Here is a 72,089-nt window from a genome sequence, read left to right as displayed (position 1 = left end):
AATTAAAAGTGGAATCCCATTCAAACATACATAAATAAAAGATGTCCCGTTTTCCATCTTATTGTCGATTAGCCATGCACCTAATTTGCAAAAGCAAGAGCACTATCATATTTAGTAACAAGATTATATTCTTTTCTATTTATAATATTAAATCTGAGAAAACAAAAATTAAGTAATAACTTGGTTGAGTGTTTTAAGCCAAAATATTAATCAAAATGATAATGATAAATCTAACACGATAATTGATAAATTCGCCACTTTTACGTATTTATGAGTTATTACAATACAACTCATCATTACTAAAAAGTGATGAGTCTATCAATTCTTGTGTTGAATTTTTTTTTTTGAACGGCAAGCTTGCATCAGCGTATCATTTATTTCAACGACACTCATCATTTGCACACACACACGCGTTCGGGAGCAATACATCTTGTGTTGAATTTATCACTACTCTTCATCGAAACAATACTTGACACATGTTTTAGATCATAACTATGTAGTCAAAATCCCAAATATATACCCAAAAATATATTTTCTCTCCTCTAAATATGAAATACAATAAAGCGGTATTTCATTAATGATTCTTTTTGTACACCACTAAAAATTAATCGTATACTATTGATCATGCATTATATAATATCGATTTTAATATATATATATATATATATATATATATATATATATATATATATATATATATATATATATATATATATATATATGCTCTTATATAAAAAAGAGATTTGTTTAGCTTACTTGTCAACAAAATCATTTTTAAGGGGTTAATAACAAGTGGAATTTACACTTGTCAAATTCTCAATAATTGTGAATAAAATCTATTAAATAAATGATTAATAACAATATTAGAGAATAAAGAAATTAATAAAAAATGAGAGCAATTAGTACGGGTAATTCTAAGAAATCGTTGTAACTAACCAATAATTAAAAATATGCTTAATTATAGTAGAACACATTTATACTTATAACAACTCACGAGTAAAATATAATTTGTTTAAGAAAATAAAGTAAACAACCATTTACTCTATAGCAAAACATATAGATTATTTACCACTTGTGAATTAGTAGACCACTTACGATACATATTTATTATTGCGGCGTTATTCATTTATATGTCATTATTGTGAACCAAGATCGATAGAGAAAAAAATAATGTTTGTATGTAACTAATCTTCAAACAGATTTTGAGTAGCCGTGCAACGCACGAGATATATATATATATACTTGATACATGTTTTAGATCCTAATTGTAGTCAAAATCTCAATTATATACCCGAAAAAACTAATATCTTTTTCTCATCATTTGCTCTAGTCTCTAGATATAAAATAGAATAAAGCAGTATTTCATTTGGAATTCCTTTGCTTGTGTACCACTAGAGTCATATATCATTAATCATGCATTTATATATTTTTAGCCGGAGGTCCTCGTAGAATTAATCTCTCAACCTTGAAATAGGGAGGAGATGACTTTCTCTTCTTGTGGGTGGAAAATTGTTTCTTGACTCGTGGTTAGAGAAACGATTTTTCTTCTATTTTAGGGTAGATGAAGGATTGTCTACATCTCACCTCCAACATACCTCGCATATGCGAGATTGAATATTATTGTTATTGTTGAAATTTTTTATAAGCTCTACTATTTTTATTGTTACCAACCAAAGCTTAAAAATCACAAGCTTTTAAAAACCAGAAGCTCTACTTTTTTTTTTAGTACAATAAACTTTTAAAAGGTCTTCCAAACACACCCTGGGTTAGAAACTCATATTCCTTATTATTATACTATTATAATAGTAGGCAAGATTATAGTAACGCATATAATTTTAAATAATTATTAATTCAAATCAAATCATCCTTTTAATAAACTCACTTTTGATGTGAAATCCACTACTATCATGAAATCCAATTCAGCTTCCATGAATTGGGGAGCTGTAGCATTCCTCCTCGACATCAATAAATTCCATTCAACCCCAAGAAAAGTATCCATCTTGTCTACTTACTTGAAAAAATGGGACTTACTTATTACATGGATACCATTTTAGTTCCATTAAGTTTCTTCATCACCTTCGGTTACCATGCTTATCTTTGGTACCATTTCAAGATCAAACCTTCTGCTACCACAATTGGCATTGAATCGATCAAGCGCAAACATTGGCTAAAAGACATGAGAAAGGTAAATAAACCTTCTATGCTTTGTGTTAATTAGTTATTTGCTAGTTATATTATAATTGAACAAAGATTACATGTATGTCTATACATATTAGATTACACAGGCTTAGCCCAACAATGGGCCAATATCAAGTTAATTAGGTACTTGGTTACTGAATAAAGATAGCATACATGTCTATATATATTAGAATTTAGAGGGCCCTATATTAGATTACATGAATTTAGCCCAACCTGGAGTTTTCACATAAGAAGGAAAGAAAAAGAATATGGACGAGGGCTTCTACAAGTCATAAGCTCATGTGTAGAACTCACTTCAAAAAACTATAATTCAAAGGTACGCCCTTACAAGTCATAAGTCTTAGTCTAAAACTCACTCTCAAAATTAAACTTGAAGGAGGACAGGACACTAAGACTGTATATAACCCGGCGTCAAATTTTTCCCATCATCCCACTTGGCAACAGCTTTGACGCCCTTTACGCCCCTAACGCGGCGTCAAAATTTGACGCCCGGAGCGTCAGTCGAGAATTTGACTGGTATGTCAAATGTGTGTCAGCCAATCAGATTTTTTCAAATATTTTTATATATTATTAATTAATATATTTTATACTTAACTACCAATAATATTTTACCACATCAACCATTCACAAATTTAACTCTCAAATTTGACATTCTCCTTTATTTAACTTCATCTTTTGACATTGTCACATCACCAAAAAGTACATCACTTGACTTTGATGTCACCGCCACGGTTGGAAATAGTCTAAAATTTATAGGGAAAAGTATATGAAAATGCATTGAACTTTCACCAAATTCCTATTGTATGCATTCAACTTTCAAATCTCTTATTGTATGCATTTAACTTTCTAAATTGTCCTATTGTATGTATTTAACATGCTATAATAGGTAACCTTCTGTTAGATATTTACATTATTAGTCCCTCATGTTTGTAAATCCTATTTCATTGGTCCCTTCATCATGTTTGTTAAATCTTCATCTTCTTTCCATTAGATATTTACAAAATGGTAACCCAAACAAACATCTTATACCCCAAATCAAAATTAAAACTGAATCAAATCAAAACCATTTTGTTATTAGATTCATAAACAAATAAACAATTAATTGATTCGTTGTCTCTCTTTTTTTCTCTTTTGTGTTTGTCGTGAGCCAACCAACCCAAGAATGGGTTTTACACTCTGTTTGGGAAAGGGTTAGGAAAACCCTCTACTCTACAAAGAGAGACACATCATCATTGGACTTCATGATCATTGACATACTTCAAAACCATCGCTGGAGTTAAACAGCCGGAGTAAAACAACAATCGCCGAAGTTCACAACATCATCGGAATTCGCTTATAACCTGCACCAAAAACAGAGAGCTTTCAGATCATATCGAAGAAATCAAAATCGTTTTTCAGAAAATGGAAGATTCACCAGATGTGGAGTTGTACTTCTTCAAATCGATTCCCAGATTTGGAGCTGTACGTCTTCAAATCGATTCTCAAATCAATTCTCGGATATGATTTTATTTCTTCTTCGCCATACTTCTTCAAATCAGGTTGTGGTTCAACATCGGAGATCAATTTGAAGGATGAATTTTTAGAGGACGATTTTGAAATCTTAGAAATCAATGGTTTCTGAAATTGAATGTGTTTTTATAACAAACGAATTTGTTATAGTGTGTGTGTCTGAAATTGAATGTGTTTTTATAGTGTGTGTGTGTGTGTGCTAGAAATTGATGGTTTCTGAAATTGAGTTGATGATAATAATATAATGAGACTGATGTGAAAAATTAGGGTTTGATTTTAGGGGATAAGGATTTGTAATGGAGATAAGTAACCGTCGTTATGTTGAGGGACCAACTACGTCAAAAAATTAACGTTAGTAACCTATTACTTGATGTATAAGTTATTACTTGCATACAATAATACATATTTAAAAGTTTAATGCATACAATAGGAGATCTGAAAGTTGGATGCATACAATAGAAATTTAGTGAAAGTTCAATGTATTTTCATATACTTTTCCCAAATTTATAATCAACGACTATACTTATATTTCACCGATGTGGATCATATAAATGCAATTAATATGAAGCATTACATATAAATTATATTACATGGACTTGGCCCAATGGGCCTATATAAAGATTATGATGTGGGAAATTGTTCAAAATACACTTTTTTTTAGGCTTCAAATAAAATACACTTTTTTTAAAAAAATTGTCTTTTTACACCATTCGGTAGACGGGATTCCGTCTACCACCTTTATCTGTCGTCTACTACCATTTTTACAAAGTAGTCGACGGTGAGATAAAGGTGGTAGACAGAATTCCCGTCTACTGGCAGGGTTAGTAGACAGCGAGAACAAAGCAGTAGACAGACATTTACAAAGTAGTCGACCGTCTACTGCCTTGTTATTGCTGTCTACTGCCTTGTTAGTGTCTACAAGGCAGTAGACAGCAACAACAAGGCAGTAGACGGTCGACTACTTTGTAAATTCTGTCTACCACCTTTATCTCACCGTCGACTACTTTGTAAAAATGGTAGTAGACGACAGATAAAGGTGGTACTGCCTTGTTGTTGCTGTCTACTGCCTTGTTGTTGCTGTCTACTGCCTTGTAGACAGTAACAAGGCAGTAGACAGCAACAACAAGGCAGTAGACAGCAACAACAAGGCAGTAGACTGTCGACTACTTTGTAAATGTCTGTCTACTGTTTTGTTCTCGCTGTCTACTAACCCTGCCAGTAGACGGGAATTCGTCTACCACCTTTATCTCACCGTCGACTACTTTGTAAAAATGATAGTAGACGACAGATAAAGGTGGTAGACGGAATCCCGTCTACCGAATGGTGTAAAAAGACAATTTTTTAAAAAAAAGTGTATTTTGTTTGAAGCCTTAAAAAAAAGTGTAATTTGATCAATTTCCCTTATGATGTTCATGTTAACAATTTTTAGACTTTTTTTTTTTTTCTTTTTTTTTTTTCTCTTTTGTAAGCAGGGAGATGATAAGCAAGGTACTTTAGCAGTGCAAAGTCTACGAAACACGTTGATGAGTTCTATACTCGTTGCTATGGTAACATCAATCTTGACACTCGCATTAGCCGCTTTAATAAATAACACATACAGCGTTAAAGATCTCTTTACTAGTTCGTTTTTTGGTCTCCACACGACTAAAATCCTTTTCCTAAAATACGGGTCTGCGTTCCTCTTTTTGTTAACTAGCTTTCTTTGTAGCTCTATGGCGGTTGCAACTTTGATCGATGCAAATTACTTGATTTACGCATTAGGGGCTGAACCTGAGGCTGAAGGGATTGCATCACCTTCACCTGCAACATCTCGTAAATACACTAGGGATATTTTAGAACGAGGGTTTATTTTAGCGATTTTTGGGAATCGAATGCTTTGTATCACGTTCCCGGTTTTGTTTTGGTTGTTTAGCCCGGTGGTTTTTGCGTTTGCTTCTGTGGTGTTAGTTTTGGGACTATATGTACTTGATTTTGTTAACGTTGCTACCATTTATTAAGAATCTTAAATATGGTAACTAGTGAATTTTGTATGAATCAGGACTTTGTTATCATTAGTTAATTTAGTTTGTATTGAAAATGTTTTGTGTCATAAATCAGTTAGTGTTATACTTGGGGTTGGTAACTATACATTCTAGGTCCTGTTTGATAAGAAGCAGTTAAATTGTTTTAGACTAGTGGCGCCTCATATAAAAACTAAAGTTGCATCTTTTAATTACTGAGCAAATTGCTATAGCTACTTCGAAAATAATGCATTTTGATCAATATCCGTGTTTTAATTTATCTTCTACGTGAAAAATACATACATAGAAGGATAAACTTTTCAATTCTTTTTAACATTAAAAACAGCGGCCCAGTCATGAATCTCTAACACCAGATACAAAATAAAATAATCCAAATTTTTTTACTTTTGAGCTGAGTGCAAAATAAAATGATTCGCATTTTTAAGCTTCAAATTTTCTCGTCTACTAGGAGCACCTGTCACCACCTATCTAAAGTTAGTTCCGTCCATAATTAAAAATATGCGTCAATTTTTATCAACTTATAATTATCAACTTCAACATCATGACTTATAGCACCTATTATCAACTAACTAATCCAAACACTCATTTGGGAAATATTGAATATTGATTGCACGTTCAAATCAATTTGATGCCCGAGACAATTGTAAGGTCCGTCTATAACCAAAGTCAGTCCAAATTTTGTTAAGCAAGAAATTCCCGATACGTATATAATTTTCTTATAACAGGATATTTATAGGGTACAAAAATCTAACCCTAATGTTTTTCTCCAAATTACGCTGTTGCTTCCCGTGATTTGCTCCAAATTGTGTGGATGCCCCTAAACTTTTATTAACGTAGTTGATTACCCCACTTTGCAAAAGTTACCCTGTTGGTCACAACGTACGTCAAAAATATCCGTTAGATATAATCTTGTGCCATCAATGTGAGGATATTTTCGTCTTATAACTCTCATTTCATCATTGAACACACTTTCCCATTCATCCATCTTCTTCATTCATCTTATCTTCCAAAAATACGTAAATCCAATCAAATCTTAACAAATTATTTCAATCGAATCCGAATCAAATCAATTTCAACTAATCAATTCAATTTAATTCAATTGAAAATACCCTCAATTTTTTTTTTTGGGCTAGAAAAGGATTACAATAAACAGGTTAGTTCATCAAAGATGAAGAAACCGAACACGAATACATCGAAGAAATGCAAGGGCTCGAAACTAGAAAATGCAACCTTGCCCGCAATCTATAACTGAGTCGAGCCAAGCTTTGAAACAAATAAAAACTACACAATCAAAAAAACCATAACTAAGCCTACGAAATATAATTGAGTAATAACAACTAAACCAAAAGAAAACTAAATCACACCACCTTAACGGGTAGACTTCTTCATCTTCCCGTCAATCGTCTCCCCGTCGATCCTCATTCTGTTACGATTAACGATTTTGTAGGATAAAACGTTGGTGGTCCCGTCACCAACCATAACCGCCGAAATAAAGGAATGTGCGTCTTCCCTAGCTTTCTTTTTGCCCGCCTATTTACCACCCTGTTTAGCCACATATTCTTTAAAACCTACATCCTTTAATTTCCCCCTATTAAATTCTATTCATTCCCGACAAAATCCTTTAAACATTGTGTTGTACAATCGCAAAACAATCTACCACCACGACCAAATTTTGACGAAAAAAACGAGACATTATTATCGTTGGATCGTTCAACATTATCATCATCAACATTACCAATGTCACCCGATTCCACCTCCAGATTAACAAAATTATGATCAATGTTTTTCTTAACCATGTTATTTCTAATTGCCTTAAAACCATCAATGTTCATTCTATAACTAGCAATAACAGTAGACTCAAGATCAACATTTTATGTAGCAATCTTAATATTAGAACAAGCAATAACAGTAGACGCAAGACCTACATTTTTAGCAGCAGAATGAACCGAAACTTTTTCACACAAAACAGTATCATCATTGGACTTAAACAAACACGGGAAGGTGGCACCGGACTCATAACATCAATCGAACCGGAGAGAAAAATAGGATCATTCACCGCAGCCTTATGAATGTTAGTCGAAATCAATTCATTTCCACTATTCGAACTACATCCTGCCTTGAAACCTTGCCCGTCCAAGCGATCCCTAACCGTATCATAAAGAATCGGGTAACTTGGAATGACGTGTTTTCCACACCTACAAGCCGATGTACGAAAGCAGTAGCATCCCCCTCACTATCGACACCCTTTCATCCACACCCGTACTGACACCCTTTTCATCTCTAAGCTCCACGCTGATGTCCAATCAAATAGCCTAATTATACTTTGTTAGCCATGTTGGTTGAATTTTGGCTAATGGACTAAACGACAAAGTTAAGTATGATGATTAACCAAATAATATGTTTTGATGATGACACATACATATGCATAAGTGATGACCTACATCTTAACATAAAACACGTAAGATCACTAATCCATACTTTATCTTACAAATGACCAAGTCAAACAAAACTTAAAGAATGGAAATAAAGTTCAGCAAAGTATACGGTCAAAGTACGGTCGACCGCATACCCAGTCGTAGAAGCCCAAACTGAAATGCAACGCAGTTTTGTGAAAACAAGTTGCACGATCGCCACCACAGTCAACCGCAGTGCGACCGCAGTTTTCTCTGTCACCATTTTTGACCAAATTTAGTTTGACTAGTTCCCGACATTTATAATTCATGAAACATTTCTCAACATGCTTACAATAGATACCCTCTCCATACTCAATTGAGTTTTGGTCATAAAAACACCAATCTCGGTTAATTACGCTTAATTACATCTTAATGACAAATTAACCAAGATTGGGCATAACGCATAAGTGTTAATCAACAACTTATGATCTTAAAACTTATCTAGATATCCTTAGTATGATCACCAAGTACCAACACACTTAAGCTAATGTCACTAGAACATTAATTACAATTAAAGATGACTTAGTAATTAATTAAGGCTAAATGAAGAACAATGCTTTCAAGTGTAACTAGTAAATACTTGTAATCCTATAATACACTTAGATACATTTAGGATGGTCACCAAGTCCCAACTAGAGATTGTTCTTCCCTTGTGCATGTGTTGGACATTAATGTGTGCTTACACATTAATCATGCAATATGTTATATTGCAAGTAAGCTTGCTAAAAGCTTAAACTATAAGTTGTATAAATATCTATATGATCAATTTTAGAATAACTATTTCTTGCTATGTGTGAGTATTACTTGCTACTTGCTAATATGATTAATACTCATCAATTTGCCAACTTGATTAATATGCTTGCTATGTGCTTACTAGTTAGAATACTAGGATTCAAGTAACTAGTCTACTCCAATGAATTAAGTGTAAAATGGTTCACAATGAAATAATGGTCAATAATCTATTTGGTCTTGTCTAAGTAACACATTGTGATTGCTTGTCAAAGTATGACTTAACATTGATGTCTTTACATACTTAATGTTTATTTTAGAAAGACATCATTCAATTAATCTCCACTAAACCTTAAAATGAATATGACTTATGATTAATTGATACTAGAAAGTTAATGACATGATGACTAGTCTTTAAGATTGAACCGAATGCATTAATGAGCCTAACTAACTCTTGACCAAAACTGAGATTATCCAAAATGTCAATCAAGACACTTCTTCAAGAATGTTGGGTTTACCACATTTGAAGTGAAATGTCATTTTCACTCAATAAGACCAAATCTCACACACTTAATGCATGTAGTACTTGTATAGGATATTGGGTTTCTTTTGCAGGTGCTAGATGGAGTAATGATTCCATAATGTGATGTTCAAATTTGAGTCAAACGGATATACAATGGATACACATTTTTGGACTGGAGCACGCATGGTCGAACCACGACCGACTGTGTCAGCAACCGTGTGATAACGGCTATTTTTTAAATCACACTATAAAAGGCACGCATTGAAGAGCATTTGAAGTTGACCCTCTTGCATATTTCAAAAGCTTGTTTCCAGATATCACAAGGGCTCTAATTACTACCCAAATGTGATCAAACAAGAGAAGATTCTATGATCTTATAGATATAGAATTTGGTTGTTGTAAACTTACTAATCAAAATCATTTATCTTGTGAGTTTATTTAATGTAATGTATGTCGTAGTATTGTCTTAGAACATCATTACAAATTGTATAAGTCTTGTAACTTCAATTAGTAGAAACATAGGCTAGCTTAGTGATCTCCTTCCTTAAAGGGACTTAGGAAGTTGATTAATCTTATTTGGAGATTAATACTTGTCCAAGGTGAAGACAAGTTGATCTAGGTTGGAGTTGATCTTTCAAAGGGATAGAAAGATTGAGTTTGTTATCTACCAAAGAAGTTGAAGACTTGTAAATCGAATCTCCACCGGGTTTGGAGAAAAGTGCTTAGTGAAGCAAGAAATCCCGATTAGTGTAATCGGGGAATGGATTAAGGTGGATTAGTTAACATCCACCCAAACCACTATAAATCCTTGTGTCTATGTTCTTTACATTACTTTATTCATCATTTTGAACATACACACCACACACATCAAGTTTGAGTTGAATTGGTTGATCATAATTAATCGGATTTTGTGATCAATCTAAAAAGTGTTAAAAACGTATTAAGTAACTATTCACCCCCCTCCCTCTAGTTACTTACAAGCCACTCAACCGAAAACCCGTTACAATGTAGTTTGTCAATACATGTCGGGTTGTTAACCTCATTTACCCAAACTTGGGCATTAACACTCCCGGTCAAATTTTCTAATACGATGTCAATATATTCATGAACGTGTTTTACATTCTTTGATTCAACAAAAGCAAATAAAGATCCCACATTACTCCTCCTATAATGTTTCATACGCCAAGGAACATCAAACGAATATGTGGAGGTTGATGCTCAGTGAGGATCAACAACGAACAATTGAGAGTTATAAACGACCAACATTGAAAATTTACAAAATTGTTTAGAAAACATCCTCATTCGATAAGACTACCGGAAGTGGTAACTGTTATGTTATAAGGTTTTGAATTTTTTTATTTTTTATGCTTTAATGATATGACTATGACGTCGTAAAATTGTATGATAAAAATAATGTAGTAGGGAAGGTTGTGGATGTAGGCCTCACCAATTTAATTAATTTAACTATTTATTACAATTCAAAATGTATTTTGTTTCAATTAATTAATTAAATTAAATACAATGATTATATAAATGCAACATGTAATTAATAAAATACAATACCTAAATTAAAAAATGCTACTACACAATAGTTAAAGAAAACTCTCAACTAAAAATTACAATGCCATACATAAAAAATTAGTTTAAAGTGCCAAATCGTAAAGAATAGTTCAGATGTACTCGAGCAGTCTAATCATCTAACATCTTTTCTTCTAGTTGTTATAATATATAAATATAAATATATATATATAAATGGATAGTCAATTATTGATACACAAAAGTAATATTATTGTATTACCTAAACTTGTGATATTTTTGCTATAAATAGCCATGAATGCAAGCATTAAACTTGCACCATTTCTCACACTTACAAAGTGTTTCTTTCTTTCTCTCCATTATCATCTTTGTTCTTACACTTCATTATTAGTATTCTTAATCAAGAATCAAATCACTAAAGGTAGTTATAAGCCTACTGAATTATAACATCAAGAATCAAACCACTAAAGGTAGTTATAAGCCTACTGAATTATAACACGTTATCAGCACGATAATCTTAATACTAATTATGGTTGGCTCTGCCACCTAAATGATATATGGTCGGTTATACCATCTGAATAATATATGGTCGACACTATCGTCTAATTATCATTTATGTTACTAACATTTATATTTCAATTATCTAACATTTATATGGCCGACACTGTCGCCTAATTATCATTTATGTTACTAACATTTATATTTCAATTATCTAACATTTATATGATCGACACTGTCGCCTAATTATCATTTATGTTACTAACATTTATATTTCTATTATCTAACATTTATATGGCCGACACTGTCGCCTAATTATCATTTATGTTACTAACATTTATATTTCTATTATCTAACATTTATATGGCTGACACTGTCGCCTAATTATCATTTATGTTTACTAATATTTATATTTATGTTATATAACATTTATTAATGATTGCTTACATATGGTCGACACTGTCACCTACTTATCATTTATGTTATATTAAATTTATGTTTAATGTTTATATACTTATGAATATAAAGTGACTATAATTTATCATGTTGTTTGTTTTAATAGAAAATGTCGAATCTGGAAAAGCTTAAATTTACTCCTTTAGAATCAACTGGAAACAACTACATGCCATGGGTTATAAAAGTAAAAATGCATCTTAAATCAATAGGCATTCTTGAAGCCATAAATGAAAACAACACTTGTTCTGAAAAAGAACAAGCAACGGCATGTTGCTTTATTCATCAACATATTGATGAATGCTTACAAAATAATTATGTGACTGTAGAAGATCCCTATGTTTTATGGGAAGGTCTCAAAAGCAGATTCAATAATCAAAGAGAAATTTTACTTCCAGCTGCTATGGAACAATGGAGAACATTAAGGTTCCAAGACTTTAAGAAAGTAAATGAATATAGCTCAGCTCTGTATAATACATGTTCACAACTTAAATTCTGTGGACATGAAATAAGTGATGCAGACATGATGGAGAAAACTTTCTCCACAATGAATGCTGCAAACATCACAGTGCAAAGAAATTTGAGAATGCTAAAGTTCAAAACATATCCTGAACTTAATTCATATCTCTTAGTTGCAGAGCAAAATGATGAGCTATTAATGAAAAATCAGCAATCCCGTCCTACTGGTACACTTGCAATCCCTGAAGCAAATACTGCAAATAATTATAAACAGGGACAAGGACGCGGGCAAGGTCGTGGTTATAATAACCATCACCATCATCATGCCAAAAGCCATAACTATGGTAGAAACCATCCTTATGGTAATGGTAATGGGCGAGGACGTGGTCGTGGCCGTGGTAGTCAAAGAAATAATAATCCACGAAAATATAAATATCAACCACAAAACAAGCCCACTAAACAAGATGTTGAAGAAAATTCTTCTAAAAATTCTGAAGAATCTTGCTACAGATGTGGTAGAATGGGTCACTGGGCTAATACTTGCCGAACATCTAAACATCTTGTTAAGATGTATCAAAATTCGCTGAAAGATAAAGAAAAGGAAGTAAACTTTGTGGATAACGTCGATCCAACAGTCACTGAGAAACCATCTGATTTATATGAAGATTTCTTGAATGTTTAAGTTGTGTGTCTTTCGAAAAATAAACGATTTAATATCGTCTGTCTTTGTCATTATGTTTGCTAAATGTTTCAGTACTATCTATTTGCGTGTAAAATATTGTGTAATATTAAATAATGTACTCACTATTTATTTCTTATATATGAAGTTCAATATGAATTTTGCTGGACAAGTGGTGGAGATCTCTGTATAGCAGACAGTGGAACTACACACACTATACTTAAATCCGAGAAATATTTTATTGATCTAAAACCAACGGAAGGAACTATACATACAATATCAGGACCTGCTAACTTGATAAAAGGGATAGGAAAGGCAAATTTCATACTACCAAATGGTACAAAATTTTTAATAAATGATGCCTTATTTTCTCCCAAGTCAAGCAGAAATTTATTGAGTTTCTCCGATATATACCTTAACGGGTATGATTATCAGTCAGTGACAACAGAAAATGAGAAATATTTAAGTATCACTGACAAGAGTCATGTGGTTGAAAAACTGCCAAGACTTAGTTCTGGATTACATTATACACATATAAATGTACCAGAAATACATATGGTAGTTAACGAAAAATATATTGATCCTGGTGTATTCAGTTTATGGCATAACAGATTAGGCCATCCAGGATCAACAATGATGAAAAGGATTATTGAATGTACTCATGGACATCCACTAAAGGATAGAAAAATCCATCATGATACAATGGTTCCATGTACATCTTGCTCTCTTGAAAAATTGATAACTAGACCCTCACCACTTAAGGTTGAGAAAGAATCACCAATGTTTCTTGAAAGAATTCAAGGTGATATATGTGGACCAATTCATCCACCATGTGGACCATTTAGATATTTCATAGTTCTAATAGACGCATCTAGCAGATGGTCTCATGTTTGTCTGTTATCAAGCCGTAATGTGGCATTTGCAAAATTTCTTGCCCAAATTATTAAATTGAGAGCTCATTTTCCTGATTACACCATTAAAAGGGTGAGACTTGATAATGCTGGTGAATTTACATCTCAAGCATTTAATGACTATTGCATGTCTATAGGAATTGTTGTTGAACAATCTGTTGCTCATGTGCATACACAAAATGGTTTAGCCGAGTCATTGATTAAACGTTTACAGTTAATCGCTAGACCATTGATAATGAGAACAAAACTCCCTGTATCTATATGGGGTCATGCAATTTTACATGCTGCTGCATTGATTCGCATCAGACCAAGTGCAAGTCATAAATATTCCCCCCTACAACTTGCTTTTGGTCAAGAGCCAAATATTTCCCATCTTAGAACATTTGGTTGTGCAGTGTATGTTCCAATTGCGACACCACAACGTACAAAAATGGGTCCTCAAAGGAGGTTGGGAATATATGTTGGATATGAAACATCTTCAATATTAAGGTATATTGAACCTATGACAGGTGACGTTTTTACAGCACGTTTTGCTGATTGTCATTTTAATGAAACATTGTTCCCTAGATTAGGGGAAGAAATGAAAAATAAAGAAAATGATGTTTCATGGTGTGAACCTCAATTAAAGTATCTTGATCCTCGCACAAAAGAATGCGAGACAGAAGTTCAAAAGATAATGCATATACAAGAACTTGCAAATCAATTGCCTGATGCATTTACAGATACAAAAACGGTGACAAAATCATATATACCAGCAGTAAATACTCCAGCTCGAATTGAAATTCCAAAAGCTGGCAATAACGTCACTCATGAATCTTTGCCACGTCAGAAACGTGGAAGACCAATTGGTTCAAAGGATAAAAATCCTCGAAAAAGAAAATCAGCTGATAATGAAGTAAAAGAAAGTGTTCAAGAAGAACCACAAATCAGTACTCCTACTGCAGAGGAGATTGATGCTGTCAATACAGAAATTGCAATCAATTATGCATATTCAAAAATATTATGGAACCGAAATGAAATGAAAAATCTTGATGAGAAATTTTCATTTAATGTTGCATATGACATCATGAATAATGATGATGATCCAACCAACATCTATGGTTGAATGTCAAAATAGACATGATTGGGCTCAATGGAAGAAGCAATACGAGCTGAATTAGAATCACTCAATAAAAGAAAAGTTTTCGGATCCATCATTCTCACTCCTAAAGATGTGAAACCTGTAGGATACAGATGGATTTTTGTCCGAAAAAGAAATGAGAAAAATGAAGTTACAAGGTATAAAGCTAGACTTGTAGCTCAAGGTTTTTCTCAAAGACCGGGAATTGATTATGAAGAAACTTATTCCCCTGTTATGGATGCAATTACTTTTAGGTACTTAATCAGCCTGGCAGTTTCTAAAATTTAGAAATGCATCTCATGGATGTTGTGACTGCTTACCTATATGGATCACTTGATAGTGATATATATATATATATATATATATATATATATATGAAGATACCTGAAGGATTTAAGGTACCAGAAGCATCAAATGCAAAACCCAAAGAAATGTATTCGATTATATTACAAAGATCTTTATATGGGTTAAAACAATCGGGACGTATGTGGTATAACCGATTAAGTGATTACTTGATAAGCAAAGGGTATACAAATAACCTTACTTGTCCTTGTGCTTTCATTAAGAAAACAACATCCGGATATGTGATCATAGCTGTTTATGTTGATGATCTTAACATTATAGGTACAAATAAAGAGATCTATGAAGCCATTCAACTTCTAAAGAAAGAATTTGAAATGAAAGATCTCGGAAAAACCAAGTATTGCCTTGGTTTACAAATTGAGCATATGCCTAATGGTTTACTTGTACATCAAACAACATATACTGAAAAGATTTTGAAACGTTTCAATATGGACAAGGCAAAACCATTAAGTACTCCTATGGTTGTTAGATCACTCAATGTTGAAACTGATCCATTTCGTCCATGTGAAGATCATGAAGATATTCTTGGACCAGAAGTACCATATCTTAGTGCAATTGGATCTCTTATGTATCTTACAAATTGTACAAGACCTAACATTTCTTTTGCAGTTAATTTGTTGGCAAGGTTCAGCTCTGCTCCTACCAAAAGACACTGGAATGGGATCAAACACATATTTCGATACCTTCGAGGAACTACTGATTTAGGATTATTTTATTCTAACGAATCAAAACAAGATTTGGTTGGTTATGCTGATGCAGATTATTTATCTGATCCACATAAAGCTAAATCTCAAACTGGATATGTATTCCTAAATGGAGGTACTGCAATATCATGGCGTTCTCAAAAACAAACACTTGTTGCTACATCATCAAATCATGCCGAAGTGATTGCATTACATGAAGCTACTCGGGAATGTTTTTGGTTGAGATCAATGACACAAATCATTACTGATTCTTGTGGACTAGAACGCGATAAAAGTCCAACAATTATCTATGAAGATAATGCAGCTTGCATAGCACAGATGAAAGAAGGGTATATCAAAAGTGACCGAACCAAACACATACCTCCTAGATTCTTCTCATACACTCAAAATCTCATTAAGGACAACGAGATTGAAATGAGATATGTTCAATCCAGCAAAAACTCTGCTGATCTTTTCACGAAAGCACTTCCAACTGCTATTTTCAGAACACACGTTCATAACATTGGCATGAGACATGTTCAAAAGATGTAACAACCGAAGCGATGTCTACTTGAGGGGGAGTCAACTCCATGCTGCACTCTTTTTCCCTTAGCTAAAGTTTTTCCCACTGGGTTTTCTTTAGCAAGGTTTTTAACGAGGCAGTAACTTACAGTTGATCTTCAACAAACAAAATTGATATCCAAGGGGGAGTGTTATAATATATAAATATAAATATATATATATAAATGGATAGTCAATTATTGATACACAAAAGTAATATTATTGTATTACCTAAACTTGTGATATTTTTGCTATAAATAGCCATGAATGCAAGCATTAAACTTGCACCATTTCTCACACTTACAAAGTGTTTCTTTCTTTCTCTCCATTATCATCTTTGTTCTTACACTTCATTATTAGTATTCTTAATCAAGAATCAAATCACTAAAGGTAGTTATAAGCCTACTGAATTATAACATCAAGAATCAAACCACTAAAGGTAGTTATAAGCCTACTGAATTATAACACTAGTGAAATTATTATGAAACTGCTATTTGTATAATGTAACCTTTCCTACCATCTTCGACGCTACAAATCATATATAGCTACGAGCATAATTCATAGGGCAAGTCATCAAAATCATTTCGAAGCATATCGTCAATCTCATAGCCATGGTTACTACAAGTAGACGAAAATACTCCCGAAGAGATCATGTCCTCAAGCTCTAGACAAGATGACATCGAAGGCATATGTGTACTCGGATACAATGGCGTATAATGATCAAACGAAGAAACATGTTGATGTTTCAAGCTTAAAGAAGGAGACCCCTCCTTAGGCGTATGTTCCATTGAACAAGGGTCTACTTGTTTGTTTTCCGTAATTTTGTTTGTTTCAAAGCTAAGAAGAATAGAATTATCTTTAGGGTTTAGTGAATCCAAATATATTTGAGAAGTTTTTTGTAAACTTTTACAAGTATGATGTCCATTGTATGTTATCTTATACTTTGGTGGTTCATCATTAGTTTTTTGAACTTGTTTTGTTGCGTGACATCCTTGCTCAATCTTGTGAGTGCACCTAAAATAGTTCCTGCATAAATAAAAAGTTACAAATTTGGTTCAATTTCATTGAATGTAAATATTCGTGGTTGTTATATGTTTGTTACATTGTAAGTTTCTCGTTTTAGACGTGTCAGCTATGTTATAAATCACAAGTAGGGATGACAATGGTCACCCGATTCAGCGGATATCCATCCGATCCATCCGATTCGTGATGGATATGGATAACCTAAATGGATGTGGATACGGATATATATGAACTTTAATGGATATGGATACGGATGAAAAATTTCATCCATGAATATATCCATTATCACCCGAAATACATATATAAATACATAAATATAGATAGATGCAAACACATTTAGTATTACAAATGCATTTATCATTGCACATACATTTTACTTACAACTATATAATGAATTAACTATGATATATTATAACAAAACACGTATATTCAATAAAATATACATACAAATTACACATTTAATTTATCGTAGTCTATGTTTAATAGTAAATTTAACAAATTATGTTATATCTTTAACAAAAAATAACACGTTGTTGAATATCTAATGGATATCCATTAACCCACTTAATCGATCGGATATGGATATGGATGGATGAACTGATATGGATATGGATATGGATATGGATATTGATGGAAAAAAAACTAAATGGATATGGATATGGATATGGCGCCACCCGATCCATATCCGATCCATATCCGATCCATTGGCATTCCTAATCACAAGTCGATTGGAACCCGATTTACTTAATTGGATAAGTTTAACCACTTATAGTAATTTAAATACTTAACGTTTATTTATCTTTAGTGGATTAGCTGCCCTGTTTAGCTTTCTCTTTTGCCTATGAGGTTTGATGACAGATCGTGGTAACTTCAGAAACAGAAGAGGAAGATTCAATTCAACATATACTAAGAAATCTAAGTTTCTGATCTATTTTAAGTTTTCACTGTTGACTTTTGAAAGTTTTTATTTATGAATTTCGACTTTAAATTCTTTGTTTGTGTTATATAGTATTTAATGAAAATTGTATTGATGAAAACACATTTAAGATGCATTTCATTTATATAACTTTCGTAAATACCTATATAATACAAATAATAATATATATGATGTATTATAATATATGAAGTTAAAGTTAAAATCGAAAGACTTTAAAAAGTAAATAATAGATAGTTATAGCTAGTGATATATGATTACATGTATTTCCATTGACATAAAAGTTTAATCACCTTTGATGTTTTGCCTTAAGAATAACTTTTTGTCCGTATTTCCTCCAAGCATATCCATCATCAATCAAAGTAGAAGTTACTTTTGTATATGTAGACGACTTTTTCCTGCACTTATTCAAATATCTGTATTAGATAATACGGAGTAGTTACTTTTACTTCAGTTAAAAAAACAATCTATCACATATATCATATCATATCGTATCATATTATAATATAGTAAAGTAACAATAATACAAAACATACCTTCGTTGGTAACACCCTCTTTTAGCTTTAACACTCTGACCTGCATCTTTTGACTTCGGATCATCCAAATTACTACTCGAAGGTTTAACATCATCTGTTCGAATACTAGGAATATGATCATCATTAATATTAAAACTAGTAGAACTCACGATTGAAAGCGTGCTATCAAACGTGTCCAAAATCTTTTCCACTACACCGTCAACTGAATCCATCTTTTCCGGCTTAACCAGCATTTCTCGAAGCTTATGGGTCAAGTGTTGACCTTGTGTAAGCTCTTGAATAGCTTTGATCCGGGTACTTGGTAAGTTTTCAGACCAAGATGAAGACTCCATAGAATATTTATTGTTGTAGATCTAAGCGCATATGACACTTATCTCAATAATATAGCATAATAAATAAATTGTAATTTCATTTTCATACTAAATAAAAACTTAGAAATTAAGATAAATAAATGCATGTGGTTGGTATAAATTGCAAAATATATGGAGATTGGTTTCCACGACCACTCGCTAAAATATTCCACTAACTTAAATCATGCTTGCACGTGCTTGCATGAGAGTGGTCATGATATTGATGATGTTATACTAAGCTTTTGATATGACGTATTTAAGTAACGATACATGACTAATAACGTGATGGTGTTGAGCTTACGACTTTTAATTTCAAGCCGTGTTTGAAGGTATACATACAGTATAATAATATACGGAGTAATTCAATGACAAATAACCTTTTAGTGGTGTTACAAATGAATAAATGATAGGTTGAGGGATAGAATTGTCCAATGAAAAGAACTTCGATTAAAAAATGCCCACCGGAGGAGATATTCAAGATGTGTTCGTGGGATTTGAAGGGATTTGCATTTCAAATCCCATGAAATCTCATATTTGGTTGGAAGATTTGTTTGGAATGATTTGCATTTCATATTCTATGAAATCCCATAGACGAAGGATTTGAAAAGGGAGTTGATTCGTACACCACCATTTTTAGCCATACACCAACAATTGTGTTGAGTTGTGTTGTACAGTACAAAACTTTAAAGCACAGTTGGTGGTGTATGGCTAAAAAGTGGTGGTGTACGAATCACCGCCCATTTAAAAATTCTTTGTATATATGAGGGATTTGAAATCCCATGTTCTAAGATTTTACGTTTACGATTTACGTTTCGCTTTCACGTTTCGGGTTCGCTTTCCGGGTTCACGTTTCGAGTTCGCCTTTCGGGTTCTCGTTTCGGGTTCGAGTTTCGGGTTGGTGTTTCGGGTTCGCGTTTCGGGTTCAAATTTTGGATACGCGATTCGGGTTCGCGTTTTGGGTTCGCGTTTTGGGTTCGAGTTTTGGGCTCGCGTTTCGGGTTCGCATTTCCGGTTCGCGTTTCGGGTTCGCGTTTCGGGTTCGCGTTTCGGGTTCGTGTTACGGGTTCGCGTTTCGTGTTCGCGTTTTGTGTTCCATTCGGGTTCGCATTTCGATTTCGGGTTCGCATTTCGGTTTCGAGATCGCAATCCCGTGTTGGATTCATGTTTCGATTTCGGGTTTGCATTTTGCGATAGCGTTTCCGTTTTAGGTTCGCATTACGAATTCTGAGATTTGATAACCTCGAACCAAACAGAAGATAGGATTTCATATCTCAGGATTTCAAATCCCGTGGGATTTCAAATCCTGTGGGATTTCAAATCCTGGAAATTGAAATCCTTGAACCAAACGCCCCCTTAGATTTACTCGTATATAGTTACCGGTATTTAATTTTTTTAGAAAAACATTATATTATAAATAGAAAAGTGACGCCATTCATGATGACTTCTTACTTCTGAGATACAAAGAAGGATTACAAACGGCTATGCAGGAACTAAACAAACTAACCAACAAACATGAACATCCTTGGCCGAAATACATAGCAAAGAGGGATTGAGAATCCATACAAAAAAATTGATGCCCATGACAAAGTTTAAAAGTAGATGCCCGTATAAGGAGACTTTGAGTTTAAGCTACAAACAATGCTTGACCAACATGAAGACTTTTCATTGAACTCGAAATCGTTCCAACTAACCAAATAGCTCAAACAATAGTCGTGCGTATCAAACTCCCAAACACTTGCCGTTAACGCTGTAACAATAAGTGTTCACTTTCACTTTACAAAGAAGAAACTTTGATGAGCAGTAGCGGAGATAGGGAGTGGACACAGGAGTGCTCAGCTGAAACGCCCCGTCCTAATCCATCTTGACGAAGTCTTCAACAGTTGGTCCCATTGCGAGGTTCTGACCTCTATATGCCATAAACGACTCCATGTAATATGAGCAAATGCACAGCGGAAGATTTCTTTCATACCTGAGAATAAACATGCTTTAAAGTGTCAACCAAAAGGTTGGTGAGTTCATAAGTTTATCATAAAACAATAAAATTCATCATTTTGATAGACCACAAAATTTAAATGTTGCATGGTACAAATGGGCCCGAATCCTATACCCACCTGTAATGTACATGCGATATCTTTTAAATACAGTACACCTTTCTCATGTACAAAACTATATTTCATAAAGCTTAGCAGAGTAGGTTCGTATCCTTTTCTCCCCCATAGGTTACCTCGCGATTTTTAAATAATCGTGCACATATCTCGTGCACAAAAACTAATACACATAACCTGTGTATAAAAATCATTCTCTCGATACATAATATTCACATCAATTGGTGGCAATTATCATATCCACATAATTCAATGGTGGCAATTATCATGTCCACATAATTCAACAATAATCCGCAGAACTTCTGTCTGCATAATAATTCATTCGAGGAATGTTTTGCTTGTGTCTATCTCGTCAAACATTTATAAAAGCATTTCATGTATTCGCAGTTCAAAATATATTTCAAAACCATTTAATAAAGCAGTTGTAAAAACAGCGCATGTATTCTCAGTCCCAAAAATATAAAGAGTAAAAGGGAGCAAATGAACTCATCATACTGTATTTTGTAGTAAAAATACATATGACGTCATTGAACAAATGTAGGGTTGGTCTCGGATTCACGAACCTATATTATATATATATATATATATATATATATATATATATATATATATATATACTTAGTTGATCAATATTACAATGTTTTAATATATATATATATATATATATATATATATATATATATATATATATATATATATATATATATTCATAATAGATACTACGTATATATAGATTAATATCCTTAATTTTAATTATATTAATCTTTATTATTTGTCATAATACTTATATGATATATATACTTTAATAAATGTGATATTAATGTAGATAATATTAGTTAATATATCAAAAATATGATATTAGTATACTTATGTTATATGTAACAAATATGTATTTTTATTTAGATATCCTTCGTTTGTAAAAGTAATAATACTAAAGTAATGATACTAATAATAATAATTAGATTTAAAAATAATAGTAATAGTAATAGTTATGATAATAATATTAATAATGATAAAACTAATAATAATAACAACAATATTAAAAATGATACTTTTAATGATAATTCTTAACTAATATGATAATTTTAATAATAAAAATGATACTTTTAATAGTAATGATAATAAAAATAATAATAATACTAATACTGCTTTATGATATTATTTAGAAATGACAAAAATGATAATAATAATAATAATCCTATAATAACAACAATTATTAATAACAATAACAATAACAATAACATTGAAAATAATGATAATAATAATAATAATAAATAAAATACTACCTTAATGGAAAGTGGCCTAAAAAGAAATAGCAGCCCATGCCCGGGCTCGAACCCATGACCTCTTGGTTACGCACAAACACACCCAAACCAGTTACTCTATTCTGCTTTTCTGAAATTATACGTAATCTAGCTAATGTTAACCCTTAACTTCGCCTGACTTCTTCCTCTTCTAATCTCCTTATCATCATTAAACATATACCATTACCATCATTGTGAATCATCACGATCATCATCATTTATCTATATCATTATCTATATTATCATCAATATTCACTTCCTCGTGATCATGATCATCATAATCATAATCATATTCTTAATCGGATTATCATCATAATCTCTACGATTACCTTTTTATCCCTTCATCATATATATCATAATATTATCGATTTATCATCATAACTACAATCAGATCATCATCATCGACTATCATTATCATGAAGTATCACTATCATACTCATCATCATGCACCATCACCTTCATCATAACTTATATCATCATCTAACCCCCACCATTATGATTTTAACAACATCATCGTCATCCTCCTGGTTTAATATCAACATCATGTATCATTACGGTCCAACAAGAATGCAGGTCCTCGGTTCAACAATCAATATATATATGACCCAATGAAATAAAATGGGTCACGGCCCAAATTAAAAATTGATTCTCAGCCAAAGAGATCCCACGTCCAATAACACACCTAGCATTCTCATGGCCCCATTTGTAAAGATTAAAAAAAAAAAAAACTCGGTGTACATTAGAAAACGTGGGGTTCCATCAATTCTTTTCTTGGTGGGTTCTTGTTATCAAATAATTATGAAGCATAAAGTAACAAATATGTCTTATTATTTGCTGTAACCTCATGGTCATCTTCCATTACCATAAACACCATCACTATCATTTCATAACTAATCCATTTATTTAAGAAAAAAATTCGGTTCCTTCTTTGACTCCACACGACACAAGGTAGCAAGGAAAGTGCCATTAGTGGTTGTAGTTTTTATTGGTTCCACCACTTGTATTATTGAAACGAAATTTGTAAAAGAAAAGGGCCCGGTTTTGGTGGAGGTTGGCATCTAACCAAAAAAATAATAATAAGAAGCTCATGATATAGTTTGTAGTTGGTTTACTTTCGGTGATAGTGGGGTTCGACTTTTGAAAGGAATGGCAGCATCAAACAATATTCATTCGGCACTTTATCAAAATCATAACATACCTTTAAGTCAAGTGGGGTGTTATTTATTTGATACAAGTCGAGCACTACCTCCTTAATTTGTTCCACATATTATTATTAGTCTTCCATATTAATCTCTTCTTTCAATACACAGAAACATTCGGTAAGTGTAGTGGTTGTGAAGGTGATTCCTTGCTCAAGAATAGAAGAGAGAAGGATGAGAGAGAGAGGTGATTTAGGTGATGGTTTGTGGCGGGTTTATGTTAATCAGGAGAAGAAACCGGGTTTAGTAGCTTGATAGGGTTATTGTGGTGATGGTGATTCACGTCAATCAGAGAAACAGAAAAATGTATAGTCGAGCAAAGATTTGTAATGGTGGTGATCGAGTAAAACTTCAAGAGGGTGGTAAGTTGTTTCTGTATCTTCTATTTCTCCGTTTAAATTTTGCAGTTGAAGTTTACATAGAATGTGAGTATACACTGGATGTAGAAACAAGAATTGATTGATTTGTTTGTATTGTAATTTGATTGGGAATTGGATTGCAGCGAGCCAGATATCGACGTATAACAATATTACGGACAAGAAGTACACAAGTATCAATCAGACGAAGAAAAGAGAGAGTACAGATGGATACGTGCAACAGATTTTTTTGGATGGTTGTTTTGATTAAGTCGTGATTGGTACTATCGTATTGTACATCAGGTACAAAAATAAAATAAAAAATTAAAGGAGAAAGCGATGGCAAACGGATTTTGGCTGTTATTGAGATCTTAATATCATGATTTGTACTAGCTTGAACAGAAACGAAATTATCACGAAATTATCTACAGGTTGATTGATAGGGATTTGAAACAGAATACGTTTGGTTTTGTGTGTAGTCTGTATTGATTTTATTTATATATGTATATTGAATATATAAGGAGAGCATGATAATATTAATTGTACATATCTTAGTTTTTAATATTATTAAGGGAACTAATAATAATAATAATAATAATAGTAATAATAATAATAATCATATTAATAATCAAAAATCATAACTATAATAGTGATAATATTAGTAGTAACAATAATAATGGTAGTTGTAACGACCCGTCAAAATCGCTATTGACGCGGCACGTTAATCATTGATTCCACAGTGAGGTTTTGACCTCTATATGATACGTTTTGATAAAATATTGCATTCATTAAAATAAGTGACTTTCTAAACATAGAAAGTTATAAACATGTGGGCGAGTGCTTAGGTATAAGCAAAACCCCGAAATACATAAGTCTTTAATTTACAGGTTGACATCACAGTCCAATTATTTATTACACAACGCAGTTTTATTTTGAATGCAATAAACTTTGTACAAAGCATGAGAGACTCCATGCAGGCAACAAGCACATCACAGCGGAAGCATTCTAAGGACCTGAGAATAAAACATGCTAAAAAGTCAACACGAATGTTGGTGAGTTATAGGTTTAATTGCTCGAGTCATAAACATGTATAAAGATAGACCACAAGATTTCATCAAAAGTTTATCAATAGATTCTACGTAACAGAGCACCCTGGTAACTAAACTTAACGCTATAGTGATAATTACCCCATTCGTTTTAATACACGCAAACCAACGTGTCTTAAACTCAAATAACATACGTCCGTTAAAAGGCTAGCGCTCTAGCTCGGACGGGGATGTCAAGCCCTATGGATCCATATACAATTATTCGCGCCCACCAGTCCATATCCTATGTACTGGCAGCTACTAGTTACCAAAGCTAAGGGATTTCCGGTTTAACTCAGTGTAGAATTTAGTATGTACTTGTGTCTTATCGCGTTTAAAATAAATTGCATATATTCTCAGCCCAAAAATATTTAAAGTATTTAAAAAGGGGGACTATAAACTCACAGTTCAATATTGAGACTCAATATTGTAGGCAAATTGCGTAGACGTAATGACGGTAGATGACTGTATGGTTGGCCTTGGATTCAAGAACAATACCCCAAACAATACCCAATATTTCCTTAGCTTAAAGCGGTTTGAAACCCGAATTAAAACACCCTCGAATATACTTTATTATTATTAACTTAAATTAAAATTATAATTATAATTATAAATTAAAATTTATATTATATAAGAAAATATATTGTGAATTTTATCGTCGAACAAACTGCGTATTTATAGTACTTTACGATTTACTGTAGCTCATGCGATCGCATGAGTTTTCAGTGTTTTTGCCATGCGATCGCATGGCCGCCTTTCCCGTTTTGTTTGCTAGTTCGTCGACATCAAATAGTATTTACTGTAGCAAATAGTGTTTACTGTAGCAAATAGTGTTTACTGTAGCAAATAGTGTTTACTGTAGCAAATAGTGTTTTACTGTAGCAAATCACTGTAGCAAAGTCGTTTTCACTGTAGCACTGTAGCAAAATACGGTTTCACTGTAGCAAATAGTGTTTTACTGTAGCAAAGTCATTTTTACTGTAGCAATTAATGTTTTACTGTAGGAAAGTCGTTTTTACTTGTACATCTTATAATATATATATATATATATATATATATATATATATATATATATATATATATATATATATATATATACATACATATATGTATATTTACATAATATTAATTCCTAAAGAGAATTGGTTTAAATTAGTCAAAATTTTTCGGGTCATCACAGTACCTCCCCGTTAAAGAAAATTTCGTCCCGAAATTTTGAGTAGTACCTGTTTCATGAGCGATATCAGTGAACAAATGTGGATACTTTTGCTTCATTTGATCTTCACGTTCCCAAGTAAACTCTGGTCCTCGTCTTGCGTTCCAACGAACTCTAACTATCGGTATTTTGCTTTGTTTTAATTGTTTGACCTCACGGTCCATGATTTCAACAGGTTCTTCGATAAAATGGAGTTTATCATTGATTCGTATTTCGTCAAGAGGAATTACGACATCCTCTTCAGCTAAACATTTCTTCAAATTTGACACGTGAAATGTGTTGTGAACACTACTAAGTTCTTGCGGTAGCTTTAATCGATAAGCAACTGTTCCAATTCTTTCGGTGATTTCAAAGGGTCCTACGTACCTAGGACTTAGCTTTCCTCGTTTACCGAATCGTACAACGCCTTTCCAGGGTGACACTTTCAACATGACTTTGTCGCCCACTTGAAATTCTAGCGGTTTTCTTCTTACATCAGCATAACTCTTTTGGCGACTCATGGCCGTTTTCAATCGCTGTTGTATTTGAATGATCTTTTCGGTGGTTTCGTGAATAATTTCTGGTCCAGTAAGTTGTCTTTCTCCTACTTCACTCCAACATATAGGAGATCTGCACTTTCTACCGTAAAGTGCTTCAAATGGCGCTGCGTTGATGCTCGTATGATAGCTGTTATTGTATGAAAATTCTGCCAACGGTAAGTGTCGATCCCAACTGGTTCCAAAGTCAATCACGCATGCCCGTAACATGTCTTCCAATGTTTGTATTGTTCTTTCACTTTGACCATCTGTCTGTGGGTGATAAGCGGTGCTCATATCTAATCGAGTTCCCAATGCTTTTTGTAATGACTGCCAGAAACGTGATGTGAATCGGGTGTCGCGATCAGATATGATAGAGATGGGTACACCATGCCTGGAAACTACTTCCTTCAAATATAGGCGTGCTAATTTCTCCATACTGTCTGTCTCCTTTATTGGTAGAAAGTGAGCTGATTTAGTTAGACGATCAACTATCACCCAAATAGTATCATGACTACTTGTAGTCCTTGGCAATTTCGTAATGAAATCCATGGTTATTCTTTCCCATTTCCACTGCGGAATTTCCGGTTGTTGCAGTAATCCTGACGGCTTTTGGTGCTCAGCTTTGACCTTTGCACACGTCAAACATTTGCTTACATAAGTACCAATTTCTGTCTTCATATTAGGCCACCAATAAAACTTCTTGAGATCGTGGTACATTTTCCCGTTTCCTGGGTGAATTGAGTACCTCGTTTTGTGTGCTTCATCCAGTACTAGTTGCCTTAGGTTACCATGTTTTGGTACCCATATCCTACCAGCAAAATACAGGGTTCCATCGGCTTTTACTTCAAGTTGTTTTTCTAACCCTTTGCTCATTTCGCCTTTTTCGTTTTCTTCTTTTAAAGCTTCTAACTGTGCTGCTTGAATTTGCTTTGTGAGATCGGTACGAATTGTAATATTCAAAGCTCGGACCCTAAGAGGTTTTACTCTTTCTTTTCGACTTAGGGCATCAGCTACAACATTAGCCTTTCCGGGGTGGTAACGGATTTCACAATCGTAATCGTTTAACAGCTCTACCCAGCGACGTTGTCTCATATTGAGTTGTTTTTGATCAAAAATATGCTGAAGACTCTTATGGTCGGTGTACACTGTACACTTGGTGCCATATAGATAGTGTCTCCATATTTTGAGTGCAAAAACTACAGCTCCAAGTTCCAAATCGTGTGTCGTATAGTTCTTTTCATGAATTTTTAGTTGTCGTGAGGCATATGCGATAACTTTTGTGCGTTGCATTAATACACATCCTAAACCTTGGCGTGAAGCATCACAATAGATCACGAAATCATCATTTCCTTCCGGTAATGACAAAATGGGTGCAGACGTTAACTTCTTCTTTAATAACTGGAATGAGGATTCCTGTTCTGTGGACCAATCATACTTCTTTCCCTTTTGAGTCAATGCAGTTAAGGGTTTGGCGATTCTAGAGAAATCTTGAATGAATCTTCGGTAGTAACCAGCAAGACCTAAGAATTGGCGAATTTGTGTTGGAGTCTTCGGGGTTTCCCATTTACTAATGGCTTCGATCTTGGCGGGGTCAACTTTAATTCCATGTTTACTGACAACATGGCCCAAAAATTGTACTTCTTGTAACCAGAAATCACACTTCGAAAATTTTGCGTACAATTCTTCTTTCTTGAGTATCTCTAGTACCAGTCTTAAGTGTTGCTCATGTTCTTCCTTGTTCTTCGAGTAAATCAATATGTCGTCGATAAAAACAATGACAAATTTGTCTAAATACGGTCTACAGATGCGATTCATTAGATCCATGAATACTGCTGGAGCATTAGTTAATCCAAAAGGCATGACTAGAAACTCATAGTGACCGTAACGGGTTCTGAACGCGGTTTTAGGAACATCTTCTTCCTTCACTCTCAGTTGATGATATCCGGAGCGTAGATCAATCTTAGAATAAACACTTGATCCTTGCAATTGATCAAACAAATCATCAATCCTCGGTAATGGGTACCGATTCTTGATCGTTAATTTGTTTAATTCTCTGTAATCTATGCACATTCTCATAGATCCATCCTTCTTCTTGACGAACAGAATAGGAGCACCCCAAGGTGAAAAACTAGGACGAATAAATCCACGGTCCGATAATTCTTGCAACTGGTCTTGTAATTCTTGCATTTCTGAAGGTGCAAGTCTATATGGAGATCGGGCTACAGGTGCAGCTCCTGGTATGAGATCAATCTGGAATTCTACACATCTGAGTGGAGGTAGCCCCGGTAATTCTTTTGGAAATACTTCGGGATATTCTCTTACAACCGGCATGTCATCAATGCTTCTTTCTTCAGTATCGATCTTCTTTACGTGTGCCAGAATAGCATAACAACCTTTTCTTATAAGTTTCTGGGCCTTCATGCAGCTGATAAAGTTCAGTTTTGAGTTGTTCTTCTCCCCATAAATCATTAATGACGTTTCATCCTTACGAGGGATGCGGATTGCTTTCTCAGCGCAAACAACTTCCGCTCTTGTTTTGGACATCCAGTCCATGCCAACGATTACATCAAAACTTCCTAATTCTACGGGTATCAAATCAATTTTGAAGGTTTCACCAGCGAGATTCATTTCGCAACCATGGAAAATTTTATCGGCTTTTATCAGTTTACCATTAGCTAATTCAATAGTATATTTATCGTCTAGAGGTAATGATGCACATTTTAGTTTAAAACTAAAGTCTTTACACATATAACTTCTATCAGCACCCGTATCAAACATAATAGAAGCTAGTTGATTATTAACGGTAAACGTACCCGTGACAAGATTAGGATCCTCACGTGCTTTACTGGCACTAACATTAAATGCCCTCCCACGTGCGGGTTCTTTGTTCTTCTCCTTATCAGGGCATTGATTTATAAAGTGACCAGACTTCCCGCATCCATAACATTTCTTGACATCGGTCGATTTTGTCTTTACTTCAGAAACGGTGGCATAACAATCTTTCGCCACATGTCCTTTCTTGTTGCACTTATCACAGACCACTTGGCAATAGCCTGCATGATGTGTGTAACATCTTTTGCAGAACGGATGAGGTCCATTATAGTTTGGACTTGCAGTTGCCCCATCTTGTTTACCTTTAAAAGTTTCTTGTTTCTTCAGGTGAGTACTTTTGCCCTTATAGTCTTCCCATTTCCTCTTTCCTTCAGTTGTCTTGACTTCGGTAATTGGTGCCTTAATCGAACTCTCTGTGATCTGGTCCATGAGTTGGTGTGCCATTGTCATGGCTTCCTGCATCGTATTTGGTTTGGACGATGTAACATTTCCTTTGATATTGATCGATAAACCGTCAATATACATTTCTATCTTTCGCTTCTCGTTTGGCACCAATTCGGGACACAACAAGGCTAGTTCCATGAAACGTTTTTCATAGTTATTGAGATTCGCGCCGATAACCTTCAGATTACGTAACTCAGATTCCATTTTTCTGATCTCGTTTCGAGGACAGTACTCCTCGATTAGCATCTTTTTCAGTTCTTCCCAAGAGATATCATATGCCGTATCTATTCCTTCTGCTTTAGCATAATTGTTCCACCAAGTAAGTGCACCATCTTGCAACGTGCACGAAGCATACTTTGACTTGTCTCCGTTCGCACAATTACTGATTTTGAAAACGGACTCCATCTTTTCAAACCATCGGGTTAGACCGACTGGTCCCTCGGTTCCACTAAACGTCTGTGGTTTGCATCCTTGAAAAGTTTTGTATGAGCATCCGTTTCGTGAGTTTGTGTTTACGGCTGCTGCTTTGGCTGCTGCTTCGGCTGTTGCTTTTGCTGCTTCGGTTGCAGCAATTCTTTCATTCACACGTTTCTCGACTAGTTGCTCAAACTCAGCATCCGACATTTGAGACATGTTTCTTCAATAAACACAACAGATATAATTTAATCATATAGAATATTATAGGTAAAATGAGTTGTCAATAGTTAATCGTAGCATATTAATAATATGAACCAATTATTATAAAAGACTTTTCTTCTTATTAGCATTTTATAATTATTTCTAGGGTATTACCTACCCGTTAAGTTCATACATAATAGCTAGTACAAGGAATTAACTACTAAAATCCTAATAATATTCCACTATAAAAAATTATAGCGAGTTACTACATTATTATGTAATAATAATAATAATAATAAGTAGTAATAATACAAATAATCATTCCATGCATTTATTATTAATAAACCAAAATAATACAATACCATACAATACTGATATTTTACATATGCTTATTTTACATAACAAGATAGAGTAGCACACATAAGCAATAAAATAGCGCATGGAAGATTTATGGTTGCGAGGTCGTTCATTCAGAACTATCAGAAACTTCTTCCCATTTGGTTCTCTCTGCCAATTGTTTGTGTGCACATGGTCCGACAGACATTCTGGCAGTGTATTTTATTTTTGGTTGGGGTTTTGAGGTACCCGTTGCCTCAGTGGGTTTAATACAATAAGGGTGGTTACGGATCGAATGGTCCTGTTCTTTTTTAATAATTAAGGACATTTTATTATTGTGGTTGTTTTTATTATCTATAGCAAGTTGGAATTTCTCCTTAGTGATCTCTTTTATTTCATTAGCGAAATCCTCCTCCTTACTGATCTCGTCTGATGACGAACTGTCTAAGTCATGTGTAGGAGAATATGATGACGAACTGCAAGAAAATGTACCGGTGGTCATGAACCGAAATCTGCCAGGCGTAATCGGCACAACCCGCCCGTCGGCGGTATATCTGGACCAATGTCCATATTTGTTTAGAAATGGACGATCCTCGTTTACTCCAGGGATCATGGGTCCATGCCAACGATACTGTGGCTCCGGAAAACTAAAGCTGGGTGGAGCTGGAACCTCCTCTGGGTTTACCGGGAGTTGAGATTCCCCGGCTAACACAATTTCTTCTTTAATAGGTATTGGAACGCCCTTTTCAGTTGTGGATAGAATAGATTCAGTGTCCGATTCCGAGTCGTACAAAATGATAGGATTAGAAGAAGTCATCTATCATATAATTGAAACAACAATTACGTTAGCATATAAATATATCACATATAATGTTTTTGACCAAATAATAAGCAAAAATCAGGAAAAACAGATATGGTCATAGTCCAGACTCACTAATGCATCCTAACAATTACCAGTTAAACACAATAATGTAATTTCTGGTTCCCTATGACCTCAAGCTCGGATACCAACTGTAACGACCCGTCAAAATCGCTATTGACGCGGCACGTTAATCATTGATTCCACAGTGAGGTTTTGACCTCTATATGATACGTTTTGATAAAATATTGCATTCATTAAAATAAGTGACTTTCTAAACATAGAAAGTTATAAACATGTGGGCGAGTGCTTAGGTATAAGCAAAACCCCGAAATACATAAGTCTTTAATTTACAGGTTGACATCACAGTCCAATTATTTATTACACAACGCAGTTTTATTTTGAATGCAATAAACTTTGTACAAAGCATGAGAGACTCCATGCAGGCAACAAGCACATCACAGCGGAAGCATTCTAAGGACCTGAGAATAAAACATGCTAAAAAGTCAACACGAATGTTGGTGAGTTATAGGTTTAATTGCTCGAGTCATAAACATGTATAAAGATAGACCACAAGATTTCATCAAAAGTTTATCAATAGATTCTACGTAACAGAGCACCCTGGTAACTAAACTTAACGCTATAGTGATAATTACCCCATTCGTTTTAATACACGCAAACCAACGTGTCTTAAACTCAAATAACATACGTCCGTTAAAAGGCTAGCGCTCTAGCTCGGACGGGGATGTCAAGCCCTATGGATCCATATACAATTATTCGCGCCCACCAGTCCATATCCTATGTACTGGCAGCTACTAGTTACCAAAGCTAAGGGATTTCCGGTTTAACTCAGTGTAGAATTTAGTATGTACTTGTGTCTTATCGCGTTTAAAATAAATTGCATATATTCTCAGCCCAAAAATATTTAAAGTATTTAAAAAGGGGGACTATAAACTCACAGTTCAATATTGAGACTCAATATTGTAGGCAAATTGCGTAGACGTAATGACGGTAGATGACTGTATGGTTGGCCTTGGATTCAAGAACAATACCCCAAACAATACCCAATATTTCCTTAGCTTAAAGCGGTTTGAAACCCGAATTAAAACACCCTCGAATATACTTTATTATTATTAACTTAAATTAAAATTATAATTATAATTATAAATTAAAATTTATATTATATAAGAAAATATATTGTGAATTTTATCGTCGAACAAACTGCGTATTTATAGTACTTTACGATTTACTGTAGCTCATGCGATCGCATGAGTTTTCAGTGTTTTTGCCATGCGATCGCATGGCCGCCTTTCCCGTTTTGTTTGCTAGTTCGTCGACATCAAATAGTATTTACTGTAGCAAATAGTGTTTACTGTAGCAAATAGTGTTTACTGTAGCAAATAGTGTTTACTGTAGCAAATAGTGTTTTACTGTAGCAAATCACTGTAGCAAAGTCGTTTTCACTGTAGCACTGTAGCAAAATACGGTTTCACTGTAGCAAATAGTGTTTTACTGTAGCAAAGTCATTTTTACTGTAGCAATTAATGTTTTACTGTAGGAAAGTCGTTTTTACTTGTACATCTTATAATATATATATATATATATATATATATATATATATATATATATATATATATATATATACATACATATATGTATATTTACATAATATTAATTCCTAAAGAGAATTGGTTTAAATTAGTCAAAATTTTTCGGGTCATCACAGTACCTCCCCGTTAAAGAAAATTTCGTCCCGAAATTTTGAGTAGTACCTGTTTCATGAGCGATATCAGTGAACAAATGTGGATACTTTTGCTTCATTTGATCTTCACGTTCCCAAGTAAACTCTGGTCCTCGTCTTGCGTTCCAACGAACTCTAACTATCGGTATTTTGCTTTGTTTTAATTGTTTGACCTCACGGTCCATGATTTCAACAGGTTCTTCGATAAAATGGAGTTTATCATTGATTCGTATTTCGTCAAGAGGAATTACGACATCCTCTTCAGCTAAACATTTCTTCAAATTTGACACGTGAAATGTGTTGTGAACACTACTAAGTTCTTGCGGTAGCTTTAATCGATAAGCAACTGTTCCAATTCTTTCGGTGATTTCAAAGGGTCCTACGTACCTAGGACTTAGCTTTCCTCGTTTACCGAATCGTACAACGCCTTTCCAGGGTGACACTTTCAACATGACTTTGTCGCCCACTTGAAATTCTAGCGGTTTTCTTCTTACATCAGCATAACTCTTTTGGCGACTCATGGCCGTTTTCAATCGCTGTTGTATTTGAATGATCTTTTCGGTGGTTTCGTGAATAATTTCTGGTCCAGTAAGTTGTCTTTCTCCTACTTCACTCCAACATATAGGAGATCTGCACTTTCTACCGTAAAGTGCTTCAAATGGCGCTGCGTTGATGCTCGTATGATAGCTGTTATTGTATGAAAATTCTGCCAACGGTAAGTGTCGATCCCAACTGGTTCCAAAGTCAATCACGCATGCCCGTAACATGTCTTCCAATGTTTGTATTGTTCTTTCACTTTGACCATCTGTCTGTGGGTGATAAGCGGTGCTCATATCTAATCGAGTTCCCAATGCTTTTTGTAATGACTGCCAGAAACGTGATGTGAATCGGGTGTCGCGATCAGATATGATAGAGATGGGTACACCATGCCTGGAAACTACTTCCTTCAAATATAGGCGTGCTAATTTCTCCATACTGTCTGTCTCCTTTATTGGTAGAAAGTGAGCTGATTTAGTTAGACGATCAACTATCACCCAAATAGTATCATGACTACTTGTAGTCCTTGGCAATTTCGTAATGAAATCCATGGTTATTCTTTCCCATTTCCACTGCGGAATTTCCGGTTGTTGCAGTAATCCGGTTGTTGGTAGAAAGTGAGCTGATTTAGTTAGACGATCAACTATCACCCAAATAGTATCATGACTACTTGTGTTTTAATAGTTACTAAAGTTTCGTAAAGTAGTTATCTGTATATGTATCAAACAAATAAAGTATGTTATACATAAGAAGTTGGCATCTTTTAGTTTTATTCGGTTTTCTCTTTTAATTGTCGAGTAAGTCTCCTCTATTCTCAAATTCTGGTTCCGTCCCTGTTGATGAGTAGATATGGGTAGTTAGTAAAAAATTTTAAGATTGTATTTTCGGTTAAAATTGGACATTTTACCTAAATGAAAAGAATATTATTCTTTCATAATATGAAGTAACGATGTATTTACAATTTTGAAAATAGGATAATCATCACATAAAACAAATACGTTAAACATGATAAGATGAAAAGTCGGAATCCATATATTATCACAACATTGCTCCACGTCTTGATCTTCTAACAAGGTAAAGGAAGCCTGTGCATTACAGCAAAAAAAAAAAAAAAAAAAAAATAGTTTTGAATAAAAGTACTAAACGCTATTTTATAATCACCAAATCGAAATCAATGTATTTATATTGCCCTCATGTGTCTTGCACTTGATATTATTTAATGGAACCTCTTAACTTTCGCGAGCTACCAGGACTATCGAAATAATTTTAAAAAGAGAAGGACATTGTTATAATATATAAATATATATATAAATGGATAGTCAATTATTGATACACAAAAGTAATATTATTGTATCACCTAAACTTGTGATATTTTTGCTATAAATAGCCATGAATGCAAGCATTAAACTTGCACCATTTTCTCACACTTACAAAGTGTTTCTTTCTTTCTCTCCATTATCATCTTTGTTCTTACACTTTATTATTAGCATTCTTAATAAAGAATCAAACCACTAAAGGTAGTTATAAGCCTACTGAATTATAACATCAAGAATCAAACCACTAAAGGTAGTTATAAGCCTACTGAATTATAACACGTTATCAGCACGATAATCTTAATACTAATTATGGTTGGCTCTGCCACCTAAATGATATATGGTCGGTTATACCACCTGAATAATATATGGTCGACACTGTCGCCTAATTATCATTTATGTTACTAACATTTATATTTCTATTATCTAACATTTATATGGTAGACACTGTCGCCTAATTATCATTTATGTTACTAACATTTATATTTCTATTATCTAACATTTATATGGTCGACACTGTCACCTAATTATCATTTATATTATATAACATTTATTTATGATTGCTTACATATGGTCGACACTATCGCTTACTTATCATTTATGTTATATTAAATTTATGTTTAATGTTTATATACTTATGAATATAAATTGACTCTAATTTATCATGTTGTTTGTTTTAATTTTTGATAATAGAAAATGTCGAATCTGGAAAAGCTTAAATTTACTCCTTTAGACTCAACGGGAAACAACTACATGCCATGGGTTATAAAAGTAAAAATGCATCTTAAATCAATGGGCATTCTTGAAACCATAAATGAAAACAACACTTGTTCTGAAAAAGAACAAGTAACGGCATGTTGCTTTATTCATCAACATATTGATGAATGCTTACAAAATAATTATGTGACTGTAGAAGATCCCCATGTTTTATGGGAAGGTCTCAAAAGCAGATTCAATAATCAAAGAGAAATTTTACTTCCAGCTGCTATGGATCAATGGAGAACATTAAGGTTCCAAGACTTTAAGAAAGTAAATGAATACAGCTCAGCTCTGTATAATACAGTCTCACAACTTAAATTCTGTGGACATGAAATAAGTGATGCAGACATGTTGGAGAAAACTTTCTCCACAATGAATGCTGCCAACATCACAGTGCAAATAAATTTGAGAATGCTAAAGTTCAACACATATCCTGAACTTAATTCATATCTCTTGGTTGCAGAGCAAAATGATGAGCTATTAATGAAAAATCAGCAATCCCGTCCTACTGGTACACTTGTAATCCCTGAAGCAAATACTGCAAATAATTATAAACAGGGACAAGGACGCGAGCAATGTCGTGGTTATAATAACCATCGCCATCATCATGCCAAAAGCCATAACTATGGTAGAAACCATCCTTATGGTAATGGGAATGGGTGTGGACATGGCCGTGGTCGTGGCCGTGGTAGTCAAAGAAATAATAATCCACGAAAATATAAATATCAACCACAAAATAAGCCCACTAAACAAGATGTTGAAGAAAATTCTTCTAAAAATTCTGAAGAATCTTGTTACAGATGTGGTAGAATGGGCCACTGGGCTAATACTTGCCGAACATCTAAACATCTTGTTAAGATGTATCAGGATTCGCTGAAAGGTAAAGAAAAGGAAGTAAATTTTGTGGATAATATTGATCCAACAGTCACTGAGCAACCATCTGATTTATATGAAGATTTCTTGAATTAAATTAATATGTTTCTTTTATAAATAAAACGATTTAACCTTTGTCATCGTGTTTTCTCAAATGTTTCAGTTCTATATGTTTTATCAAATGTTCCAGTTCTATGTTTGATGTTTCAATTCTATGTATGTCAAATGTTTCAGTTTTATCTATTTGTGTGTAATAAACATTTTGTGTAACATTTATATACTTACTGTTTGTTTCTTATATATGAAGTTTAATATGAATTCTGCTGGAACACAACATCAATCAAGTAGTGGAGATCTCTGTATAGCAGATAGTGGTACTACACACACTATACTTAAATCTGAAAAATATTTCATTGATTTGAAACCAACGGAAGGAACTATACATACAATATCAGGTGCTGCTAACTTGATAGAAGGGATAGGAAAGGCAAAATTCATATTACCAAACGGTACAACATTTTTAATTAATAATGCCTTATTCTCTCCTAAGTCAAGCAGAAATTTATTGAGTTTTTCTGACATATACCTTAATGGATATGATTATCAGTCAGTAACGGCAGAAAATGAGAAATATTTAAATATCACTAACAAGAATCACGTGATTGAAAAACTGTCAAGACTTAATTCTGGATTACATTATACACATATAAATGTACCAGAAGCACATATGGTGATTAAAGAAAAGTATATTGATTCTGGTGTATTTAATTTATGGCATAACAGATTGGGCCATCCAGGATCAACAATGATGAAAAGAATTATTGAATGTACACATGGACATCCACTGAAGGATAGAAAAATCCTTCATGATACAATGGTTCCATGTATATCTTGCTCTCTTGGAAAATTGATAACTAGACCCTCACCACTTAAGGTTGAGAAAGAATCACTAATGTTTCTTGAAAGAATTCAAGGTGATATTTGTGGACCAATTCATCCACCATGTGGACCATTTAGATATTTCATGGTCCTAATAGACGCATCTAGTAGATGGTCTCATGTTTGTCTGTTATCAAGCCGTAATGTGGCATTTGCAAAATTTCTTGCCAAAATTATTAAATTGAGAGCACATTTTCCTGATTACATCATTAAAAAGGTGAGACTTGATAATGCTGGTGAGTTTACATCTCAAGCATTTAATGACTATTGCATGTCTATAGGAATTGTTGTTGAACATTCTGTTGCTCATGTGCATACACAAAATGGTTTAGCCGAGTCACTGATTAAACGTTTACATTTAATCGCTAGACCATTGATAATGAGAACAAAACTCCCTGTATCTATATGGGGTCATACAATTTTACATGCTGCTGCATTGATTCGCATCAGACCAAGTGCAAGTCATAAATATTCCCCACTACAACTTGCTTTTGGTCAAGAGCCAAATATTTCCCACCTTAGAACATTTGGTTGTGCAGTATATGTTCCAATTGCGCCACCACAACGTACAAAAATGGGTCCTCAAAGGAGGTTGGGAATATATGTTGGATATGAAACATCTTCAATCATAAGGTATATTGAACCTATGACAGGTGATGTTTTTACAGCACGTTTTGCTGATTGTCATTTTAATGAAACATTGTTTCCTAGATTAGGGGGAGAAATAAAAAATAAAGAAAATGATGTTTCATGGTGTGAACCTCAATTAAAGTATTTTGATCCTCGCACAAAAGAATGCGAGATAGAAGTTCAAAAGATAATGCATATGCAAGAACTTGCAAATCAATTGCCTGATGCATTCACAGATACAAAAAGGGTGACTAAATCATATATACCAGCAGTTAATACTCCAGCTCGAGTTGAGATTCCAAATCGGAAAACTGATAATGTAGTCACTCAAGAATATATGCCACGTCTGAAACGTGGGAGACCAGTTGGTTCCAAAGATAAAAATCCTCGAAAAAGAAAATCAACTGATAATAAGGTAAAAGAAAGTGTTCAAGAAGAACCACAAATCAGTACTCCTACTGCAGAGGAGATTGATGATGTCAATACAGAAATTGCAATCAATTATGTACATTCAAAAATATTATGGAACCGAAATGAAATGAAAAATCTTGATGAGAAATTTTCATTTAATGTTGCATATGACATCATGAATAATGATGATGATCCAGAACCAACATCTATGGTTGAATGTCAAAATAGACATGATTGGGCTCAATGGAAAGAAGCAATACGAGCTGAATTAGAATCACTCAATAAAAGAAAAGTTTTCGGATCCATCATTCTCACTCCTAAAGATGTGAAACCTGTAGGATACAGATGAATTTTTGTTCGAAAAAGAAATGAGAAAAATGAAGTTACAAGGTATAAAGCTAGACTTGTAGCTCAAGGTTTTTCTCAAAGACCGGGAATTGATTATGAAGAAACTTATTCCCCTGTTATGGATGCAATTACTTTTAGATACTTAATCAGCCTGGCAGTTTCTAAAAATTTAGAAATGCATCTCATGAATGTTGTGACTGCTTATCTATATGGATCACTTGATAGTGATATATATATGAAGATACCTGAAGGATTTAAGGTACCAGAAGCATCAAATGCAAAACCCAAAGAAATGTATTCGATTAAATTACAAAGATCTTTATATGAGTTAAAACAATCGGGACGTATGTGGTATAACCGATTAAGTGATTACTTGATAAGAAAAAGGTATACAAATAACCTTACTTGTCCTTGTGTTTTCATTAAGAAAACAACATCCGGATATGTGATCATAGCTGTTTATGTTGATGATCTTAACATCATAGGTACAAATAAAGAGATCCATGAAGCCATTCAACTTCTAAAGAAAGAATTTGAAATGAAAGATATTGGAAAAACCAAGTATTGCCTTGGTTTACAAATTGAGCATATGCCTAATGGTTTACTTGTACATCAAACAACATATACTGAAAAGATTCTGAAACGTTTCAATATGGACAAGGCAAAACCATTAAGTACTCCTATGGTTGTTAGATCACTCAATGTTGAAACTGATCCATTTCGTCCATGTGAAGATCATGAAGATATTCTTGGACCAGAAGTACCATATCTTAGTGCAATTGGAGCTCTTATGTATCTTACAAATTGTACAAGACCTGACATTTCTTTTGCAGTTAATTTGTTGGCAAGGTTCAGCTCTGCTCCTACCAAAAGACACTGGAATGGGATCAAACACATATTTCGATACCTTCGAGGAACTACTGATTTAGGATTATTTTATTCTAACGAATCAAAACAAGATTTGGTTGGTTATGCTGATGCAGGTTATTTATCTGATCCACATAAAGCTAAATCTCAAACTGGATATGTATTCCTAAATGGAGGTACTGCAATATCATGGCGTTCTCAAAAACAAACACTTGTTGCTACATCATCAAATCATGCCGAAGTGATTGCATTACATGAAGCTACTCGGGAATGTTTTTGGTTGAGATCAATGACACAAATCATTACTGATTCTTGTGGACTAGAACGCGATAAAAGTCCAACAATTATCTATGAAGATAATGCAGCTTGCATAGCACAGATGAAAGAAGGGTATATCAAAAGTGACCGAACCAAACACATACCTCCTAGATTCTTCTCATACACTCAAAATCTCATTAAGGACAACGAGATTGAAATGAGATATGTTCAATCCAGCAAAAACTCTGCTGATCTTTTCACGAAAGCACTTCCAACTGCTATTTTCAGAACACACGTTCATAACATTGGCATGAGACATGTTCAAAAGATGTAACAACTGAAGCGATGTCTACTTGAGGGGGAGTCAACTCCATGCTGCACTCTTTTTCCCTTAGCTAAAGTTTTTTTCCCACTGGGTTTTCTTTAACAAGGTTTTTAACGAGGCAGTAACTTACAGTTGATCTTAAACAAACAAAATTGCTATCTAAGGGGGAGTGTTATAATATATAAATATATATATAAATGGATAGTCAATTATTGATACACAAAAGTAATATTATTGTATTACCTAAACTTGTGATATTTTTGCTATAAATAGCCATGAATGCAAGCATTAAACTTGCACCATTTTCTCACACTTACAAAGTGTTTCTTTCTTTCTCTCCATTATCATCTTTGTTCTTACACTTCATTATTAGCATTCTTAATCAAGAATCAAACCACTAAAGGTAGTTATAAGCCTACTGAATTATAACATCAAGAATCAAACCACTAAAGGTAGTTATAAGCCTACTGAATTATAACAGACATGATGTTTAAATTTGATGTTATAGACTAACAGTATAATTTACTCTTAAATAAATTGGACACTGCAACTACCAATGCATGGGACCCTAATGACAATTAATAGTTGAATATACATTAATTTGTGATCTAATTAACCTCAGATAATAGCTGATCCAAGTGACACTCAATTTGGATATACAGATAATATAATATCGAGTTAATGTATGGTTGGTTTAATTTTGCTGTTCAATAAATAATCTATGCTTTGTTTACACGGTAATACACATTGTTTCCATACTTTATTTACTTATCCAGATTAAAAAAACACAAAAATTATTGCATAAATACTCCTCTTTCAATTTAAAAATGATGACAACTATACCCTTAGCATAATTTTTTATTCATTTTCCTTGTTATTTTTTAATTTATTTAAAATATAAATGAATTATATAAACATAATACAGAAAACCAGATAAAAATGTAAGACAAGATCTTTCCGGCGAACTTTTTTTTATGTTCATATTTTAAACTTAAATGCAATAAAATAATTATGATTATAATGATAATTATATTCAATTATTCTATCTACTTTTGAAAATGTACAATTAAATTGGATATATGGTAGATTAATATAGACTACAAATTGGGAGGAAGTAAAACATTTTAGTAAGTTTATTTTGACTATACTAAAACCTTTTAGTAAGTTTATGATCCATAACGAATCAACAACCGTTTGAGCATTTATTTGCAACTAATAATCTAACCCTCCGACAAATCTCTTAATCGCGATTAAGGTGATATACCGATGCATCACATGTTGTATTGTTCAACTTTGCATATCGCAGATTCGCAGCTCAAAGAAGCTAAACATCCAAAACTCGATTAAATAAAAGCAAATTCAAGAACTCATAGATAATCCATGGGAAGATCCCAGTCTTCTTCGATGTCGTCAGCAGGTCTTTTCTGAGGTCTTTGCCGATCCGCACCGGACTTTCTTCTCCTGCCTTTTCGGTATACTGATTGTGTTTCGATATCCTGATAATCGTCAAGATCGTTCATAGAGTAACTCATTCTCCGGCCACCCCAGAAACCCTGTTACAAAGAAGAAAAAAGGAATGTTTGGATAATGAGATAATATGAGGACTTTGTGGACCTAAAGCCCTATATGTTTTTGACTAAATCTGTATGAACTTGATTTAGTAGGCCATATTAGGAATATGGATATATTTGTTTCGACATAATGAAAAAAATCATGTCTAAATAATTGAAGTCATGAAATGTGTATTTCCCTGTTAGGTCATGACTTCTTCAAAACTAGAGACAAAACCGTCATCAACAATATTATGGAGAGTTAAATTGGAAATTCTTTAGTTATTTAATTGATTTATTCAGCATACAAAACGAACACTATTATTTATCTACATCTTTATCACATCAAACATTAAATTTCCACACAGACACGTTAGCAAGTCAGAAATTAACGTGATTAAACAAAAAGACCCTGAATCATTGTGATTAGCTTATTGTGTAAGGGGTATGGGTTGCTTATTTATAAGCACTTTTCTATTAATAATCACTACTATCATGCTTAATTTTAAGTGCTCGTTTTGTCTGAATAAGTAGATAAGCAGTTTCCTGAAGAGTGTTTGGATTGGTTTATAAACTATCAAGATAAGTAAGTGTATCAGCACTTAAATAAGCAAGGACTAAGCTTATTGATAAATTCATGGTTCAACCCACAAGCAACACGAGTTGGAAACATAACCATCACTAAAAAAACTTATATAGTTACCTTAGTTAGCCGCTGTATACGTGAGGCTGCAGCTTCATGCACCACAACTGTATCAGATACGACTTCAAATACATCTTCCACCATTAACGCATATGTGCTTACCTGCAATAAGCCGCATTCCAGTTTCAAAAAAATGGCAAAACATAAGCAAATGCTAAATTTTAGCTTGAAAATCTTCTAAAGAAGAAAACTTCACAAAAGGAGGGTGTTAATATGATGTGCAAATTGAAAGTGTGAGTAATCGCATAATAAGATGGGTTGTAGGGATGATGTTTGGATTTGTTTAACTTGTTTGAAGTTGTAATAATTAGATAATCAATTCTAATTGTTTATGGAATTTATATAAAATGACCTAAAGGAACATCTTGTAAAAAATTTAGGGATGTTTATTCAATGAGAGAGAAAAAAAGTCTATTCAATTTAGCTTAATATAAAACTTATTTAGTGACCCTTAGTCCTTAGATAATCAGATAATCAACAGCATAATTGTTCATCCATATATTAAAAGCCAATCGGATAATGAGTTCCATATGCATATCCAAACACCATAAGAATCATTTACTCACCAAACTTGATGGGATGATGGATATTCCAAATGAGTCGAGCTCTAGAGATTCTATCGCACCAGAGTTAATATTAAAAGTATACCCTCGAACCTATAAACACGGGAATTCAAGGATTAGTATAATAAAGACTCTTTAACCTTTGTAAAATATATAAAATTAGTTGAGTTTGAGGTATTCTAGAAACAAGAAACGATATTTAATAGAATGTGCAAATATAAGTGTGAAAGAAACCGTTGTATTTGAGATCAAAAGACATACCTTTCCAATATCTCGTCGACCTGGCGTCACAACACTATATCCTACCTAAGAAAAAGCATTGAATGAGGTGTCACTCACTTGGATGACAAAGATATCTACGTCGATTCCAAATGTGATTCCATTAGACTTTTGAGTTTGTTACTTTTATATCTATGACAGTGATTATGTCACAAACTTGACACCAGGATACTGTAAGGGCTAACAATACAAATCTACGGTTTTATGCATCACATTTATTTCAAAAACTTTGGTCATTTGCATACAAATAAAGCTACCACTCCGGTCGTTGGCAAATTACCAAGGTAGAGCCATTTTCTAACCTCAAGGACTTCATTTTTACGAAGCAAGTGTGTTGCTCATTACGGAACTAATTACGTAGTTTGTTATTTTTTTTTTAACGGCGGTTAAGAGTCACTAACAGGGGTCCGAACGCAATGTCAGAATCCACTCACCCGATCATTTCTTAGGACGAACCAATACAGTCCTACCGCCCCTCAGAAGAAAGCCCCCACGACGAATCCCTACGGGCATCACGTGTGGTAAACCCCCTCGGGTGAGGCTCAAACGCACAGACGTCCGAAACCTCCGAGTCCCATGGTCGGGTAACCACAAGAGAAATATTTTTGCAGCACATGAGAGTCGAACCTCTAACCTCCCTATGGGAAGTTAGGTCACCACCAATGCACCAACACCAGTTACGTAGTTTGTTATTAGATGAAATTAGGTCTATGTTTATATGTTGCATGTGTTACAGGGTTGAACAAAATACTCAGCTATAGTAAAAATGGTGACCATACCAGAGTTTCTAGTCCAACCATTTTAAACTCGTTGTCCATCACACTCTCGTCCTCGACAAGCACCATGTCACCAACCTATAGCCAAAGTGTAATTACGTATTAAACCCTTTTCTAACATCAAAGCAAGAATTTTTAGAAATATTTCGAGGAATAGAATTGTCCAACCAAGTGGAGAATCCAATAAGAAAATTATTGATTCCTTTGTAGCAAGCAAAAGATTAGGGTATTTACCTGTATTGTGTCTTCCAAAAAAAACCTTTCTTGTTCTCCAGATAGCAAATTAGGCCTCACTTCTACAATTACTACCGTCCACTGTGAAAGGACAAAGTACACTAAGTATAACAAAAACACAAAATATAATTAGAATTAAGTGTTCATGAACAAAAGCATCCAGGGGACTTGAAACCGACCATAATGCATTGATGCTAAAAAGATTTTAACTTTATGCAAACCAGCTTTATTTTTCCGGTGAAAATAACAATAACTTTTATAAAAAGGGAACACATTTTTCAGAAAGAAAAAGGGCCCAATAAAAAGTACAAAAGAAGGCCTCGGTGAAGCTGGTACCTAGAAAGTGGCTACTAATGAACTATCTATATCGAGCTCCACCTACCTAAACTGATACAAACCAAAACTACCAACATACCAATATAACGAACTACAAATCGAAAAATTACAACAATATTAAGCATGAACCCGAACTAAAGAACTCAAATGTCCTTATGCAAACCAGCTATCATGGCATAATGTAGATACAGTAAGTTTATTCTTAGATTCTACTCCCTCATCCAATGAAAATCATAAATGAGTCCAAATTCCATAAGACATGGTATATAAAAACTTTGCAAATAGAACCCTACTTATATAATTATACTCCATAAAAACCATAATGATATCTATCATAACAGTAATGAACAATTACATGTAATAAAACAGAAGTAAACTTGATAAACTTACAGTGTTAGTATCCACCCAAAGCTGTGAAATGAACCCTAAACTAAGTGCAGATTGAATACTTATCACTTGCTTTGCAATTACATTTGATCTTTTCATCAATTGTTTCCCTTTCCTTACAACCTTGACTTGATTATTCATATTATCAACATCAAATTCCCCCAAATTCACATCTTCTGAATCACTAAATTTGACCAAATCCTCTTCTTGTTCTTCTCCAATTTCCCTCGAATTATCATCAAATTGAATAAACTCGGGATTTTTAACACCATTAACATCCAATTCAATCTGGGTTTTAGTTTTCTTTTGATCTTTGAGCTTCAATTCATCAAGAAATTGATGTGGGTCGGATGCTGACTTTGATGGGTTAGAATTTTGACTAAGTTTCAGAGAAAAAGTTGTGGGCTTTTTTGTGGTGAATTGAAAATAACTCAGAAAGGAGATTGTGTGGGTTGAAGATGAAGGGAATTTGTTGAAAGAATATGGAGAGAGTGAATATGAGTTGCAATCACACATGGTGAAAGATTATTGAATAATCTTCATACTCACTGTATTCTCATGTTTGGGGTTCTTTGATAGACTAATTTCTGAAGACCTCCTACAATATTCCTTTTCTCTTATTTTTTCGGTAATATTAATAAATTAATAATTAAAAATCTTATAAAACTATGCCACATTGACACCTTTTGGATTTGGTAAAGGGGGTGATTCGTACACTACCTCTATTTTGCCATACACCACTAAATAATTTTTTTGGACATTTTTACCCTTCCTTTTGTTCACCACCAACTCCCCTTAACTTCTCAAAGGAAGGGTAAAACTGTCTAAATAATTGTTTTGATGGTGTATGGCAAAAACAAGGTGGTGTACGGATCAACTCCCGTTGGGGTAACCTAACAAGAAGAATGGTTAGCTAGCTTTGCTAGGCAAATATTACAAAAATAAATTTGCATAATTTAATCTTGTGTAATTGAATAAATTAAACTCACATAATTAAGTTGTTAAAATAGTTACACAAAAGAATAACGCTTAAACAAAAGTCAATTTCTATAAAACACAAATATAAAAAACAAAGATCGTTTAGCACCCCATCTTTTTCTATAAATATATATTGCGTTGATTTAGTGTTGCCTAATTTAAGTTTTGTATATATACCAATTGTGGAGAAACTAAAGTTGGTTAAAAAAGATATACTAATTGTAAAGAAACTAAATTTCGTAAAAATAGATTAAAAAAATAATAATAAAATTAATTATAATAATAGTAGGGGAGTGAATAGTAATCCGACCAATCAGGTCGAGTTATTCACTCTGCCTAATAGCGTTATATATATTATAATAATAGTAGGGGAGTGAATAGTAACCCGACCAATCAGGTCGAGTTATTCACTCTGCCTAATAGCGTTATATATAATTACTCCGTACTACGTATCACTTTGTGAGAAAATATTGTGAAAAAATAGAAGTGAACGAATAAACAAGCACCCTGTGTTGTTTAATAGTACTTGATAGTCAAAGCTGTTATTTTTCTTTTCTTTAATGCATAGTTAGACTTTTTTCTGTTAGCAAAATGCGGTTTTGTCTTGTCGTTGAGATCGTTTGTTTTGGTTTCGACGTTTAGTAGCATGTTTGCCCATGTTGAATTTTCTATTACACTGGTTGTAATTAGGTTTTTTTAGAAAAAAATGTCGTGTCAATATAATAATATATTTAGTATTCTCATCAGTTTAGTCATCACTCTGCACTGGCTAGCCCTCATGAGCAGTGGCGGAACTTGAACCCGGACACAGGTGGGGCGAATGTAAAAATTTAATAAAAGTTTGAATACCAGGAGGGTAAACACTAAAAAAAAACCTTATTTGTTAGTAAAAAAAAAAAATTTAGTGTAATTTTTTTTTTTTTTTCCAAATCCGGAGGGGGCGGGCACCCCCTCCGAATATAACTAAGTTCCGCCCCTGCTCATGAGGGCGTCAATGGCACCAATTAGCCCTGAGCTAGTCCGGGTTTTAGTCCTCATCCCTCACCCTCCTCCATTTCCTTCTCAACACGAAACAAAAGGTAACCAGACTTGTATATTTGATCTCAATATTTATACCACACAATAATTAATTAATATAGTGACTCTTAATTTATTCGAGTATGTCATAGTTGAGAGTATTTAGTCTTGAGTTAGTCTTGATGAGAAAATACTGACGTGACACTGATATAATGGCTAGTTTGTCATTGTTGGTTCTAAGCACTCTTATAAAACCAATGTTTTTTAAGCTCCTCCTCTTTATCAGAAAAATGACTGAACTGCTGTTTCCTCAATCTCCACACATATCCTGGCCAAAAGGATAAACCCTCACTTGTCCACGTGGCAAAAGTTCATCCCTTTGCTGACACTTACATTACCAAATCATCAAATATCAAATAATCCTTCTAAAAAATCCAACAAATTTTAATCCAACCATGGCTTCTGCTACCATGCTTTCTTCAACAAACCTCAAACTTTATTCCAAATTCATATGCTTCTCACCTTCAAAACCAAATTTACCCAGCAATATTTTCCCTCATTTCAAAAAACAACCATTAAAACTCAATGCATCTTTCAATGAAATCTCAGATGATTTATTAGAAAACACACTTCATTTAGATAAATTTCCAATTTTTAAAACAGGGTATGATCAGTTTCAAACAATTACACAAGATCTACCAGATAGTGAAAAATGGGGTGTTTTTGTGTTTGCTGGTTTACTTTGGATTTATTTAACTTCTAGACCTGGTGTTTTGTTTGGTGCCATTGATGCATATTTTTTAGCTCCTGTACAAAAGGTGATTGATGGTGTTTCTGGTAGAAGAAGCTTAAAAACTTCTGATTTTTTGATTGGTGATAAATTGGGTGAAGGATCATTTGGTGTTGTTTATTCAGGTGTTGTGGTTCCTAAAAATATGACTGTTGAGGAGAAAGTAAGACAAAGTGGGAGTAGAAGGAGGCAACTGGAAAAAGATGAAAGATTTAAAGAGAGAGTTATTCTTAAACAGGTGAAAAAAATGCTTACTTTTAGGTGATAGTTGGTCTCAAACAGGTGAAAAAGTTTGTATCTTTATCAAGATTTTGTAAAATTTGGATTCTATATTTTTGTTTGGTTCATTATATTGTGTAGGTTTATTGACCCAATTGGTAAAAATGCCTACTTTAATGAAAACTATGCTTAAACAGGTTCACCTTTTTATCAAGAATTTTACAACTTTTATTTGGTTGTTTATAGAGTTTAGTTTAGTTTAGTGACCCAGTTGGTAAAAATAGATACTTTTAGTGAGAACTATTTTCAAACAGGTGTCAAGTTTATTAGCAATTTTTATTCAATATCACTGATTGAATGGTTATTAGTTCTAGTTTTAGTAACCCAATTGGTAAAAATGCATACTTTTAGGTGAAAATTGGAGTTCAAGGTGCTATTGAATGTGGTGATTTTGAAGAATGGTTTAACTACAGGTTATCGCGTGCAGCTCCCGAGACATGTGCTGAGTTTCTCGGCAGCTTTATTTCTGACAAAAATAATTCAATATTCTCAAAGGGTGAGAAATGGCTTGTATGGAAATTTGAGGTAAATTTGATATACAATGATAAGAATCAATTAAATTAATAGTATATTGTGATAATCATAATATGCATATCATGTGTTCATATGATTAATGTAGGGAGATCGAGACCTTGGTGATTACATGAAAGATAGAATCTTTCCATTGAATTTGGAATCACTTATGTTCGGTCGAGTATTAGAAGGACTTGAATCAATAGACCGAAATGCACTAATAATCAAACAAATAATGAGGCAGATCATTTCATCACTCAAGAAAATACATGACACGGGTATTGTTCATCGGGATATAAAACCAGCCAATTTAGTGGTAACTAAAAAGGGACAGATCAAACTTATTGATTTTGGTGCAGCAACTGATTTACGTATTGGAAAGAATTATGTACCTAATCGAGGTCTTCTCGACCCTGATTATTGCCCACCGGAATTATACGTCCTCCCAGAAGAAACACCATCACCACCGCCCGAACCAGTTGCAGCTCTTCTTTCTCCTATTCTTTGGCAGGTGCTATACATTTTCATATACAGATTTTTTTAATTTTAATTTTTAATATATAGTATCGCATTATATGTGAAACATTGTTTTTGTATAGCATTTTGAATTGAAAATGATAGGGGCTAGAGGTGGCAAAATGGTTGTGTCAAGCGAATTGGGTAATGGGTCAAAATGGGTTTGGGTTAAAACGGTCATGTTGAATGCCAAATCTCTTTTTGGCATTCAGTATAATATAGAATATTTATATTTATGAAAAGAAGGCATAAAATAAAAACAAAAACTATGTTAATGCAATGATAACCAAATATTGTGGATGAAATGATTTAGAAGGGTGTATGTGTTAGAAATACACTTTTGCGCGGCTTTCTATACCCTTGAACCGTTTGATCTGCCCTTTGAGCTAGAATTCCCTATTGAGAAAATAATATAGCCCACATTATCACACTTATAAGTAAATGGGTCAAATTGCCACCAATAAGGGGTTTTTTGGATTTGCTTCCTATAATCAGTGATCTGATTTTAGGTAAATTTATGTTTAAATAAACATGGTTGGATTTTCAAGACTATTCAGAAAGCATAAACCTTTTCAACTCTCTGTTTATTTTAGGCAGTTATATAACATATTTTACTTTTTTTTTTTTTTTTTTTTTTTTTTTTTTTTTTTGCAGCTAAACAGCCCTGATCTTTTTGACATGTATTCAGCTGGAATAGTACTAATGCAAATGGCTATACCAACTTTAAGGTCAAGTGCAGGCTTAAAGAACTTCAATCTAGAACTAAAAGCTGTAAACTATGACTTAAAAAGATGGCGGGAAAAAACTCGATCTAGACCCAATACAAGTGTTCTTGATTTAGATTCAGGTAGAGGCTGGGATTTGGTTACAAAACTAATTTCAGAACGAGGTTCTTTGCGTAAAGGTCGTTTATCAGCTTCAGATGCTTTGAGGCATCCGTATTTCTTGTTGGGCGGTGATCAAGCTGCTTCTGTTCTCTCAAAGCTGAGTTTGTCTAAATAGGAAGTCAAAATTGGAAAGTGTACACATCATACTTCTGTTATTTGCCAGGTATTTGACTAAAAAAGTCAAACTCTATTTCTATGACGGTTTGACATAACCATATATATAATCACATTTTTCGTTTAAATTTTTCATTTCCAGGAAATTGGTTACTCAGATTTTAATCCAAAGATGTGATATTCTTCGGTTATACTTTGAGTTTCTGGTAAATTTGTATAAGTATTCTTACAAGGTGCGGCGACAATCTTACTTGAAAAAATGTTAGTGATCTTTCTACATATCCTATCTATGGATCTTAGAAATTAAAAGCAACTAGAATCATCATGTGTAACTAAAAGATACATTTATTTCTCCGACTTATATTACTTAGAGGTGACAGATGGGTAGGTTGGGTAATGGGTCAAAACACATACCTTTTTTGTATGGGTCAAAAGTCAAAACTTCCAGTTGGTTTGGTTGACCCGCCAACTCCTTTTAGTTTAATTCTTATATTTTAAGTATCATACTATATGTTGATATAACTGTTTACAAATTAGGAAGTTGTTAGCATCATAACACACATTGGGCGAGTTTTGACCCCTTCAAATTTTTGTAGCCATATGACATGTTTGATTAGACACAAATGTTTAAAATTCTACAAGCTTGACCTGGTTTTAGTTAGATGGTTAGTATACTCGATGGTTAGTATACTCACTTATAATAATATCAGTGTAGGTTTTTTTCAAGAGGATGACAGATCCAAAGTAGATAAATTTCAACGGTATTTATATAGCTCTAACAAGTTTAATTATCGTTGACCTTGCATTGTTGACCGTCAAGTTGACCAGGGCCAAAAATACATCATCAAGTATCAAATTTAACCAAATGAAAGAATATGTGAATTAGAGAATAAATCTTTCCGCGAGTCCTTCTCTAAATGCTGAATTTACCTGAGCTTTAATCAAAATTGACCAACAAGGAAAGTCAACTCTAGGTCCCAGCTTTCCTACGCCCGACCCGTGCAACAAAACCAGTCTTGATAGGAGCCACTGACCGCCCAGAACCACACTGTAAATAATAATAGAACATCTTTAAAAAATAAAGGAATATAATAAAAATAATATTAAAATAATAAAGAAAAAGATAACTCATCCAGTTTATGATTATGAGCAAGTTATTTGTATGTTTCGAGTCAGTTTTTAATCATTAACCTGTTCACATCTAAGGAAGAAGAGTCGGTTCTCCTTTGAAAGAATCGTATCTGGACTTCTGCAACCATTACATATGACATATTCGTCTGCAATCACGACGAATAACATTAAAACAACCTTTACAACAACATAAAGAGACACAATCGTGAGTTTTTGTGTCTAAAAACTTACTGATATATCTTCTTAGTATTCCTTCGAAATTCTTAGGAGCAAAACGGCCCTTGACTACCAATCTCTGCTGACCATCAAGGGACCCACTTGTTCCCATTTCAGCTAGTAAAAAAGTCATCACATGATCTGGTTGCCTATGCATTCTGTCAAAAAAGTAATCTGATTATTTCGTTATTATAAAGCCAGATGCGACATTTTCCAGGGACCCACATCTACACACAAAGCATATATGGAGATGTGAGACCCGTCAGGGGTGAAAGAAGTGGAATCGATCCCACTAGTGTGAATTTTTTCCTGCAAATATCAATTAAATTGTATATGACATCACTGAATTTAAAGTTGGGACCCATATGTTTTTAAAATGATAGTTTTGCTTAAAGTAAATGGCCATTTTTAGAAGAAGAAAAGAATTAAAAACTACTGATCAAATTGTATAGGATCCCTTTGAGTTTTGATCATAGAATCGCCACTGGGTCTTGTTACATTCATACATAAATGTTCGGGAACAGTCATCACATAGATAATGTCTTGTAGATGATGAAACTTAGAAAGTAAAACACTTACGTGCGGCACAAATCCATAAAGTTGACGAAAACAGTCTTTTTTGTGCCTTCACGAAGAACTTGTGGGGGTCTTACGACTGTTCGTCGTCTATCTCCAGCCAGTTCAGGGTTGTTCTCTCTTAATATATGAAAAACTCTGCTTAATAGCTGCACTTAGATTCATAAACATAACATGTTACTGAAAATTTCTATTACATTTATATAAGGAGTAACAAAATTGATTGATGATCACCATTAAATGTTAAAACGACACACACCTCCCCATAGTAGTAATCTCGATCAGTTCCTTCCCATGGTAATTTTGGTTCCAAATTCTTAACATCTTCTACATCCTTGCCTACATCACCTTCAGCACAAACAAAACATGTTTATATAATAACAACATATGACAATTTCAAACATTTTGATGATGTTATAAGTCAAAAGAGTCATTTGAAAAGAAAAACTGCTTAAAGGAAACGGGTCGAAACGGTCAAAAGTTGCCCAAATTTATCTTCAATGAAGTAACTATCAACATATAGGCCTATATAAGGTTTATATGTTTTTTGACCCGTTAACCATCCTGCAAAAGCAACCCATATTGCCACTTTAATTTTGTAATGGCATGTTAAACACAATGAAGTTTATGATATAATGTGAACCTGCTCCCGAGTGAGAACTTCCGTCATTAGTCAAATCAGTTCCCACCTAGCAAAACAAACATCAACATATCAAGGTTGACCGTAGTTATAGAAACGATTTATTATTATTTTTTCTTTCTAAAAATATACAAACAAGGGTCGTCTGCAAACACTTGGAAACTTACTGCTTTTTTCTTCTTCTTTTTCATACCAGCAAATGCATTTTCTACGCCATCTGCAACTGCAGGAAACTACATTAGTCTATACAAAACCATTGATAAAGTATTTGAAATTTTAAGACATAAAGTTACAAGTTCGAAGTTTGATAAGGAAAATTAGTAAAATAGGCTCAACTTGATAGGTTATCGATCTTTTCAGATAAGTGTTCATCTTCTCCAATATCCTGGATTACCACCTTTTTCTTCTTCTTTTTCTTTGTGGGATCAAAAGGGGCAATCTACATAAATAACTCAACCATCAAAATTCAAACATCAATCAATTCCTAATAATGATATTATCGCGTGGTTTTACACCCTAGTACAAACATGGACTAGTTCGATTATAAGGTTATGTTTCATTTATTTATTCTTTTAATTAGTGTATAGAGACATAGAGATAGTTATTTTGTAATTGGTGTGATCACGTATCCATGAGTGTTATTATTATCAACACGAACAGAATTTCCACAATGCAAATGCTCATTTCTATGAATTATAATCGTTTGTTGACATAAATCGGATTACTTACTTCATGGATATCTTCTTTGGATTCTGACGAGGTTTGTTCAGCCATAATTAATTGATTGAATTAAACAAATGCAATGAGAAGAGACCTAAAATAAACTTGAAATTTCTGAAATATGTATATATATGATTACAAGATTAGGGATGAAGAAATACCTAGGGAGAGATTTTGGGATCATACGAGAATCACTTGAAAATTGCCATTTATAGTTTAAGACCTATGACCTATTCATTCCATCATGTACTTTGAAAAACTAATAATGTTTGTTAGACCAGAGCCTATGGTTCGTCTTTGTCTCAGTCATTTAACAATTTCAAAAAGACACCATAGGTTACACGTAGTCATTTTATGTCATTTAATGGAACTTTTAGGAATTCGTCGTACTTGAGAGGATGGAGGACGTTGATATCAAGTGGGCCCTTGAAAGAAAAGCCAAGATTTTTAACTATACATGAACCGTTAACTGTTTTATACGAGTATTATTTATTGTTGTTACAAATATTTATATTTGATAATATAGAATAAGTGGACCAATCTTTTAAAGAAGTGAATCATAATTGGTAATGTTGAGTCTTTTTTATTCTTTATAAAGATATGTTGATGTGGCGATGACGTGAAATACAGTCTTTTTTAAGAAGCATGTCATGGTTAGGAGTGGTCTTAATTAATCAATCGAACTATGGTGGATGTGAATTTCTGGTGTATTTACGCTTTAAAAATACAAATAGTTTAACAAAATCAATCTACTTTCCACCAATAAACTATTATTGATTCTATCAAAATTCATTTTTGATTTGTGAAAAACAAAAGAGATATATAATTGAGACAACTTAAATGAAAATATGAATAGTTGTTATGAACTGAGATAGCTCAGAATAAGGTGTAAGATAAATATGCAAGACCAAAGTTTGTAATTTGTATATTTATTGAATTATATAAAGTAATCTAAACATTTGTTCTTTAATTTTATTTTGTATTTATTTATGGGTTAAGAATGAGCAGAGACTGAAGTTGTCATTTCTGGAACTGAAGTTTTGTGGCTGAACTGTAAAAAGAAAAAGCTGGTTGTATGAGGAGTGAAGACTTCAAGGGCAATTCTGCAAATTAAATTATTTATATATAATTTATTTTTATTCAGTATCATTTTTTCTGTATTTTTTGGCCGATATCTTTCTCTCTCAAATTAGGGTTTACTGTTTTGATTCAATTTGTAAGTGATAACAAGATCAAATTGTATTGATCTTGTTAAGTGTGAATCATTGTGTAATTGAGTGAGCTGGATCGTTTGTTTTCTTTGTTTAATTTAATTAACCTCTTGTGATTAGAGGTTTTATCCTTCTGTGATTGAATGATTATATCTTGTGATTCTTCTATAGTTTGTTCATGGTATCAGAGCGGCAAGGTTGATTTCGTTCGATCTATTGGTTAATTGATAACTAATTTTCAGATCTGAAAATTAGGGTTTCTGTTCTTCAATCAATTCTTTCAAGATTGGTTGAAAGTGTGACTGTTATTGCTGTGTTTGGGTTCGACAACGATTTGTGGATTCTTTTGTTGGGTCGATTTTGCTAATCAGAAGTTGTTTGATTGAAAACCCTAATTTTGGAAAATTATGGTTTGTTCATCTTTGATCTTGTTGTTCTTCTGCTGCAAACTTGTCTTCAGAGGGAAGTCTCGTGTTTATTCGTGCTTTATTTTACACTGACTAGATCTCTACGCCCAACTCTTGATCTAGATCCTTTGAGATCTATGAAAACCTGATCAAGCGTAGATTGATCTTGACCATTTACTTGATATATTGTTTAATCTGTATTTTTTTGAATCATTGCATGATTATTTGTTAAATGTTTGTGCTGATTTGATCTTATTTGTTATCTTCTTGTTACTGCAACCATGTCTGATGATAGTTCTGTTAGTTCTGGTAGTATTACTAAGATTAGTAAACTTGAATTTAATGATCCTTTGTATTTACATCCTAGTGATACATTTGGTGCTTCTTTAATCACACAAAAGTTAAAAGGAACTGAAAATTATAATGTTTGATCTTGTGCTATGAAACTTGCTTTACAAACTAAAAATAAACTTGGGTTTATTGATGGTACTTGTGTCAGATATGAATATGAGGATGATGAAGTGTTATTAGGTCAATGGGATAGATGTAACTTTGTTGTTCTTACATGGATTCTAATGTCTCTGTCTGAAGATGTATACAATGGTCAAAAAATTTCAAAAACAGCTGAATTTGTTTGGAATGAGTTAAAAGAAACCTATGACAAGATAGATGCATCTGTTACATTTAATCTATATCAAAAAATTAATTCATGTAGTCAATCTGGTCAATCATTATCTGACTATTATCATAACTTGAATGCTATGTGGAGACAATTTGATGATATGGTTAAAATTGATGATATTGTGTCTGCTAATAAATCTTTCCAAGAACATAGTCAATTTCTAAAGCTTATGCAGTTTTTAATGGGTCTTGATGATGTTTATGTGCCTATTAGAAGTCAAATTCTTACTTCTGATCCTGTTCCATCTGTTAAAACTGCTTTTTCAATTATTTCTAGGGATGAGTCTCATAGATTGCATTCTGCATCTAGTTCTAATGTCAATAAGATACACTCATCTGCTTTTAATTCTAAAACTGCTAATTTTGTTAATGGTAGTAATTCTACAAATAACAAGAAAAAAAATACAAAATCCACCTCTGAAATGCACAAACTGTAACATGCTTGGTCATACTATTGAAAGATGTTATGAACTAATTGGATATCCACCTGGTTATATTAAAAAACCTTTCAATCAAGGTGCTCCTAGGTTTAACAGTAATAATTGTGTTACTGAAAAACATAATTCTTGTACTACTAATGTTCAATTGACTAGTGATCAGATTATGAAGCTCCTTAATCTTGTCAATGAGAAACCTGTTTACAATCAAGTGGAGTCAAACATGTCAGGTAGTATACAAAACAATAATGTGTTTTTTAATTCACAGTTTGATAAATTTTTCTCTTCAAACATCTTTCAATATAAAAATGATTCAAAAGGTTGGATTATTGATTCAGGTGCAAACCAACACATGGTTTTAAATACTCAAAATTTAAACAAAGTTATTGATGTTTCAGATTTAAATTTAACTGTCAATCATCCAAATGGTACTGTTGCTAAAATTTTACAAATGGGAACTTTAAAACTGTCTGATAATATTGAACTGTATGATGTTTTAGTCATTCCTCAATACTGTGTTAGTTTACTGTCTGTGAACAAAATGATTAAAGATAGCAATCTTGTTGTTAGTTTTGATGCAAATAAATGTTATATTCAGGATTTGATTCAAAAAAGACTGATGGGGACTGGTAGTGAATTTGATGGTCTTTACTTCTTTGATGAAAATTTCAATGGTAATATGTTTAAATGTAACATGATTTATTCAAATTTGTCTAAAAGTAAACTGTGGCATGAAAGACTTGGACAACCTGCATATCAAGCTTTGAATGAATTAAGTGATAAACTTGGTTTTAATAAAGTTAATAAAATGTTGAACCATGTGAAACTTGTCATAAAGCAAAACAAACAAGAGATCCTTTTCCATTAAGTAATCATAAAACAAAAAGTTTAGGAGACTTAATACATCTTGACAAATGGGGTCCTTATAAAGTTAAAGGTAAATAAGGATTTAGATATTTTCTAACTGTTGTTGATGATTTTTCTAGGACTGTCTGGACTTATTTGTTAAAACCCAAAGAAGAAGTGTTTAGCTGTTTTGAAATTTTTTACAATTTAATTTTAAATCAATTTGGTAAATGTGACGACCAGGAAATTTTCGACCAAATTTAAACTTTAATCTTTATATGTTTCTGACACGATAAGCAAAGTTTGTTAAGTTGAATCTCAAGAATTGTAAACTGTGTTCATACATTCATTTAACGTCGACCAAATTCCAATGATTCACGAACCAGTATATGAACTGATATGATTATATATGTATATATTATAACTTGAAAATGTTAACAAAGTATTAGACGTATAATACTTTACATGAACGTATTTGTTTCAAAATATATTTAAAATAGTTATCGATAGAATTAGAAGATAATATCAAATGATTGATTTTTCAGATACATTGTATGATTACAAGTCTCTGTTAAGAGGTCCACTTTGATTTAGGAAACCTTTCCTTTTTAACGGTATTCGGAAAATGGTAAAGTGATTTGCATATAAGAACAATATGTCAAATATCGAGAGTTAGACAAAAGCTAGTGGAAGACTAAATTACATAATAATCAATTGATTTGATTTCAAAGATACGCAACACTTTTCGAGATAATAAAACTAGATTATTAATGTCTACGTTTAAATAACGTAAATTGGAATATTAGTTGTTAGATACATATATAAATAACCTGCAACGTGTATTTAAACCGTGTTCATTAAATATATATGTTTCCCAATTAGTTACGTACACGATAGTAACACTCGTTAACTGATGCGATTGATACTTAAAACGTTAGTACATAAATGAATGATATTTATTTAAATTTTAAAATGAAAACTGAAACGACCTGTTCATATTACTATAAATGCAGTACGTTATTCATTGGTCCATAGCGAGGTATTTGACCTCTATATGATACGTTTTAGAAAATATTGCATTCATTTCATAGAAAGCACACCATTATTATACATAATGCATGTTTTAAACAAGCGGGCGATTATTTAGGAGATAATCTCCATAATACATCAGTTTTCAAATACTACACACGTGACATAACAATCGAATATAATACATGACAAAGGTTTTATTGAATGCAACACTTCATTTAAACAAAAGCATGAGACTCCATGCACAGCTTGCTCAGGTTATGCAACAGCGGAAGACTTTCTTAAGGACCTGAGAATAAACATGCTTAAACAGTCAACACAAAGGTTGGTGAGATATATAGGTTTAAAGCTAGCATCGATATAAATATAGACTACAAGATTTCATAGTTATAAATATTTCAAATAAGATATTCTATAAGTTGTTGAGAGCTTCGGTAACCATACTTAACCATAAATGTAGCATATTCCCTTTATTATGAAATCTCCCTACACTGTACCAAGTGTAGTAAAAACGAAGTACTATGCAACCGTTTACGATACTAGAGCGACTAGCCCGGTTGGGGTTGTCAAACCCGATAGATCTATCACTAGGATTCGCGCGTTTAGTAAAGTCTCGCTTTTTGATAGGAGTAGGTGCGGCAGGGCACTCTTCATTCGAAACTAATGAATGTCAGTGTAAATATAGTTACCAAGCTATTAGGGAAAATATGCAAGGTGGTACAACTCAACGTAGAATATATTTTAAGTACTTGTGTCCATGGCGTAAAACATAAATTGCATGTATTCTCATCTCAAAATATTTTTAGAGTTTAAAAATGGGACTATATACTCACTTTCACGTATTTTCACTTCGTCGGAAAATAAGACTTGGCCACGGATCGATTCACGAACCTATGATAACATATACATATATCAAAGTATGATAGAAATATATTCACATCATATTTGTATTTACATGTTGACGATTTAAGTTGTTAAGTTAGTAGTCCAACGTTAGTAGTCCACAATTAGTAATCCATAATTAGTAGTCCACGATTAGTATTACATAGTATACACGTATTGTATAAGACTCAATCATGACCCACAATACCGCTATTGTAGTTACATGTATTGTTTATATGGGTCTTTTAATTTATCCAACGTATTGTGTAACCATGACATGTTAGAATACATGTATAATACAAGAAAAGTTAGTTAGAATATGGTTAGTATAGATTTTGTAAAAACAATCCCGAATTCATTTTAGCCATTTTTAACCAATATTGTTTTGCTCATATCTTTTTCGTTATAAATCCGTTTTGAGTGAATCAAATTGCTATGGTTTCATAATGAACTGTAGTATTTAGAACTAAACTGAAAAAGTAGTGGTTTATAGTCAGAGTTACAGGTTACAAGTAATATTTGAAAGAGGTAGTCATTTCCGTCGAAAAACGACGTCTTGATGACCATTTTGAAAAACATATTTCTACTTTGAGTTTAACCATAATTTTTGGATATGATATCATGTTCATATGAAATATAATTTTCCCAGAAGAACAAATTTTAATTCAAATATTATCATAGTTTTTAATTATCCAACCCAAAACAACTCCCGGTTTTACTATGACGGCGTATGTCCGGTTTTACGGTGTTCTTCGTGTTTTCAGGTTTTAAATTATTAAGTTAGCATATCATATAGATATAGAACATGTGTTTAGTTGATTTTAAAAGTTAAGTTAGAAGGATTAACTTTGTTTGCTAACAAGTTTAGAATTAACTAAACTATGATCTAGTGATTACAAGTTTAAATCTTCGAATAAGATAGTTATATATATATATATATATATATATATATATATATATATATATATATATATATATATATATATATATATATATATATATATATATATATATATGTATATATATGTATATATATGAATCGAATGATGTTATGAACATCATTACTATCTCAAGTATAGTAGGTAAATCTACTGGAAATGATGAGAAAATAACTTGAGCTTCAAAGGATCTCTGATGGCTTGGAAGTTCTTGAAGCAGAATCATGACACGAAAACAAGTTCAATAAAGATTACTACTTGATTTAAGATAGTTATGTTTATTGGAATTGAACCAAAGCTTGGATATGATTATTACCTTGATTAAGAATGAAAAGTTACTGAGATTAGATGAAAGTTCTTGATCTTTGATGAGTTGTTGGATTGGATTAAAAAGATTGAAAGTAATCTTGCAACTTCTTGATTCTAGGTTGTTTTTATGATGATTAAAGCTCGTAATTGAAGCTAAATGATGGGGAAAATGCTTGGAGATGATCAAGTATGAAGTTAGGAGTATTTTGAGAGAGAATTGGAAGTGTAAGTATGAGAAAATGGAATGAAGAAATGGTGTGCATGCATAAAAATGTTTTTAGTTTATAAAGAAAAAAAAGATTCCTAATTTTGTTTTCTTGCTAAATAATTTATGCTACTTGAAAAATGGTTGATTCTACATGTTTCTTAATCATTTAAGGCTTCTAAGGAGCAGATTTTTATTGGTATATACCAATAGTAAATATATCTAGAAGCTGGGTATAATACGAGTGCAAATACCGAGCGAATACGAGTAGAATTCTTGATGAAAATAAATGGGAATACAATTGTGATTATTTTTGTTAAGTAAGAGTGTTTTGATATATATATTGAAGTCCTTCAAATGTGTATTAATACATCTTAATACACTATATATATATTGATGATGTAGCGTGAGGGTAAGAAATAGTATTATTTTTAATGCAAAATACTACAAAATATGACACAAGTTTTATTAATTTACGGATGTGATATACCTAAACCTTGCTACAACATTATAGGCAGTGTACCTAATCGTAGAGTAGTGTAGTTTTTAGTAAGTCCGGTTCGTTCCACAGGGAGCTAGTGATTACGTACTATATTTTTATAAAACTATATTTATATAATATATATATATATATATATATATATATATATATATATATATATATATATATATATATATATATATATATATATATAAGTAGTAATATTATTATAAAAGGGGGTTTTTTTACCGTTTAATGACCGGTTTGTCGATTTTATATTTTTAAGCGTAAAGATAAATGACAATAATTAAAGTGCGTAAAATATATAAATGACAATAAATAAAATAACAATAAATAAAATTGCGATAGAATATGAAATAAAAGGATTATGCTTATTTAAACTTCCGTAATCATGATGTTTAACGTTTTGATTTTAATTAATTGTTACTCGGGTTAATTGTCCTTTGTCATGGTTTATTTGATACCTATCTGGTTTGTATCCATAATAGTCCATCGGTCATAAATATAAAGTGCGAGTGTCCTCGTCAAATTACCCTTATACCCGAAGTCAAATATTCCAACTAATTAAGGATTTAAACTGTGATGCAGTTATCACTTCTGTCAACAATTACACCAGTTATCACTGTATGTAATCTACCCCTGTTTTGATTAGATATGAATATTAATTTACCCACTTGATCAGTTTGAATAATCAATTACCCAACCCGAATAATTAATTAAATGATTATAATAGATTCCATATGAACGTCTCTAAATAGGACAACCATAATCATTATTAATTATTAGGATAATTAATTTGAAGATAGGTTCGACAGACTCCAATGAGTTGTCACTCAATTAGACAATACCACCCATCTATTAATAGTCAATAGTCCAATTTCCACAAGTGTCGGTCTTTTGCCCAAACCTTAATTATGGTACAAAATCCAATAACCCCGTCTTAATATTTAATCAAACATCATGATTAATTCGGCTTAAATAAGCATAATAATAACTTAGTTACGAGACATTAATTTAAAAAGGAAGAACATAACTTACAGTGATTATTAATCGTGTAGCGTTACACGGACAGAGTTTCGACTTAAAACCCGTAAAACATTTCTTACAATAACCCAACTAAACCATAACTTTATTATTAAAATTAACTTATATTAAAATTATAATATAAATATATATTACATATTACAGAAGAGAGAAAGAAATATGAAGAAAGGTGTTCTTTTCATTACACCGTGAATTTCATTTTATAGACAATTGGTGATTTGAAATTTTCACTTATGACCCCTTAACTATGCTCAATTAACAACTTTTTATTATTTATTATTATTCTTATTATGAATTATTTAAATATTATATTATATTCTTGAGCATAGTTAACTTGTAATTTTAGCTCCGTTGCGTCGAGCGTTGAAAGTTGGTTCATGTCTCGGTTCCGAATTTTCGAACGTCCTTGCGTACAATTTAATATCTTGTACTTTGCGTTTTGTAACTTGTACTCTTGTCATTTTTAGACGTTTCTCATCAATAATTTGAACCACTTGGATTGTATCTTGTACATTTGAGCTTTTTGGACGTTTGCGTCTTCAAATCTTCGTTTTCGCCTTTTGTCTTCGCACTTATTTATTTAAACAATTACAATGAAAATATAATACAATTACATATGAAAACCTATTATTTAGGAGGGATATTGCTATGAAATATATGTTCCTTTTTAGCCTTATCAAATATCCCCACACTTGAGCGTTGCTTGTCCTCAAGCAATACAGAACTTGAAATAAAAACATACATGAATCACTTTTTTATTCATCACACTTTGTACATCAGTGATTTTGATATGGTGGTATAAACAATGATAGTAATGATTGAACCATGGTTAAAGGTGGGTGTGTCATCCACAGTTGCCTCGGGTTTAGGTCAACGACACTTGCAATCAAATAGCCGATTTACTTTCGGTTTTCAAAGCAAAGTGCACATTTGAAAGGCGGTTTACAGTTCCACATGACTATGAAAATTTAGATCTGTTAGGAAATTGGATCTTTATGAAAACATTTGATCTTTTAAAAATTCAATCTAGCTTTTACCCTAGACAAGTTTTCCGGAATAACCCTTCACCGGTGTTTGCAAAATATTTTTGTGGGTTGTGTGGGTTTCAGATTTGAAAATTTTAGCTCAACACTTGTGATTTTGTGTTACCCACTTGCTAACCTTGTATTAGGAAAGCAACACGTCCAGTTTACTTGTCCCGTATATTACCTTTCGGCAAACTACCGTCCGGTTGTAAAGGAAAGCGATGAACAAGAAACTGTTAAGGCAATGTCCCGTGACATGCTTTTAATTATGGTCCAAAAACGTGTCGGATACTTTTACTATCCTTTGTAGGAGCAATAGTAAAGCTCACCCTTATAATTTGTCAGTTTGGCACAAGGTCCTGTCTCCGACCATGCTATGCAACCACCGTTCTTACGGTTGACACCCGATTTGGTTCAGGTGACCTAATGAATTCCAATGAATTCTTAGGATTTTACGTTCAATGGTAATGAACGCATTGAAAATAGGTTTTCAGAAAACAAATCGGTTTGTATTTTGATCAAAATATTTTCTCGTTCAAGCTCGAGTTTAGATATCATCGAATTCCATGAGTTTAAATTCTCAATCTTTAAGGTCAATCTCAAGGATTGAGTAATATCAGTCTTAAAAGCTGATTTTTAATCTTTAAGGAGATTATCCTTTCTGGAGATCTGATTCATTAGTCTTATCAAGCTAATTTGCACGGTGCCCCCCATTGTACGAGATAAATCCTTCTCATGGTTAGGATAAATCTGACCACTTGGCGACCCTGTTTGATGCTGAGGTCCGTGGATTTCCTGCTGATTTTAGAGATGACTTTTCTAGATTTTTCGTCAACCTACAGCTGGTCTGGACGACAACTTCTTGACCTAAATCAAGAAGCGCGTGTCTTTTTCGGAAGACTTTACTTCCTTTTAATGATGGAATTGATTCATCGTGTAGATTCATCTTTCTTTAAAATATATTACAGTAAACCGGGTAAAACTGATTAGTATCGTCCAAAGCAAAAGTACCTGCAATAATTCTTATACAAAAATGTGATAGATAGTTTTTAATTGAATAACTTGGTACATTCTCCCCACACTTAGCTTTTTTCATACGTCTTTTTATATCTTAATAAATAAATTCAAACGTTTTAGTTGTTTCTCAATTTATGTCCTTTCCGAGGTAACAATAATTTCGGCATTAATACCTAGTTTTATCGTTCATAAATATGTATAAACATGATTTTGAATTCATTTAGTTAAAAAAATTTTAAAATTTTCATAATATTTAGAAAATAAGCCAAGTATAAACCCGAGAGAATTTATAACCCTTCCCCACACTCGAGATCATGCAATGCCCTCATTTGCATGAAATCAGACTATAATTATAAATTTATGAGGGTGATTAGTGTAGGAAAGTGATTAAAAATACCCAGTTTGTAATTACAAAGCTCATCGAATGATAGATGGCGCGCCTCATCGTTCATTCCTTCATTTATTATATCACATTTGTTGTTTTGCATCTTGTCGTCAAAATCAGTAGCTTTTGCTGAACTTAAGGTTAGTCTTTGAAAGTGCGTTGTTTTACCCTGTTGTTTACATGATAAAATACAAACATATATACATATTTTTAAAGTTGAGTATATTACCCCACGTTCAAAAATTTATAAAATCAATTTTTTTTTTTGCATACTTTAAATCAATAAAATTAAAAATAATGATGACAAAATTTTTCGCCCCGCCCTCGGGTAAAGTAATTTCGGCTCAACGACCTAGTCTTCAACTCACGACGAATTTTAGAAATCATTTTTTTTCAACTTAATGAAATAAAGTAAATTTTTGTTTTTAAATTCACACAAAACTTAAAAAGAAAACATATTAATTTCATATAAAACCTAAAAAACAAAAAAATTTAGAATGGGGGGAGAAAACTAGTTGTTTAGTGTCTGCTAGTGGAAAAGACCAATCGGATTCCATTCTCGGAACTACACGAGAACAGAACAACTAACTCCAAACAGCATTTTCTTTTTAGAATATTTGAATCTCCTCACACTTAGGTAGATGTGGTGTCGAAATTGTGATTAACTTCATCGTCAATTTCTCTTGGACCATAATCAACTTGCATATCTGTGACTTTTGCTTTAAGCCAGTGACCAGCTTTTTCCGTAATATCCACAAATTCAACTAGCTTCGCCTTTTCTTTAAGCGACAGATTGGATACTAACCGGTTATATAACTTAAAGTTCCCCTTACTTTTAGCATCAATAACCCGTTTAAAAAGTTTCTTCATTGAACTGTTAATAACGGGGTCATTTAATTTCGTATCAACTATGGGGTTCTTTATTATCAAGTCATCATTAGGTGTTACTTCATTTTCCCCACACTTAGGCGTTCTATTATTGTTAAGCATTACCGTTGGAGTTGGTAAAACAACATGGTTCTTACCAATCGTTTTTGTCGGTTCAACGGTTTTGGTTTGTGGATATTTAGACTTTCGAATCATAAAGGTGATCGATTTCTCATCATTATTAAGTGTCATTCTACCCTTTCTTACATCAAATAACGCCCCGGTGGACGCTAAGAATGGTCGACCTAAAATTAGAGGAACGTTTGAGTCCTCTTCTATGTCAATGACAATGAATTCGACTAGAAAGGTTAAATTACCTACTTGAACGGGTAGGTTGTCAGCAATTCCAACTGGGTGCTTAATGGTTTGATCAAGGGGTCGAACACTCATATCCGTTGGAGTTAACTCACCTACACCTAATCTCTTATATAATGAAAGAGGCATAACACTCACACTTGAACCTAAATCTGCTAGTGCATCATACATGACACAGTCACTAAGTAGACAAGGAACAATAAATTCACCCGGATCACCTACCCTAGGTGGAGGATTTGGTGGAACTGTCTTCACCGGGTTTACTTCTACTGTTTTTGTTTCTTGCACTTTTTTATTCTTCTTCTTCTTCTTTCCAGAGGTATCACAAACTTTATTACCTATTACTTGCTCATACTCAACTCCTTTTCTTGAAAACAGGATGGGTGGTCTGTATGGTGCCACCACTGGCTTTACATACTCGGGTGGTGGTGGTGGTGTAACTTCTTCATTGTTACTTACATATAAAACCTTCCCATCTTCTGATGCTGGTTTTTCAGAATTTGTTGAAACCATATTAACATTTTCATTCTGAGGATTTACTTCAGTATTACTCGGTAGCTTTCCTTGTTTCCTTTCACTCATCAATCTAACAAGAGTACCTACTTGTTTTTCTAGATTCAAAATAGAAGCTTGTTGAGTTCTAAATGACTGATCAAACCTCTCATTCGTTTGAGTTTGAGTTTCAATAAATTGTGTTTGAGATTCAACTAGCTTAAATACCACTTCTTCCAGATTTGACTTTTTCTCTTCGGTTTGTTGTGGTGGTTTATACAAGCCAGGTCTTTGTTGATTGAAAGTGTTGTTTTGAGTTGGTTGGTTATTCGGACCTTGTTGGTTATACGAGTTATTGTCGGGTCCTTTTAGATTGTAAAGAATGTTTTGATTTGATGTTTAGCCTTGGCGGTTGATAATTATTCTGATAACTATTTTCCAGCCTTTGGTTCATGTAGACAACTTTCTCACGTTGTTCCATCGTTTGTTCAATGTGACAGTCTTTCATTAAGTGTGGTCCACCGCATTGCTCACAACTGATTCGTATTGCGTGAATATCTTTATTCAGCTTTTCCATTCGTCTCTCGAAAGCATCTATTTTTGCGGAAACGGAATCAAAGTTATGGCTAGAATCAGCTCTAGCTGCTTTAGATGATCTAACGATATCTTTTTCTTGGTGCCACTCATGTGAGTGGGAAGCAGTGTTATCAATAATTTTGTAAGCATCAGTTTCGGTTTTCTTCATAATAGAACCACCAGCTGCTGTGTCGATATCTTTTCGTGTAGCAATGTTTACGCCTTTATAGAAGATTTGCACTATTTGAAAAGTATCTAATCCGTGTTGAGGACATCCTCTCAACATCCTTCCGAATCTTGTCCACGCCTCATATAATGTTTCATTTGGTTTTTGCACGAACGTGGCAATTTCTCCTTGAAGTCTCACGGCTTTAGATGCCGGAAAGAATCTTTGAAGAAATTTCTCAACTAAAACATCCCATGTGTCAATCGTTCCTTCAGGTAATGATTCTAACCAATCTTTGGCTTCTCCCTTTAAAGTCCATGGGAACAACATAAGATAAATAGTTTCATCCTCAACTTCTCGGATTTTAAAGAGATTACAAATCCGATTAAAAGTTCGAAGATGTTCGTTTGGATCTTCTTTTGTTGTACCATCAAATTGGCACTGATTGGTGATCATGTGTAGGATTTGTCCTTTGATTTCAAAATCTGATGCTCTAACATCTGGCTGAATAATGGCGTGACCTTGGCCCGTGCGTGTGGCTCTCATTCGATCTTCCATACTTAGAGGTTCCGTTACTTCCATAATTGAATTTGTTGAATACGAATCACTAGAAGATTCTGATTTAACGGTTTGTGGTTCAGGAGGAATGATTAGTGGTTCAGGATCTTGGAATTGTCCTTGAATATCCTCCGGGTTCTTGGTTGTGAGAGCCTTTATATTTAGGGTTTAAAAATTGGATTATCGGAAATTTGAGTTGGAGTACTTGGTCGTCTAGATGATGATTCTAAAGAAAAATCAACGGCGATAATATTGGCTAGATGTCTTGATCGAGTTACAGGTAGTGAATGTATGAAAGGTGGTGAACGTTTTGCTCGGTGCATTCACAAAATATCCTATTAGTTATAAAAATAGAAAAACTTATATAAGTTGTCCAATTAATAGACTTTTCTGATTTTGCCCACGTTTCGAATAGCCAAAAGATGCAGCAGAGGGGCAGGATTCGTTTGGTCTCAATATAATTGAGGACTGTTTGGCTCCAATAACCCGGTTCACGTACAAATCCAACTATTACTACGAACCAAAAATTTTTGATGTCTATCAATTTAACCACTTAAAATAAATTTTTGTAATTTTAAGAAATTTAGATAAGAAGTAGAATAAAAATCTATGTCCTAAAACTAGAATAGCGAGAAATAAGAAAGAAAAAGATTGCGCGTCGAAAAAGGTCGAAAAATAAAAGGTCGAAAAATAGGCGTCGAAAAATAAAAATAAGAAAGTAGCGCGAAAAATGGCGTCGCAAAATTCTAAAGCACATAAATCTTAGTCTAAGGAATAAGCACTTAAGGGATTTTACGGCAAACCTAAAAATTCTAGAAATAAAAATAACTATGGCAAACTAAACTTAATACTAAAAATTGTAACTAGAGTCTAAAAATCTAAAGGTAATAAAAAAACACTTTTTTTTTAATTTTTTTTTATATTTCATTTTTTAAGGATTTTAAAATTTTTTGTTTTAAATTTTATATATATATATATATATATATATATTTTTTTTAAACTTTTTTTTTGTTTTTTTTAAAAAAAATTTTTCTTTAAAAAAAACGATTTTTTTTACAATTTTTTTTTTAAAACGAATTTTTTTTTCTTTAAAAAAAACGATTTTTTTTACACAATTTTTTTTTATAAAGGAATTAATAATTTTTTTATTATAATTATTTTTTTTCAAAACTTTTTTTTAACTTATTTACTATTCATGAATAGTAAATGAAAAGAAATTAATTAATTTACTATTTACATGAAAGCGACATGATAGAAATTATTAATTGCAAGTTACATAATATACCCCTGAAATATTTAATAAATACGACTTTTTAAAACTTTTACGATTCAAAATAGTAAAGGAAAGAAATTAATTAATTTACTATTCAAATGAAAGCGACATTATAGAAATTATTAATTATAAGTTACATAATATACCCCTGAAATATTTAATAAATACGACTTTTTAAAACTTTTAAAACTTTTACGTATCAAATTTGATTTTAAAATATTATTATATTATTATTTATTATATTTATTAAATTATTATATTTAAATTAATATATCTTTAATCAATCAAAAACTAAAAAAAAAAACTTAAATACCCCGTGAAAACACAAAAAGTGTCCCCGAAATTATTTTTTTTTTATAACTATATTTTTACAGATATAAATTAAAAATATAGCGTTTTAGCGCTCCCCGGCAGCGGCGCCAAAAACTTGATGATGTAGCGTGAGGGTACGAAATAGTATTATTTTTAATACAAAATACTACAAAATATGACACAAGTTTTATTAATTTACGGATGTGATATACCTAAACCTTGCTACAACATTATAGGCAGTGTACCTAATCGTAGAGTAGTGTAGTTTTTAGTAAGTCCGGTTCATTCCACAGGGAGCTAGTGATTACGTACTATATTTTTATAAAACTATATTTATATAAATATATATATATATATATATATATATATATATATATATATATATATATATATATATATATATATATATATATATATATATATATATATATATATATAAGTAGTAATATTATTATAAAATGGGGTTTTTTTTACCGTTTAATGACCGGTTTGTCGATTTTATATTTTTAAGCGTAAAGATAAATGACAATAATTAAAGTGCGTAAAATATATAAATGACAATAAATAAAATAACAATAAATAAAATTGCGATAGAATATGAAATAAAAGGATTATGCTTATTTAAACTTCCGTAATCATGATGTTTAACGTTTTGATTTTAATTAATTGTTACTCGGGTTAATTGTCCTTTGTCATGGTTTATTTGATACCTATCTGGTTTTTATCCATAATAGTCCATCGGTCATAAATATAAAGTGCGAGTGTCCTCGTCAAATTACCCTTATACCCGAAGTCAAATATTCCAACTAATTAAGGATTTAAACTGTGACGCAGTTATCACTTCTGTCAACAATTACACCAGTTATCACTGTATGTAATCTACCCCTGTTTTGATTAGATATGAATATTAATTTACCCACTTGATCAGTTTGAATAATCAATTACCCAACCCGAATAATTAATTAAATGATTATAATAGATTCCATATGAACGTCACTAAATAGGACAACCATAATCATTATTAATTATTAGGATAATTAATTTGAAGATAGGTTCGACAGACTCCAATGAGTTGTCACTCAATTAGACAATATCCTCCATCTATTAATAGTCAATAGTCCAATTTCCACAAGTGTCGGTCTTTTGCACAAACCTTAATTATGGTACAAAATCCAATAACCCCGTCTTAATATTTAGTCAAACATCATGATTACTTCGGCTTAAATAAGCATAATAATAACTTAGTTACGAGACATTAATTTAAAAGGGAAGAACATAATTTACAGTGATTATTAATCGTGTAGCGTTACACGGACAGAGTTTCGACTTAAAACCCGTAAAACATTTCTTACAATAACCCAACTAAACCATAACTTTATTATTAAAATTAACTTATATTAAAATTATAATATAAATATATATTACATATTACAGAAGAGAGAAAGAAATATGAAGAAAGGTGTTCTTTTCATTACACCGTGAATTTCATTTTATAGACAATTGGTGATTTGAAATTTTCACTTATGACCCCTTAACTATGCTCAATTAACAACTTTTTATTATTTATTATTATTCTTATTATGAATTATTTAAATATTATATTATATTCTTGAGCATAGTTAACTTGTAATTTTAGCTCCGTTGCGTCGAGCGTTGAAAGTTGGTTCATGTCTCGGTTCCGAATTTTCGAACGTCCTTGCGTACAATTTAATATCTTGTACTTTGCATTTTGTAACTTGTACTCTTGTCATTTTTAGACGTTTCTCATCAATAATTTGAACCACTTGGATTGTATCTTGTACATTTGAGCTTTTTGGACGTTTGCGTCTTCAAATCTTCGTTTTCGCCTTTTGTCTTCGCACTTATTTATTTAAACAATTACAATGAAAATATAATACAATTACATATGAAAACCTATTATTTAGGAGGGATAT

At 32.9% G+C, this 72,089-nt stretch overlaps 6 protein-coding genes across 7 annotated transcripts; 3 read left to right on the top strand and 3 right to left on the bottom strand.

Moving 5' to 3' along the window:
* Positions 1 to 1,892: 1,892 nt before the first annotated feature.
* LOC139899494 (uncharacterized) lies at positions 1,893 to 5,762 on the top strand. Of its 2 annotated transcripts, XM_071882326.1 has the most exons (3): positions 1,893 to 2,185; positions 5,181 to 5,255; positions 5,417 to 5,762. In XM_071882326.1, the coding sequence occupies exons 1-3, from the start codon at positions 2,021 to 2,023 to the stop codon at positions 5,474 to 5,476; spliced, it is 300 nt and encodes a 99-aa protein (XP_071738427.1). In that variant the 5' UTR covers positions 1,893 to 2,020; the 3' UTR covers positions 5,477 to 5,762. The 2 variants fall into 2 exon arrangements, with proteins under 2 accessions (XP_071738427.1, XP_071738426.1); XM_071882325.1 differs by having other exon boundaries at positions 1,896 to 2,185; positions 5,181 to 5,762.
* Positions 5,763 to 17,170: 11,408 nt separating this feature from the next.
* On the bottom strand, positions 17,171 to 19,619 carry LOC139899493 (probable WRKY transcription factor 70). Its single transcript, XM_071882324.1, has 3 exons — positions 19,191 to 19,619; positions 18,948 to 19,052; positions 17,171 to 17,723 (listed from the first exon to the last, which is right to left on the bottom strand). The coding sequence occupies exons 1-3, from the start codon at positions 19,520 to 19,522 to the stop codon at positions 17,243 to 17,245; spliced, it is 918 nt and encodes a 305-aa protein (XP_071738425.1). The 5' UTR covers positions 19,523 to 19,619; the 3' UTR covers positions 17,171 to 17,242.
* A 22,872-nt stretch (positions 19,620 to 42,491) lies between these two features.
* Positions 42,492 to 46,843, bottom strand: LOC139899492 (uncharacterized). The gene is made up of 7 exons (XM_071882322.1): positions 46,245 to 46,843; positions 45,519 to 45,599; positions 45,288 to 45,362; positions 44,491 to 44,535; positions 44,233 to 44,322; positions 43,667 to 43,768; positions 42,492 to 42,966 (listed from the first exon to the last, which is right to left on the bottom strand). The coding sequence occupies exons 1-7, from the start codon at positions 46,755 to 46,757 to the stop codon at positions 42,781 to 42,783; spliced, it is 1,092 nt and encodes a 363-aa protein (XP_071738423.1). The 5' UTR covers positions 46,758 to 46,843; the 3' UTR covers positions 42,492 to 42,780.
* A 1,691-nt stretch (positions 46,844 to 48,534) lies between these two features.
* LOC139899490 (serine/threonine-protein kinase STN8, chloroplastic) lies at positions 48,535 to 52,171 on the top strand. Its single transcript, XM_071882320.1, has 5 exons — positions 48,535 to 49,264; positions 49,657 to 49,830; positions 49,925 to 50,329; positions 50,989 to 51,384; positions 51,478 to 52,171. The coding sequence occupies exons 1-4, from the start codon at positions 48,692 to 48,694 to the stop codon at positions 51,334 to 51,336; spliced, it is 1,500 nt and encodes a 499-aa protein (XP_071738421.1). The 5' UTR covers positions 48,535 to 48,691; the 3' UTR covers positions 51,337 to 51,384; positions 51,478 to 52,171.
* Positions 52,074 to 54,672, bottom strand: LOC139899491 (eukaryotic translation initiation factor 2 subunit beta-like). Its single transcript, XM_071882321.1, has 8 exons — positions 54,628 to 54,672; positions 54,235 to 54,337; positions 54,035 to 54,121; positions 53,518 to 53,606; positions 53,262 to 53,407; positions 52,698 to 52,840; positions 52,527 to 52,612; positions 52,074 to 52,383 (listed from the first exon to the last, which is right to left on the bottom strand). Exons 1-8 carry the CDS (start codon positions 54,670 to 54,672, stop codon positions 52,306 to 52,308), a joined length of 777 nt encoding a protein of 258 aa, XP_071738422.1. The 3' UTR covers positions 52,074 to 52,305.
* A 1,845-nt stretch (positions 54,673 to 56,517) lies between these two features.
* LOC139902719 (uncharacterized) lies at positions 56,518 to 57,354 on the top strand. Its single transcript, XM_071885321.1, has 2 exons — positions 56,518 to 56,636; positions 56,736 to 57,354. The coding sequence occupies exons 1-2, from the start codon at positions 56,518 to 56,520 to the stop codon at positions 57,352 to 57,354; spliced, it is 738 nt and encodes a 245-aa protein (XP_071741422.1).
* Positions 57,355 to 72,089: the final 14,735 nt, after the last annotated feature.

Source organism: Rutidosis leptorrhynchoides, chromosome 3 (genome assembly GCF_046630445.1).
Source record: "Rutidosis leptorrhynchoides isolate AG116_Rl617_1_P2 chromosome 3, CSIRO_AGI_Rlap_v1, whole genome shotgun sequence".
NCBI classification, from domain to species: Eukaryota; Viridiplantae; Streptophyta; class Magnoliopsida; order Asterales; family Asteraceae; genus Rutidosis; species Rutidosis leptorrhynchoides.
The sequence above is the reverse complement of the archived record's forward strand: the minus strand, read 5'-3'. Positions and strand labels throughout refer to the sequence as shown.

Bases quoted from the DNA above. Each gene is read 5' to 3' on its own strand.
- LOC139899494 (XM_071882325.1), top strand. From the start codon at position 2,021: ATGGGACTTACTTATTACATGGATACCATTTTAGTTCCATTAAGTTTC. The intron at 2,186-5,180 runs GTAAATAAACCT...TTTTGTAAGCAG, and splicing joins GGCTAAAAGACATGAGAAAG to GGAGATGATAAGCAAGGTAC.
- LOC139902719 (XM_071885321.1), top strand. From the start codon at position 56,518: ATGTCTGATGATAGTTCTGTTAGTTCTGGTAGTATTACTAAGATTAGT. The intron at 56,637-56,735 runs GTTAAAAGGAAC...TACTTGTGTCAG, and splicing joins GCTTCTTTAATCACACAAAA to ATATGAATATGAGGATGATG.
- LOC139899490 (XM_071882320.1), top strand. From the start codon at position 48,692: ATGGCTTCTGCTACCATGCTTTCTTCAACAAACCTCAAACTTTATTCC. The intron at 49,265-49,656 runs GTGAAAAAAATG...GCATACTTTTAG, and splicing joins AGAGAGTTATTCTTAAACAG to GTGAAAATTGGAGTTCAAGG. The intron at 49,831-49,924 runs GTAAATTTGATA...TGATTAATGTAG, and splicing joins GGCTTGTATGGAAATTTGAG to GGAGATCGAGACCTTGGTGA.
- LOC139899493 (XM_071882324.1), bottom strand. From the start codon at position 19,522: ATGGAGTCTTCATCTTGGTCTGAAAACTTACCAAGTACCCGGATCAAA. The intron at 19,053-19,190 runs GTATGTTTTGTA...GAATAAGTGCAG, and splicing joins AGAGGGTGTTACCAACGAAG to GAAAAAGTCGTCTACATATA. The intron at 17,724-18,947 runs GTGATTAAACTT...TTATTTATGCAG, and splicing joins CTTAAGGCAAAACATCAAAG to GAACTATTTTAGGTGCACTC.
- LOC139899491 (XM_071882321.1), bottom strand. From the start codon at position 54,672: ATGGCTGAACAAACCTCGTCAGAATCCAAAGAAGATATCCATGAA. The intron at 53,408-53,517 runs GTGTGTGTCGTT...ATCTAAGTGCAG, and splicing joins GAGATTACTACTATGGGGAG to CTATTAAGCAGAGTTTTTCA. The intron at 52,841-53,261 runs GTAAGTGTTTTA...CTTTTTTGACAG, and splicing joins TTTATGGATTTGTGCCGCAC to AATGCATAGGCAACCAGATC.
- LOC139899492 (XM_071882322.1), bottom strand. From the start codon at position 46,757: ATGTGTGATTGCAACTCATATTCACTCTCTCCATATTCTTTCAACAAA. The intron at 44,536-45,287 runs GTATGGTCACCA...GCTTTTTCTTAG, and splicing joins TGGTTGGACTAGAAACTCTG to GTAGGATATAGTGTTGTGAC. The intron at 44,323-44,490 runs GTATGTCTTTTG...CCGTGTTTATAG, and splicing joins GTCGACGAGATATTGGAAAG to GTTCGAGGGTATACTTTTAA.